At 39.9% G+C, this 72089-nt stretch overlaps 1 protein-coding gene and 1 non-coding gene across 2 annotated transcripts; both read right to left on the bottom strand.

Annotated features, from left to right (window-relative positions):
- Positions 1 to 19848: 19848 nt before the first annotated feature.
- Hrnr (hornerin) lies at positions 19849 to 32185 on the bottom strand. Its single transcript, XM_034501380.2, has 3 exons — positions 32171 to 32185; positions 31257 to 31416; positions 19849 to 29339 (listed from the first exon to the last, which is right to left on the bottom strand). The coding sequence occupies exons 2-3, from the start codon at positions 31392 to 31394 to the stop codon at positions 20745 to 20747; spliced, it is 8733 nt and encodes a 2910-aa protein (XP_034357271.1). The 5' UTR covers positions 31395 to 31416; positions 32171 to 32185; the 3' UTR covers positions 19849 to 20744.
- An 18354-nt stretch (positions 32186 to 50539) lies between these two features.
- On the bottom strand, positions 50540 to 50642 carry LOC117707933 (U6 spliceosomal RNA). Its single transcript, XR_004606678.1, has one exon. It is a non-coding gene; the product is annotated as a U6 spliceosomal RNA (small nuclear RNA).
- Between the last annotated feature and the right edge of the window lie 21447 nt (positions 50643 to 72089).

Genomic DNA, 72089 nt, shown 5'->3' with positions numbered 1-72089 from the left:
TTTGTTGAGGGAATGAATATCAAAGCTAAGTTTATTTCCCCAAGCTTACTCTATTTTTACCTCTGATTGCTGAAATTCTGGCACTGCAGATACCACTTATCTTGTCTGTTTGAAGTCAGAAATGTGGGCTTCACCTTCATGAAGACATGAGTGCAGTACTTGGCTGTGGGGATTGACTATTTTCGCACTGAGGCCCTGCTGTTTACTCTAGTTGGCTAAGATGGCCCAATTTGTACCCTCTTGAATTTCAGATGTAAAGACTGAAAACATCAACGTGAATGAACAGTGAGTCTGCAGAAGCAGGAAGTCATTGTGATTGGGCCACTTGGTAGTTATACATGTGCATTTCTGAATAAAACCATCATTTTGGTTGTTTTGTTTTCTAGGTGGCAAGTCAGATAATGGTCAAACTACTGACTCTGCTTTTCTGTGACTATCTGTGTGTGTGTGTGCGCTTACAAAGACTTTTGCACCCTGCCATTTAACTGACCCCATTTGGTTCTGTAGTACATAAGAACACCTCAAAGAGTTAGTGTACAGGAGCTTTTTGAGTAGGGCTACTGCATAGGAAATGCTTAGTGCTTTTAGCTATTAGTGTTTAACGAGTCATTCAGTATTAATATGTTTTCATTTTGGGCTGCTAATCACATAGGGAATGACATTTGCCCAGTGTGACAGGGTGTAGTTTGAAGGGCAGTTGAGGTTTGTTGAGTGAGGACTGAATTCCTGCAGGAGATGGCTGCAGTGGGAGTTACTCCAGAGGGAGGCTCCAGATGCAGATGGGATTATTTTCATTGGAATGTAGACCTAGATTGACATGCTTCTCTCTGCAGGCTGCTCAGAGCTGGGCAAATTATGCATGTTATTGGTGCTTTTTCCTCTGCTTTCTTAGCTTCTCATTTTTGTGTTTTTTCTTCTTTGTCAGCATTTCACTTTAAGATGTTTATTATTGATATAGAGTTGGGGAGTTTGATGATTTTTATCCAACTTGACTAACTTAAAAGTTAGTTACTGTTTAGCCTGAAGGATGTCACTCAATTGTATAGCCTATTTAGAATGTATGATGAATGAGGGCATCTTAGGTTCTGCCCTATCATCACAAAAGAAAAAAAAAATGCACCCTTCTTTCTTGTGCCGATGGTTTAGTCTTGCTGCCTCGTTCTTTAACAGAAAGAGATGAATTTTACTTAAAATTTTTTTGGGGTTTTCTAAATTTTCAGATGCTTAGAAGTAAAATGTTTTAGAGCTGTAAAAACAACTGTGGCCACATGCATGCACTATTTTGAGGTTGGTCCAGCTCCTTTTTCTGCATCATGTAGTATGTTCTCTTAGGGTCCCCAAACAAGAGTAAAGGGGAATTTGAAGAAAAAGGAAAGGTGTAGTGTGAGGAACCTATGTTCTTCACATGCTGTAGTTGAGGAGTGATGACTGCGTACAGGACAAACCTGTCTTGACGTATAGAGGGTTTCAGCACAGCAATGATGTCTGTTGCCTTTTCCTGGGACTACTAACATGACTTCAGCATTGTAAGAGGCCCTTCAGGGCTATGGAGCAGAGAATTTGGCATACTTGATATTAATATTAGAGAAACTTAGCTCTGACATGGGATTGAATCGGGAAGTATCATTGAGTCTTGTTCTTTTGCATCCTGGACTTGCTTTCCCATTCTAATGGGCTCACTCTTCTAACTCTGTCTTAAAAAAAATTGAAGTTGCAGTGTATTGGTTGCCCCTTTCTCTGAGTTCAAACCTCAAATCTATTCTTAGGTTGGTCATTCTCTCTAGTTATTTTTTGTGTCTTAGCAAGAGCTGTTTCCAAAGGTAAAGCCATTTTCTGAACTAGAATCATCTCTTCATTTAAAGTGTTTGAAACTTTATCTGCTCCCTCAGGTCATTTCACTGGGTGTTAACTTTATTTCCCAAAGTTGAATGTCTTATAGATTGGCCTTTGGCTTTTTGATATTTTGTTTTCTGTGGTACAACTATCAGTTTTATTTCTAGCATAATATGGACTCAAATGTATATATATATGTATATGTATATAACACAAATTTACTCTTTTGTGATTGTACATGTAGTTGTGGGTCAGTGAATTATAAAAAAGAAAAATGGGATTTTCTTTTCATTTTATTTTGTGTATAGCTGTTTTGTTCACCTGAATGTCTGAGTACCGTATGTGTGCAGTGCCTGAGTGGCCAGAAGGCATCAGACCCCCCTAGTACTGGAGTTACAGAGGGTTGTGAGCTGTCATGTGAATGCTAGGAGTCAAACCTGGGTCCTCTGGAATTGCAGCCAGTGCTCATAACTCCTGAGCTGTCATACAGTACCTACAATGGGATTTTTGATGTAACCATCTCCTCACTTTAACTAGTATTGGATTTTTCCTGAATCAGCAGATCCAAGGGCAGGGATTTCTTTCTCCCCTACATCATGGGGTGTGGATATGTATTTGTTTTTTCTTCTCACCACTCTTTCAACAACTACTCACACATTGATGCACACTCCACCCTCTTTATTCTTACTTTTCCCTTCAATTAATCTCCTTATCCTATAATCATATTCAGTGACGACTTTGGCAGTTGTCTTTTCCCACCCTGGCTACCATCATTATTCTGGAAAATCTTAGCAACCATGTTGATGACACATCTACATTATTCATTTTTTCCACTACACTGGATTCCACCTCCACTTCACATCAGCCACCCATTCAAATGGCCATACCCAGGGCCTTGTGAGCATCTATAATTGCTCTACTTCTGAAGCTGTGAACTCTGAAATTCCACTTACTGATCAGACAGCATAGCCTCCTAACTCTCTTACTCCTGAGTTCCCACTAAATCTTTTCTTAGGAAATATTTTTTGCTGGGTGTATTGGCACACGCCTTTAATCTCAGCACTCTGCAGTAGAGGTGGGCAGATCTCTGTGAGTTCTAGGTCTGTGTAGTGAGTTTCAGGCCAGCCATACTGCAGAGTCAAATTCTGTTACAAGAAATAGTTTTTATTTTTGTTTTGAGTAATTTTATACTAACATTTTATGTGAGTGTACATAGGCATTTTATCATTTGTTTCAGGACATATTAAATATATTAAAGTGAATAAAACAGTATAGTCATATTTAAGTCCTTCATATTCTATCTTCAAGTTCGAACATCAGAAACAATTACCATTAGGAATTTAGTGGACATGTTTACATGTGTATACATAATTTTTGTTAGTTTTAGAATTTATGTCATGTACTATTCATAATTGGTCATGATTTTTATTTGATGTTATATTTTAAATCATTATACATACACAATAATCTCTTTAATGCTCCATAGGATATTGTTATTTTATCAATTTTCAGTATTCAAAATACATTGTGTTCTTATAGAGAATATAGTGCCATGGTTAAGGAAGAACCATACCTAGACTGTATCTAGACTGAGACAGTGTATCATCTCAGTATATAGTGTGGCTAGCCTGAATATATGTCAGACTGGCTTTGAACTCAGAGTGATCTGCCTGCCCCTGCCTCAGTGCCAGGATTAAAGGTCTGCATATTATGCCCCAGATTTGTGGTGCTTATGTGAATAAAAAAGACTGTTGCATTTCTAGTCATTTTGGGCATATAACTTTGTGAATGGAAGTTACCTAGGGCAAAATAAAAATAAAAGTACAGTCAGTAGTCAGTGTGTGAGTTCCCCATCCATCCATTCAGCTCTGTGAGCCCCCATCCATGCATTCAGCTCTGTGAGCTCCCCATCCATTAGTTCAGTTCTGTGAGCTCCCCATCCATCCATTTAGCTCTGTGAGTTCCCCATCTATCCATTCAGCTCTGAGTTCCCCATCCATGCATTCAGCTCTGTGAGCTCCCCATCCATTCATTCAGTTCTGTGAGCTCCCCATCCATCCATTCAGCTCTGTGAGTTCCCCATCCATCCATTCAGCTCTGAGTTCCCCATCCATGCATTTAGCTCTGTGAGCTCCCCATCCAACCATTCAGCTTCAGATAAGAAAAAGTACTTGAGATACAATCATATTTATACTGAATATGTGAATCTTTTTTTATCATTATTCCCCAAGAAGTGGCTAATAAGTATGCATGCAGTATTTACATTACATGCAGAGTTATAAATAATCTAGAGATGATTTAAAATATAAGCAAGAGGATGCATGTAGGTTATCTGCAGTGTTCCATTACTTTCTATAAGAGATGTGAGCATCTGCAGACTTTGAGACCTGTGGGTCCTGGAACCAACTGGCTAAGAATACTGGAGGAGAGTTATAACTGTCCACTCTGGTGAGTGTGGTTTTGAACTAGGAATAGATGGATAACTAAATGAGTTGAATTTTTGTGCCAGCTGGCTCCCAGTGAGCACCTCTGAGCAATGGAAAAATTGCTTAGTTATGTGTTGTCTCTACAGTGTTCAGTTTGTCAGCTCTACCACATTTGCTTTCATGTAATAGATATCCTAGATTCCATCATAACACTTTGGAATTGTGCAGCCCAATCCTATTGCATTGTGGTTGGTGTCAGCAGTAGGTAAGCCTGCCACTGCAGAGCAAACCAAGTCACACTAGTCATTTCCCAAGGCAGGGAGGCGAAAAGAATTTTTATTACAGTTACAACGAGAGTGACCTTCCATGAACAGTGACTCTCTTCACCTAGACAAGTCCTGTTCAAAACCGTTTGCTGCCCACACCACCTCCTTTGAGAGATCACAGATAATGATGATAAATGAACTAAGCTCAAATTTTTCCTCTCACTTCCTTTTCCACCTAGCTCATCCCTCTTACTCCTGTCCACCCACATGTTACACTCCTTCAACTGGCAATCAGATAAAATAGTTAGGGTTACTTTATGGTGTTTGCAGTGTAACAACTACTTCTGCATTACCTTTCTCATCTCTTTAGTTATAGTGCCAGAAATTTTCTTACATGATTTTTTTTTTTTTTGAATACGTGCAGCAGGCACTGGCTTTAGTAGGGGTCTGGTTTTCCCTCGAAACTCTATTTTCCCTTTATCTATACGGCTTTGCTCTAACCTAGTGGAGCTCAGTTGTTTATGATGGTGCCAGTGTGGGCTAGTGAATCTGATTGAGAATGAGTTTTTTTAGGTGTTACATGTCTATGGCTCTATGGCAGCTTCCATTTACACATTGAGAAGCTTAAGGGTTCTTACCTGGATCATTTACTGTGAAGGCAAAAAAAAAAAAAAAAAAGAAGAAGAAGAAGAAGAAAAAGAAGGATCTGGAGTATCCTAGTGTGTCCCATAGTTTCCTTTAATCTGACAAGTTACTGCTCATAGCAAAACATCCGTTTTCTGCTATAGTTGAATACATAAAGTTAGGGCCTTGCGTAAGGAGAATGGCTATGAAGTATCCTTCTCTTCACATGCTGTTTGGGCTGGACGAGCTGCTTTCTTCTGTAACTCTGTAGGAACCATTGAGTGTCCTTGCACCTTCCCTGACAACCTTAAATCTGGATTAATTTAGATTTATTGCTTTATTTCTTTTGCCAGGCTTTTGGGTGCTGCTAAAGTTATCTGATGGTGCCTTAATTCCCCTACAGGCTTCAGACATTCTACTTTTCTCAAAACTCCTCCCTAAAATCACCAGGTTTTCAGAGTGTTCCCATTCTTTTCAAGCCTTTTTTCTTCCCTTCCCCTCCCTCTCTCCTTATCTTGCTTTTGGTGGATAACTTTACAACAGAGCTAAAAAGGGAGATTGTTTAAGGAGCACTAAGAGCCCAGGCTTGAGAAGAGTGCTTATATGGATAAATGACATGGCATTTAAAGGAAAAAAGACAATCCTTTAAACAATTTTCTTATGAAAGTCAAATAGCAATTTCTCCACATGATTCTCAGAGTTGTATTACAAAAGCCAGAGATAAAGTCACTTATGTTAGCAGGTTATAGGAAAGGTCTTGAAGCTTCTCTGTTTTTCGAAGATTAGTGTTAAGTAGAATCTTTCTCCCATTTCCAGCTTATCTCAGAATGTAAAGATTTCTCTCTTTCTAGTGGTGATGGGCTTTGGTGTGCAGAGTCATAGCAGTGTCCAGGCAGGGGACCAGTTTTGTTTTCTCACTAGGGACAAATGAGTAGGAAAATCCTTTATTTTCCTTCTTCCTGAAGAGATTGAGTGGGCCATAAACTACTGAAATTCAGATTCCTGGGTCTATCGCTAGATACAGACTGGATACAGCTCGATGATGTCCAAGCATTTTCCTTTTAAAGTTACTATCCTGTGTGGTACTGATGCAGCTCATCCCAGGGAGAACTTGCCTATCAAACAAACTTATAACTGGTCTGTCTGTCTGTCTGTCTGTCTGTCTGTCTGTCTGTCTGTCTGTCTTTGTTTCTTTGTTTAATGAGGCAGAGTCTCACTACCATGAAGCTTACACCAGCCTGGAACTCATGCTCCTGCCTAAGCCTCCTACACTGCAGGCATTATTCATAGTTACCTCCTTTTGTCTCAGCAGCATGGGACCCTTTTCTTTTCCAAAGCTGATTTTTCTATGGTTGAACTTGATTGCATGTTTTAAATTTAAATTTTTAGAACAACAGTGTCTCACTATGTATCCCTGCTGTTCTCAAACCCATGGCAATCTTCCTGCCTTAGCTTCCAGAATGCTAGAATTACAGGTGTGTGCCACCATGCCTGGCTTTGATTTTATTTCTGTAATTGTTTTTCTAGTTTTTTGGGTTGGCAAACTTCCCTCCCTGATATTGACAATCCCTTAATTCTATAATCTGCTTCCCTTAGCTTTATAAGTATTATTTATTCACTAATTCTTCATCCAGTATCTTCCATGTTTTGGTCGCATTATTTTCTATACATTTTCTTTCTTCCTTGACTATAGTCATACTTCTTCACAATGAAATTTCCCAAATGATACTTTCTTTCCATACTAATTTGTAATAATTATAAGCAGTGGTAAAGATAGTCATTAATACTTACAATATGTGTATACTTTTTAAAAATTGTGAGCATGTATTGTGTGTCTGGTATATGTACATGTATGCATGAGGATACACACATGGCAGCTGGGGAGAAGGACAGGAATCCTGTCCACCACTTTTTTAAGGGTTTATTGCATTGTTTCCATGTGGAAGCACTGACCGAGTTGGGATAAGGCAGAATGTCCCACCGACTTCTAAAAAACCACAGGGCTACATTAACTTTCTTCCTACCCACAACTAGAGGGAAAAACCTTGTTCCCACCCCCACCCCAAGCAAAAGCTAAAAAGAAAGTTTTGTAGTGATTGCTTTAAAACCCACTGGTGTTGGGGACTTCATGGTGCTCAGGTTTCAAGTGGCTGTAGGGTTCAAGAGTACTCTTCTCTTGGCACCTCCTACACCCCCTGGTCCTTACCCAGCTCAAGACCAGCTCTTCCCTGTGTGACTTTGCTCAGCAGTACCTACTGATGGGAAAGCTCATCTGTGCCTATCCACAACCATTATTTTACCATTTTTTATCATTTTATCATTATTCTCCAGACACAGGAACTTTCACTAAACTAGAGCTATGCTAGCAGCCAGCAAACCCTAGCTCTCCTCCTGTCTCTGCTTCCTATGATACTGAGGTGCATGTCCATGTCCAACTTTTACATGTGTGCTAAGGATTAGAACTCAGGTTCTCATGATTGTGCCTCACAGACTCTTATCTGCTGAACCATCTTCTAACCTCTGATTATACACTTTCAGGTGCTTTACATAGCAGCTTTATATTAGATAGTCTACAAATCCATCTTTAATTATATATAAATATATATTATATAATATCATATATATAATCTATGTGTGCACATATGAATCTGTTAATGGGCTACTTACTCAGTTATCTACCTACTATTCACTGATACATTATGGTGTTATTGTTACTTTATAAAATATATTTTTTTATCTTGACAATTTCTTAGCATAATTCTCTCTGAAGTACTCGCCTTTCATTCTTCTTTGTTTCACCTTTTCACTGCTTTTTAATGAACTTTTCTTTTTTGTCTGTCTGAAATGAATCTATTTAAAACCTGCTAGAACATGCTTCTAACTTGCTTTTTCAGCCATACTTTTGGATATTTTTCCCCCTATATGCTTCATCCCTGAAGAAAACATTCTTTGATTCCTGAGCCCACTTCCTCCTAATATTTTTGAGTATGGGGTTTCTTTCTTTGGCTGTGAATTAAAAAAATATTGCATAGTTAATCCATTATAGTTGTTTGTATCTATGAGCACCTTGTGATTTAAAATAGTCAATATCTGGGATGTTTTTGTTTTGATGTGAAGAAAATGACCAGCTAGGGATGGGGTTGCTACTCAAAGATCCTCTTGGGTGGATTTCAGTCTGAGAGTGGGGGAGTTTGAGAGTACAGGAGTAGATAGGGAAGTGGGGCACAGATTTTGGCTATTAGGACAGTTGGATATAGGATCTTTCAAAAAAAAAAAGAATACATGTATTGTTGTTAATGCACTCTCATAGTAACCCAACATAATGTAGTAAATGGTGAGCTTCAAACAGGGCATGCACTGAGGACCAGGTCACAAAATGCCTCCTGAAATTAAGGTTAATGAGTACAATTAATGTGCTAAGTTAAATGAAATGTGAGATGAGTTATCTGCAGCTGGGATCCACCCTTGGAAATTAAGTGTACTGCCAGTGAGTAAAGTTGTTTCTCAATGTTCCCTCAAGGACATTAAGTATATTTGCAATGAAGGTAGAAAGAGGATGGATACTAATTAGTGTTTCCAGCAATGTCCAGAAAGAGGAGGCTGCTCTGGCTTTAAATGTTTATAGTTTAATTACTGACAGTGTAATGGAAGCAGACCTGTGTAGGTAGCAGATAGACTTAAATGTAAAATTGGTGTTAATAAAAGCAAGTCACTTAACTTTTCAGAGTCTGTTTCCCCTTTAATAGAATGACAATACCAAGAACATTGGGTTGCTATGAGAGTAAAATTAAGTGATAAGTAGTAAACCAAGCACAGTGCATAAAGTAATACTCCTAGCCTGTAAGCATTGCTCATTAAACAATAACATTACTTTTGTGTTGTTTCTCCCCTTTAAGGAAAATTGTTGAAGTTGTCAGGCTGCCATAATGTGGTAATGCAACATTAGTACTGAAATTCCTTTGCTCTGAAGCTCCTCTAATAACCATTGATATCTTTTAAATGAATTGATCGAATGGGAGAGAATTTCCTATGATAACCAGTTCCAGTTTTTGATTTATAGTTAACAGAGTGGACCAATCAAGTCTTTGCTGAGTATGATTCTGCCTTTCAGATTGCATCTGGGTGTATCAGGGCAATAAGCCCAAAGGACTAGAACCTCTTCCCTTGTCTTCAGAGGTGAGATCCAGACCTTGGTTAAGGTTTGATATGCCACCCAAATTCTTGTTTTAGCCATTGGTTCTGAGATTATGGAGTCATAACAAGAAAAGATAAACTGTGACAAACTCGGCTTCACTATACAGCTAAATATTTATTTGAAATTCTTTGCTTTTTTTGTTAGAAAGATTTTCTTGCTATCTACCTTTCGAAATTTTAAGGGCAAAGAGTAAGGTTGGAGTGTTGTGTAGAAATACGCCAGAGTTTGGTCTTGCTTTTTCCTTGTAGACCCAGAAACACGCTAATATTAGTACCCGGAACTTGGTGAGAACCAGAAAATCTCTTTCACTGAAACTTACCTCTCGTGCAAGCTGAAGTATGAAAACAATCAGAACGCTGTTTTTCCCTTGGGAGCATGATGGGCAGATGGCCCAGGTGCGTTGCAGGACAGCCAGAATGTTTGCTGTGTGACTCAGCTGATGACTATTATGAATTGATGTGGTTAGAAATTTATGTAAAAAACTGGGTCATGGTAGACCAGATATGCCGGTGGACCAGCCGATCAGAGCGCCTTTTCCTTGAGCAGTCCTCGGTGGGCTTTGCAACACTTGTCTTCAGATACCTTTTTTTTTTTTTTTTTTTTTTTTTTTTTTAATACTTTGTGGATTACAAACAAGTACAGAGAATCATGTAACAAATCCCTTCTTGATTCAGCGATGTTTGGGTCTTATATGTTCTTGATCTCATTTCCTCAACTTTCTCTAGCTTACTCAGTATCACAAATTTGTTATTTATTGTTTACATAAAGATCTTCTATTCATCATACAAACATTTTATAAATTTTTCAGTGACTATCGTGATTTTGAAGTTTGTCCATAGGTTATAAAAGATATATACATGGCATGATTTCCTTTCAGGCAGTATTACACTATAATTAATGAATACCATAAAACTTGTGGTTAATAGCCTTTTAAAGAGGCTGAGGTAAGATAAAATTGTCTTTTGTTTCTAGTCAGGTATTTCTATTTTTACTTTTTATGAACAAATATTCCCGATAAAAAGCTTTTATTTTGGCATGAATAACTGTTAGATTTGTAAACTTGTGTCCAAAAGCAACTTCAAGCATGTGTGTTTACACTCATGCCATCTAAAATACTATGTGATTGTATTCAGAGATGTTTAATACTACAAAAAAATCTATCTTTTTCTAAAATACAGAATTTTTAGGTATTCAAAAGAGAAATATCAATTTAAACAACTCCAAAAGCATATCTTAGAAGATCCTCATTTTTTTTTGTCTTTAAAAATTGTGAACAGAGGGGCTGGTGAGATGGCTCAGCGGTTAAGAGCACCAACTGCTCTTTAGGAGGTCATGAGTTCAAATCCCAGCAACTACATAGTGGCTCCCAACCATCCATAATGAGATCTGATGCCCTCATATGTACTTTGGGCCGGAACAAGCAGGAGCCGGAGCAAGCAGGCCCAGAGCAAGAGGTAGAAGGAAAGGGGAAAGAAAAATAAATAAATAAATTAATTAATTAAAAGAATAAATTAAAAAAATAAAAAATTGTGAACTGAGCTAATATAATGCCAGCTTGAAGTTGTGATGTTTTAGATACTAGGATGCCTATGGAGGAACAAACAGGAATTAGTGATGAGGTGGCAAGTATCTGGTACGAATTCTGAGCCTTATCTATGCTCACATCAACAAGTCTTGTAATTGCTTTTGGCCTTAGTTTATAATATAAGCTAACAGAATACACAGTACAAACACTTTGTCCTCTAACCACTCCATGCAATGTAAATCCCAGTTTTCATCAGCATCTTCTGTTTATTTTTGCCAGCCATTTTCTTGATGCACAAATTTCTCCTGATGTTTCAACATCTGATGCAGGTTTGCTAAAATTTGATGTCATAATTTCCCAGGAGCCTGGAGTTGGAAGCTGTGATGTAGTGAGGACATTCTGCTAGGAGTGGGGTTAGCATTGGGTGAGCTGCTGGGTTCTTCCATTGGCCCTGACTGGAGACTCAAGGGCACAAATGGTTTTTGCCATTTTCCCTGGAAGAACCTGCATAAGATGCTTCAGAACAATCATATGTAGCTACAGCATTTACTAACAAGGATGCACAGCTGCTGTGCAGATGCCCTTGCAGAAGGATTTTTGGATAAGGTTGAGGTGGCTGTATAGGTTGTAGTTCTGGCAGAGTCTTTTATGGTAATTCCTATTAAGTTACCACATGTGAGACTTGTCTCTTATAATTTTCTGGCTTAAAAAAGTATCTGTTTATGAAGAGAATGGGCAAACATTTTTCCTGAAAAAGGCTACACTTACTTGAGTAAGATAGAATCTCAAATTAGCTTTGATTTGCATTTCCCTGAAGGCTAAAGATGTTGAACACTTTAAAAAAATGTTTATTAGCCATTGTTATTTCTTCTTTTGAGAATTTTCAGTTAATTCCATAACTAAATTTTAAAAATTGGGAGTTTATTTTCTTGAGATTTTAAATGTTAAATTCCTTGTATTGTTTAGGTATAAACCCTCCAATAGATCTATATAGGTAGCAGAGATCTATGGTACCCACTCTGAGGCCCAGGGAGCATTGCTGAAGAGGGGGTGGAAGAGCCGCGTGAGGGAGCAAAGGTTGCTGAGGGCGTATCTTGCCAGGCCAGTCTTCAGGGTTCACACTTGTGTAAGAAAGTTTCCCCTCTGGAAAAATAATTGTTTCTAGTTCCATCCCTTTTACTGCAAATTTTGTTTTTTAGTGGGTTAAATTCATTACTTTTTCTTCAGTTAATGGACATTTAGACTGTTTCTATTTACTGGGTATTATGAATAGAGAAGAAGTTACCATGGATGAGCAAGCATCTTTGTAGTAGGCTATAGAGTCCTTTGGGAATGTGCCCAGTGGTGGAATAGCTAGATCAAGTGGTAGATGTATTTCTAGCTTTTTAAGGAGATTTCACACTGATTTATGTAGTGGATATGTCAGTTTGCAATCCAGCCAACAATGAATAAATGTTCCACTTTCCCCATATCCATGCCATAATTTACCGTCATTTGTTTTATTGATCTTAGCCATTCTGTCTGGTGTAAAGTGAAATCTCAAATTAGAATAAATTTGTAGATTTCTCTGATGGATAAGGACATTGAACATTAAAATTTTTTCTCAGCCATTTGCGAATTCTTTTTTGAGAATTCACTATTAATTCCATGTCCTAATTTTTAGTTGACTTGTTTTCTTGATGTTTAGTTTTCTGAGTTCTTTGTGTAGTTTATACATGAATCCTCTGTGAGATGTATAGCTGGTAAAGGTTTTTACCTCTTCTGTAGGCTCCTTTGCATTCAAATGACAGTGTCCTTTGCTGTATAGAAGCTTTTTAGTTTTATGAGGTCCCTTTTGATTGTTGGTCTTAATGCCTGGCTAATAGAGTCCTAGTCATAAATTCCTTTCTCATGTTTGTAGTTGGTGCACTTTACTACTTTCTGCTCTGTCTCCTCTGACAGATTCACTGTAGGATCTTAATTTGATGTCATTTATCTACTTGGAATTGAGTTTTATACAGGATAAGAGATGAGGATCTAGTTTCATAATTTTTAAAGGGTTTTTCATGTTTAATTATGTGCATGTGTGTGTATGTGAGTCTGTGCACATGTGGTTATGTGCATCTGAGTACAAGTGCTGGACTGTCGTTGACCCACCAGCACTAGAGTTATGATACAGAGACTTATTTATTTAGCTCAGGCCATCAAGAACTATTCTTAGTATTTACCATTCTCTTTATCTATTTACTGTTCCTTCTCTTTCCTCCTTCCTTGATTAAATTGGTACTTGATGACCTGCAAGACTTAGTAGGAGCCCCCTTGATTTCCAGGAACTAGATGTTACCAATAATGTTAAAGTGAAAGCTGTTCATAAATTCAAGAGAAATATAGAGGAAGCTCTACAGATTTGGGAAAGTTACACCCAATGTAAAATTGGATACGGTGATAGTTAACAACATCTTGGGAAAGTTTGATATGTTATGTCACTCACTTGAGGTGGAAATGAAAGTAACCTAGAGCCAGGCAGATGAGTAAATCTGCAGCTGTTCTCCCCAGTCTTAGTTTTAAGTCCTTTCTAGCTGGCTCACAAAGAGTTAATGAGCTCCCCGCCTCTCACAGGCTAAGAACTTCTCATGTTCTAATCCCCTGCTGTAACCAGCAGGACTCAATTGCCTGAAGTTATCAATTCTGGCCCCAAAAGAGTAAAAGACCACCAGATTGTCAGGAACTATCACTTTTGGATCCCACCTCAGTTTATTCCTGGTGTCAAAAATGGTCTTTGACAATATTCTGACTTAACCTGATTGATTGGCATCTATATAAAAGGTAGGAGCTTTAGAAATTGGTGTTCTTCTTACTATATGAGGAAGAATTCAGTTAGTTCTTTTGATAAAGCAAGCAACTTCAGCTTGCTTTTGGGGGTATTTGTTGTTAATTCCTCACCCCCAAAAGCTCTTTGCCAATGTCTGCTCTCTGCCCATAATGAGGCAGTTTCAGCGTTAGTAAAAGGTACCATGATTTCTTCTGGGTCTCTTTCTGTTAAGTGACAAACTCTCATTTTTCCTTTCAGAATTAATTCAGGAACAATTCTACATAGGTCTTTAATTTTTCACTCTGTTTATGTGCTGAAATATCCATTCTAAGATATTATCTTCTCTTTGTATCAGAATTCCTGTGGGAGAACGAGCAGATGGCAAAATAACTAAAATATAATCCAGCTTTGTATCCAGTTCCTCTCAGCAGCTGTTGTATTTTGCTCATTAGCATTTTAAAAATTTAAAGTTAATAAAGTACTATTTAATCTATCTCTTGGGGTCTTTGCTACCCCTTTCTGAATTAACTACTCGAGCTAAGTAATTTACTTCAAACATTACAAGGTGGTTTAGACTTAAAAAGTCCAAGAAATTTATCAGCTGAAGCTGAAAAGGAATTAGTTCTGTTAGAACTGCCCAGAGGTCCTGGTTTTCCTCCCCTCTCCTGCTACAGACCGTTTGGCTGTTTATTAAACCAGTCAGAAGGTGATGGAAAAGATGTTTGCAAAACACTGAAACAGGTGATGCTTCATAAAAATACCAATACCAAAGTCTGGCCCATATTCAGTTCTCTGCACGTACATAAATCTAAATTTTATTCTAAATGTAGCTATCCAGTTTTTTGAATATCACTTAGTGAAGATGCTGTCTTTTCTTCAGTATATATTTTTGGCTTCTTTGCTTAAAAAAAATCTGTTGATTGAAGGAGTGTTGGCTTATATGTGGGTCCTCAATTTTATTCAATTGATCAATGTATCACCAAAACTATGCTGTTTTTATTCTCTTTTTCTGTACTGTGACTTGAAATTAGGGATGGTGATACCCCTACAATGCAATGCTTTTATTGTTTAGGATTATTTTGGTTGTCCTAGGCCATTTGTGTTTCCATATGAATTTTTTTTTAATTCTGTAAAGAATTGCTTTAGATTTGGTATTGATTGTGTTGAGTCTAAGATTACTGAGATTGCTTGGTAGGATGGCCCCTTTCACAATATTGTTTCTACCAATCCGTGAGCATGGGAGGTCTTTCCATTGTCTGGTGTCTTCTCAATTTTTTTTTTTTTTTTTTTTTTTTTGGTGTCTTAGAGATTTTACTGAATAAATATTTCACTTAATTGGTTAGGTTTATTTCAAAAGTTTTGTTTTTGGAATTATTGTGAATGGGATAGTTTTTCCGATTTCTTTCTTGTTCTGTCTTCCATTTGTATATAAGAAAGCAACTGATGTTTTTGTTAATTTTATATACTGCTACTTTGCTACAGAAGTTTTCTGGTAGAGTCCTTAGGGTCTTTTATGTGTAGAATAATGTCATCTGCAAAGAAGGATAATTTCATTTCTTCCTTTCCAATTTGTGTCTCCTTTATTTCCTTCACTTGTCTTTTTGCTCTAGCTAAGACTTCAAGCACTGTATTGAACAGGACAGGACTAGAGAAAGTAGACATCTTTGTCTTGTTCCTAAATTTAGTGAAAATTTAGCATGATGTTGGCAGTGAGCTTGTTGTATATTGCCTTAATTATGTTGTGTCATGTCCCCAGTATCCCTAAATTCACTAGAATTTTTATCCTTATAAAGGGATTTTGGATTTTATCAAATAAAATTTTTGCATCTAAGGGTATGACCATGTGGTTTCTGTCCTTGTGTCCTTCGTGTAGTCGATTACACTTACTGATTTATATATGTTGAAAGAACACTGCTTTTCTGGGACAAACAACTTGATTGTGGTGGGTGATCTTTTTAATGTTCTCTTGATTTTGGTTACCAAATATTTTATTGAGCATTTTTGCATCTGATTATCAGGGAGCTTGAGCTATAATTCTTCACCCCCCTAATCTCTCTCTTACTATCTCTCCTCTTGGGTTGTTGCTTTTGTTGTCAGAGTAATCTTAGCTTCATATATGGAGGCTGTGATTAGTGGATATGTGTGTAGTGATCTGCATGTATGAGTCTTGGATCAGTAGGTATATGGCACTGGATGGACCATCCTCAGGGAGTGTGTATCTGGATTCTGCAGGTGAATGATGTTACTTTGTGAGATGCCTGTGTCCACAGGACTTTTAGCTTTCATGGGATGTTTTATGTGGATGGAAAGAACTACCATGAGGTGTGTTCTTTCCAGGGTTCTCAGCTGATGGGTTGGCAGATAAATGGGATTGCCCCAGGGTATTGTAGGGCTCTGGACAGTTGCGTAGAATGGACTGGTGTCACTAAGTGGGTAGTGCAGCTTATATGAGGGTTATATGCTTATACGTAGACTTTTTCTTGATTTAACAGGATATTGGGGAAGGGTTTGTTTGTATATATATGTATCCTTTCTTATGTTGATATATATTCTTTTAATTCCTCTTCTCTCCAGGGCTTTTATTATGAATAGATGTTAAATTTTTGCCAAAGGCCCTTTTCTATTTTATTAAGCTAATCATGTACTTTGACACTTAGCATTTGCTGAACAATCTCCACATCTCTGAAAAAACAGATTTGGTCATGATGATAACCTTTTTGCTATGTTCCTATATTAAGTTAGCAAGTATTTTATTGAGAATATTTGCATCTGTGTTATTTAGGGGTATTGTTTTATAGTCCCCTCGCCCCTTGTCTTCATCTTCATAGAATAATACTGGCTTAGTTGAAGGAATTTGAAAGCTTTTCTTCTTTTTCTATTTTACCTATTCTATTTTTGTTTCTGCCTGCCTCTTCCACCTGAGTGCTAGGATTAAAGGCATGAGCTACCATGCTTAGCTTTTAAATTCTCTTCCTTCCTCTCTCTCTCTCTCTCTCTCTCTCTCTCTCTCTCTTTCTTTCTTTCTTTCTTTCTTTTAGAATTTCAGACTGGTATACAGTATGCCCACCCTCAACAAAGAGATTTTAGCACTGGATAACTGTTGGGAGAGGAAGAGTCAGTCTCTATTGAGGATATGGCAGATGATTGGGTCCCTATGCTCTAGCAGATGTCCCCACATCCATACACATAAGAGAGCACTAAGTAGACTCAATTAAAGAAATGAAAAAGACATGATATTGAGATAAGTGTGATGAGGATGTTTGGTGTTTGCTTTATCTTCTTCTGGTTTTGTTCTAGCACTATTTACTTTCTTTCGTTTAGCTCTTAGATATTTTTATCCTTTTTTTTAAGTCCATAATATTCCATCTAGAATGACACATAGAATCATCTTTTTGGTTGTGAATTCTTTTATCCTGCATGAAAATTTTAAGTCTTCTTCAAATATGATAGTTTTGCTGTATGAAGTAGGCTGGGGGTGTTATCTGCATTCTTTCAGAACTTGAAAGGTATCACTCTAAGTCCTTCTGTGTTTTAAAATTTCCATAGAGAAGTCAGTTGTAACCAGTTGGGAATATCTTTCTCTTGATTTCAAAATTCAAGTGTGGCTTCTGACATGTGGAACAAGCTCTGTGTAGGTCATTTGGGTTGGTGGTGCCAGAGGGTGAGCTTCCTGGCCTCTGATATGGGCAACAAATTACTTATGTGTTGGGGTTAGGGTGCTGGAAGGTGGAACATGTGGCCTATGACCTGGGGAATGAGCTCTGCTTGGGTGCTGGGAGAATGGAGAGTGAAGTCTATATGGAACCTGAGATGTGAGGGTTTGGGTGCCAGAGAACAGGAAATGTGGCTTCTAAATTGGGGATGAATTCCACTTGGGTCCTATGATGGTGGAGCTAGGATGCCTACATAGGAGAGGCAGCCTTTAACCTGGGGATGAGCTTCCTTGCATCCTTAGGTACTAGAGATTTGGGGGCCAGAAAAAGGGAAATGATTCTGATCTGGAAAATAAGCTCTGTGTGAGTTTTGGGATGCCAGAGATTACAGCGCTGGAGAATGGGATACATTCTTACCTAGGGATCAAAGTCCACAGTTATTAAGATGGGTAATGTTAGGTTGCTAAAGGGTCTGAATTGGGCCCTATGACATTAATTTTTATTAATAGAAATGATTCCATTTTGTTCTCATTACTCTCACAAAATTACATTAACTTTATAATAAAAAGTATTTTCTGTAGTGTATGTATAACTTTCCTTTACCTGAGTGGAACTAGCACTTGGTTTTGCCAATGTTTTTAAACTTTAGTCATTCAAATGGTATATTACAGCATCTCTTAATCTTTTAATGTACATTTTTCTGATGATGAGTGGCATGTATGGGTTTTTCAGCTCTTTGATTTGTTAACTGATTGTCTTGACCTTTTATATTATTTGTGTTTTTGTGGTGAGACTTGGGCATGTGGATATTGTTGGTTGTGTGTTTGATGTGTGATTAGTTGTTTTGTTTTTGTCCAAGCATGGTTGATTTCAGGTCAGGTATGAAGAAATTTTAGGTTAACCCTTCAGATACTCAGTGTTGAATTTTGATTAGATCGAGTCTAGTTCTGCGTTGAACAAAAACACACATTTGTGAGTTAGACAAATGGCCGGATCTCATTTGGATGACAACAATCCATACTGCTCAAGATTTATCTGGGAGCATGAAGATTGCAAGGGTAGGCTGGGGAAATTGGTCCTCACCAATTTAGGCTGCCATACAGGTTGTGGAACTAAGATGAAGGTTTGCGCTGACATAGACATGTGATGATGTTTCAGGGAGTTAACTATGTGACTGAGGCTTAACTTGAGGATTGGGGATAGGGTGAACAGCTGAGGGTCTAGATAGAGACTTAATAGGCTTTGCCAGCACACAAATATATACCCCAGGTTAGGCCTGGAGGTTGGATTGGTACAGGCTGAGTAGGATCCAGGAAACTTACTAGAGTGGACCAGTACACGGATTGTGTGAGTTACGCTAAGCCTGGAGGTTTGATATAGCATGGGTAGGATAGAATCTGGTGAATTCAGCATCTGGGCATGGCACATAAGGTTTGCCACTGGGGCCATGCCCAGAGATTGAGAATGGTATAAGGCTCTTCGGAGTGAGTTGGGTCAGTTAGTGTGAAATGTGGTTTGGGTATGGGAACTGGGGAGGATGTAGGGAGAATAGGTCAGGTGGACTCACCATGCTAGGCCAAGGCACAGGATGTGCAGCATGGGCTGGTCCAGGAGAGCTCTATTAGCATTTCTTTCTTTTGTATTTTTCTCCATGTTTCCCCTTTCCTTCTCTTTCTTTTTTTTTTCTTTTTCTGCTTTTGAAAGATGGTCTTGCTATGACCCAAGACTGAGTCCTCCTGTCTCAGCCTTCCAAGTGCTGGCATTAGAAATATGCTGCCGAAGGCCTGTCTCATTTCAGTTTGTTTTTACATAGTTGTTGTCTACTTGTTTTCTTTGGAAACTACCTCTTCTGGACATTCCTATTTTAAAATTTGCAAACGTCTTTTCTTTTGTGTCTTTTGAGTTTATTTTAGATATTAACTTCTTATTCTTTAGACACATTTATTTCAAATATTTTTCTCTTGCCTTTTAATCTTGATTATTTTACTTTTTAGTTTGATGCAGTCTCACTTATTTTTAGTTTGCTTTTGCTCTCTGTGTCACATAAAAAACTATTGTGAAGAACAATGTGGTGAAGCTGGGCATGGTGGCACATGCTTGTAATCTCAGGATTCAGGAGGCTAAGGCAGCAGGAATGAGTTGAGCCCAGGCAAAGCTGGTCATGAGATCCTGTTCAAACCAACCAACCATCTAATCAACCAACTAACTAACCAACCAACCAATCAACCAATCAACCAACCAACCAACCAACCAACCAACCAATCAACCAACCAACTAACCAACCAACTAACCAACCAACCAACCAACCAACCAACCAATCAACCAACCAACTAACCAGATCCCACACAAAATTCAAAGGCATGAGTTTTGCCTATTTTTAAATTAAATAGAACATATTACTAAGATTTTAAGTTTTTCTAATCTGGATTGTTTGTGATGTATGGGACTTTGGGAAATAGCTACTTCTATTGGTTTCTAGTTTGAACACTTGTGCTGAAGAAGTAAAATGAAGCAGAGGCAAGAAAAAGCTCAGTATTTAATCACCACCAATTTATTAATATTAATATTAATAATCAATATTAATGCAATCCAGTTGGTTGAATCCAAAGATTTGAAAAAAATACATTACAGTCAAACAAAGACCTATATAACATGACAAGCTTCCTTTTCATCTTGTTTTTGATGATATCTCTACATGGGAAGACCAGTAAACTATTTATACTTCAAAGCTATATGTAGTATGTCTAAAATTTTCTAATCTGAAACAATTTTTTACAAATACAAGCCAGGATATCTCTTATTGGAATAAAGGTAAAGCCCACACTTGAATCCTTTTGTCCTGCACCTCTTTTTCATTGGCTAGGAATAAGCATCTGGAGCAAAACTTTAGTGCCACTTGTTCACTTACTGATTTAAACTGTGTCAAAGTAGCTTGGTGATTTGGATAAGAATAGAACCACACATACATATACATCTTGTTCTTGCCATCTAACATTATACATTAAAAATTAGACTGTATGTTAATGTAAGGTAAAGCTTTGGCAACTGGACTGATAATACATTTATAATATATTGCCCTTTAAAACTATAAGTTTAGCTTTAGCATCATTCATAACTAAATAATAATCTTTCAGAATGATACCTTAATTAAACCCCAAACTCTTCAAATTATTCTTCCAACCTTAATTCCCTTAAAACAAATATTTATCCACTGTAATAGATCTTAATTAAGTACCCCAACTATCATACATTATTTGGAAGAAACTCAATAACTAGGAATATATGCTAATTATCATTTTAAATGGATGAGAACAGGTATGTCAAGATTGAGAAAAGGAGTTTCATGATGAGCTTCTTATCTCCAACAATTTCTCGATTCTTAAATTAACATCTAAGTTAATTTTACCACAGTTTTTTATTTACTGTGAGAATTAGCGTCTCTGCTCTTGGACATACTCATAGAGTGGAGTGCTACTATTGAAAGTATGAGAACCTGAGACTATATTTCTTATTCCAAACTTACTTTCCTTGACTCTCTCATAGTCAGAGTTACCTTGTCTATTGTCCACATTACAAAGTGACAATTTACCAGTAGTATCAGATCTAATCTGTCCATGTGACGGTGAAAATTGTCCAAAGCCACAATGTGAGGAGGTTTCTACTTGTCTATGCAAGCTTATTGATTGATTTTCATTGCAAATTGAGGGGCCACAGCCAGATTCCCACTGGTTTCCACATCTATTGGACTGAGGTTGCTCAAAGTTAGAATATTGACCATATCCAGAACCACATGATCCAGGGCTAAATGAGTGACATGAACCAGACCCATATTGTTGTGAAGTAGGGCACAGACCAGATCCTGGACAATTTTGTCTAGAGATAGAAGAGGAATAGGAACCAGACCCATATTGATCAGTGTTAAAACCCTGACTACACCCACCTCCATGTTGGCTCTGGCTAGAGTAATGACTTGAGGGGCATCCATACTGGCCATAGTTAGAAGACTGACTAGGACCAAGTCCCTGTTCTCCATAGCTGGAAGATTGGTTTGAATTAGATCCACACTGACCACCACAGTATGACTGTCCTGATGTAGGATTATATTGTCTATAGCCAGAAGATTGATTTCTGTTACATTCATGTTGCCCATAAGTTGATTGACCTGATCTAGATACTTGGTTACCAAAGCCAGAACACTCTAATGAACCAGACTTACATGGTGCAAAGCTGGAATACTCTTGACAGGTAGATTTATGACTACTACAGGAAGAAGATTGATGTGATCCAGGTCTTTGCTGGTCAAAACCAGACGATTGCCATGAAGTAGAACCATGCTGACCAGAGTTAGATGACTGAACAGAGCCTCCAGATTGACCAAAGGCAGGTCCATGCTGAACATGACCAGATGACTCTCCAGAGAAAGTACCATGTTGCCCAATGTGAGAAGACTGCCCTTGCAAAGACTGATGTTGGCTAAAGCCAGAAGACTCTCCTGAACCAGACACACAACACTGTGAGTCAGAAGATCCCCTTGAAAAAGAACTGCCTCTTCTGTGGGTAGATGACTGACAAGATCCTGATCCTTGTTGACCATAGCTGGTGGACTGACCTGACCCATAGCTTGAAGACTGTCCTGATGAAAGACCATGTTGTTCAGTTCCAGAGGACTGACCTCGTCTAGAACCCTGTCTCATGGAGCTAGAAGTTTGTCCTGATGTGGAGCCATAGTGAGCTAAACCAGAAGACTGTCTTGAACCAGAGCCATGTCTCCTCTGAGTAGGAGATTGGCTTGACCCTGAGTTGTGTGTGCCATAGCTGGAAGACTGAGCATAATGAGAGCCATGCTGCCCAGAGCTGCGAGACTGTCCTGAGCCATATTCATTTGGATCATTCCCAGAAGACTGACCACAACAAGATCCATGCTGATGACTACTTCCTGACTGTCCAGAGAAAGAACCATTTTGTCCACTATGAGAAGACTGACCTTGCCCAGATGCATGTTGACCAAAGCCAGAAGCTTCTCCTGATCCAGATCTATATTCTTGGGATGTATTAGACTCCCTTGAACTAGACCTGCCTCGATTGTGGCTATATGACTGACTTGATCCTGATCCTTGTTGACCATAGCTGGTGGACTGACCTGACCCATAGCTTGAAGACTGTCCTGATGAAAGACCATGTTGTTCAGTTCCAGAGGACTGACCTCGTCTAGAACCCTGTCTCGTGGAGCTAGAAGTTTGTCCTGATGTGGAGCCATTTTGACCTAAACCAGAAGACTGTCTTGAACCAGAGCCATGTCTCCTCTGAGTAGGAGATTGGCTTGACCCTGAGTTGTGTGTGCCATAGCTGGAAGACTGACCATAATGAGAGCCATGCTGCCCAGAGCTGCGAGACTGTCCTGAGCCATATTCATTTGGACCATTCCCAGAAGACTGACCACAACAAGATCCATGCTGATGACTACTTCCTGACTGTCCAGAGAAAGAACCATTTTGTCCACTACGAGAAGACTGACCTTGCCCAGATGCATGTTGACCAAAGCCAGAAGCTTCTCCTGATCCAGATCTATACTCTTGGGATGCATTAGACTCCCTTGAGCTTGACCTTCCTCGATTGTGGCTATATGACTGACTTGATCCTGATCCTTGTTGACCATAGCTGGTGGACTGACCTGACCCACAGCTTGAAGACTGTCCTGATGAAAGACCATGTTGTTCAGTTCCAGAGGACTGACCTCGTCTAGAACCCTGTCTCGTGGAGCTAGAAGTTTGTCCTGATGTGGAGCCATAGTGAGCTAAACCAGAAGACTGTCTTGAACCAGAGCCATGTCTCCTCTGGGCAGGAGACTGGCTTGACCCTGAGTTGTGTGTGCCATAGCTGGAAGACTGAGCATAATGAGAGCCATGCTGCCAAGAGCTGCGAGACTGTCCTGAGCCATATTCATTTGGACCATTCCCAGAAGACTGACCACAACAAGATCCATGCTGATGACTACTTCCTGACTGTCCAGAGAAAGAACCATTTTGTCCACTACGAGAAGACTGACCTTGCCCAGATGAATGTTGACCCAAGCCAGAAGCTTCTCCTGATCCAGATCTATACTCTTGGGATGCATTAGACTCCCTTGAGCTTGACCTTCCTCGATTGTGGCTATATGACTGACTTGATCCTGATCCTTGTTGACCATAGCTGGTGGACTGACCTGACCCACAGCCTGAAGACTGTCCTGATGAAAGACCATGTTGTTCAGTTCCAGAGGACTGACCTCGTCTAGAACCCTGTCTCGTGGAGCTAGAAGTTTGTCCTGATGTGGAGCCATTTTGACCTAAACCAGAAGACTGTCTTGAACCAGAGCCATGTCTCCTCTGGGTAGGAGACTGGCTTGACCCTGAGTTGTGTGTGCCATAGCTGGAAGACTGAGCATAATGAGAGCCATGCTGCCCAGAGCTGCGAGACTGTCCTGAGCCATAGCCATGCATAGAGCCAGACTGATGCTGATGACTACTTCCTGACTGTCCAGAGAAAGAACCATTTTGTCCACTATGAGAAGACTGACCTTGCCCAGATGCATGTTGACCCAAGCCAGAAGCTTCTCCTGATCCAGATCTATACTCTTGGGATGCATTAGACTCCCTTGAGCTTGACCTTCCTCGATTGTGGCTATATGACTGACTTGATCCTGATCCTTGTTGACCATAGCTGGTGGACTGACCTGACCCACAGCCTGAAGACTGTCCTGATGAAAGACCATGTTGTTCAGTTCCAGAGGACTGACCTCGTCTAGAACCCTGTCTCGTGGAGCTAGAAGTTTGTCCTGATGTGGAGCCATAGTGAGCTAAACCAGAAGACTGTCTTGAACCAGAGCCATGTCTCCTCTGAGTAGGAGATTGGCTTGACCCTGAGTTGTGTGTGCCATAGCTGGAAGACTGAGCATAATGAGAGCCATGCTGCCAAGAGCTGCGAGACTGTCCTGAGCCATATTCATTTGGACCATTCCCAGAAGACTGACCACAACAAGATCCATGCTGATGACTACTTCCTGACTGTCCAGAGAAAGAACCATTTTGTCCACTACGAGAAGACTGACCTTGCCCAGATGCATGTTGACCAAAGCCAGAAGCTTCTCCTGATCCAGATCTATACTCTTGGGATGTATTAGACTCCCTTGAACTAGACCTGCCTCGATTGTGGCTATATGACTGACTTGATCCTGATCCTTGTTGACCATAGCTGGTGGACTGACCTGACCCACAGCTTGAAGACTGTCCTGATGAAAGACCATGTTGTTCAGTTCCAGAGGACTGACCTCGTCTAGAACCCTGTCTCGTGGAGCTAGAAGTTTGTCCTGATGTGGAGCCATTTTGACCTAAACCAGAAGACTGTCTTGAACCAGAGCCATGTCTCCTCTGAGTAGGAGACTGGCTTGACCCTGAGTTGTGTGTGCCATAGCTGGAAGACTGAGAATAATGAGAGCCATGCTGCCCAGAGCTGCGAGACTGTCCTGAGCCATAGCCATGCATAGAGCCAGACTGATGCTGATGACTACTTCCTGACTGTCCAGAGAAAGAACCATTTTGTCCACTATGAGAAGACTGACCTTGCCCAGATGCATGTTGACCCAAGCCAGAAGCTTCTCCTGATCCAGATCTATACTCTTGGGATGCATTAGACTCCCTTGAGCTTGACCTTCCTCGATTGTGGCTATATGACTGACTTGATCCTGATCCTTGTTGACCATAGCTGGTGGACTGACCTGACCCACAGCCTGAAGACTGTCCTGATGAAAGACCATGTTGTTCAGTTCCAGAGGACTGACCTCGTCTAGAACCCTGTCTCGTGGAGCTAGAAGTTTGTCCTGATGTGGAGCCATAGTGAGCTAAACCAGAAGACTGTCTTGAACCAGAGCCATGTCTCCTCTGAGTAGGAGACTGGCTTGACCCTGAGTTGTGTGTGCCATAGCTGGAAGACTGAGCATAATGAGAGCCATGCTGCCAAGAGCTGCGAGACTGTCCTGAGCCATATTCATTTGGACCATTCCCAGAAGACTGACCACAACAAGATCCATGCTGATGACTACTTCCTGACTGTCCAGAGAAAGAACCATTTTGTCCACTATGAGAAGACTGACCTTGCCCAGATGCATGTTGACCCAAGCCAGAAGCTTCTCCTGATCCAGATCTATACTCTTGGGATGCATTAGACTCCCTTGAACTAGACCTGCCTCGATTGTGGCTATATGACTGACTTGATCCTGATCCTTGTTGACCATAGCTGGTGGACTGACCTGACCCACAGCCTGAAGACTGTCCTGATGAAAGACCATGTTGTTCAGTTCCAGAGGACTGACCTCGTCTAGAACCCTGTCTCGTGGAGCTAGAAGTTTGTCCTGATGTGGAGCCATTTTGACCTAAACCAGAAGACTGTCTTGAACCAGAGCCATGTCTCCTCTGGGTAGGAGACTGGCTTGACCCTGAGTTGTGTGTGCCATAGCTGGAAGACTGAGCATAATGAGAGCCATGCTGCCCAGAGCTGCGAGACTGTCCTGAGCCATAGCCATGCATAGAGCCAGACTGATGCTGATGACTACTTCCTGACTGTCCAGAGAAAGAACCATTTTGTCCACTATGAGAAGACTGACCTTGCCCAGATGCATGTTGACCCAAGCCAGAAGCTTCTCCTGATCCAGATCTATACTCTTGGGATGCATTAGACTCCCTTGAGCTTGACCTTCCTCGATTGTGGCTATATGACTGACTTGATCCTGATCCTTGTTGACCATAGCTGGTGGACTGACCTGACCCATAGCTTGAAGACTGTCCTGATGAAAGACCATGTTGTTCAGTTCCAGAGGACTGACCTCGTCTAGAACCCTGTCTCGTGGAGCTAGAAGTTTGTCCTGATGTGGAGCCATTTTGACCTAAACCAGAAGACTGTCTTGAACCAGAGCCATGTCTCCTCTGAGTAGGAGACTGGCTTGACCCTGAGTTGTGTGTGCCATAGCTGGAAGACTGACCATAATGAGAGCCATGCTGCCCAGAGCTGCGAGACTGTCCTGAGCCATATTCATTTGGACCATTCCCAGAAGACTGACCACAACAAGATCCATGCTGATGACTACTTCCTGACTGTCCAGAGAAAGAACCATTTTGTCCACTACGAGAAGACTGACCTTGCCCAGATGCATGTTGACCCAAGCCAGAAGCTTCTCCTGATCCAGATCTATACTCTTGGGATGCATTAGACTCCCTTGAGCTTGACCTTCCTCGATTGTGGCTATATGACTGACTTGATCCTGATCCTTGTTGACCATAGCTGGTGGACTGACCTGACCCACAGCCTGAAGACTGTCCTGATGAAAGACCATGTTGTTCAGTTCCAGAGGACTGACCTCGTCTAGAACCCTGTCTCGTGGAGCTAGAAGTTTGTCCTGATGTGGAGCCATTTTGACCTAAACCAGAAGACTGTCTTGAACCAGAGCCATGTCTCCACTGAGTAGGAGACTGGCTTGACCCTGAGTTGTGTGTGCCATAGCTGGAAGACTGACCATAATGAGAGCCATGCTGCCCAGAGCTGCGAGACTGTCCTGAGCCATATTCATTTGGACCATTCCCAGAAGACTGACCACAACAAGATCCATGCTGATGACTACTTCCTGACTGTCCAGAGAAAGAACCATTTTGTCCACTACGAGAAGACTGACCTTGCCCAGATGCATGTTGACCAAAGCCAGAAGCTTCTCCTGATCCAGATCTATACTCTTGGGATGTATTAGACTCCCTTGAACTAGACCTGCCTCGATTGTGGCTATATGACTGACTTGATCCTGATCCTTGTTGACCATAGCTGGTGGATTGACCTGACCCACAGCTTGAAGACTGTCCTGATGAAAGACCATGTTGTTCAGTTCCAGAGGACTGACCTCGTCTAGAACCCTGTCTCGTGGAGCTAGAAGTTTGTCCTGATGTGGAGCCATTTTGACCTAAACCAGAAGACTGTCTTGAACCAGAGCCATGTCTCCTCTGAGTAGTAGACTGGCTTGACCCTGAGTTGTGTGTGCCATAGCTGGAAGACTGACCATAATGAGAGCCATGCTGCCCAGAGCTGCGAGACTGTCCTGAGCCATAGCCATGCATAGAGCCAGACTGATGCTGATGACTACTTCCTGACTGTCCAGAGAATGAACCATTTTGTCCACTACGAGAAGACTGACCTTGCCCAGATGCATGTTGACCCAAGCCAGAAGCTTCTCCTGATCCAGATCTATACTCTTGGGATGCATTAGACTCCCTTGAGCTTGACCTTCCTCGATTGTGGCTATATGACTGACTTGATCCTGATCCTTGTTGACCATAGCTGGTGGACTGACCTGACCCACAGCCTGAAGACTGTCCTGATGAAAGACCATGTTGTTCAGTTCCAGAGGACTGACCTCGTCTAGAACCCTGTCTCGTGGAGCTAGAAGTTTGTCCTGATGTGGAGCCATAGTGAGCTAAACCAGAAGACTGTCTTGAACCAGAGCCATGTCTCCTCTGAGTAGGAGACTGGCTTGACCCTGAGTTGTGTGTGCCATAGCTGGAAGACTGACCATAATGAGAGCCATGCTGCCAAGAGCTGCGAGACTGTCCTGAGCCATATTCATTTGGACCATTCCCAGAAGACTGACCACAACAAGATCCATGCTGATGACTACTTCCTGACTGTCCAGAGAAAGAACCATTTTGTCCACTACGAGAAGACTGACCTTGCCCAGATGCATGTTGACCAAAGCCAGAAGCTTCTCCTGATCCAGATCTATACTCTTGGGATGTATTAGACTCCCTTGAACTAGACCTGCCTCGATTGTGGCTATATGACTGACTTGATCCTGATCCTTGTTGACCATAGCTGGTGGACTGACCTGACCCACAGCTTGAAGACTGTCCTGATGAAAGACCATGTTGTTCAGTTCCAGAGGACTGACCTCGTCTAGAACCCTGTCTCGTGGAGCTAGAAGTTTGTCCTGATGTGGAGCCATAGTGAGCCAAACCAGAAGTCTGTCTTGAACCAGAGCCATGTCTTTTCTGGGTAGGAGATTGGCTTGACCCTGAGTTGTGTGTGCCATAGCTGGAAGACTGACCATAATGAGAGCCATGCTCTCCAGAGCTGGGAGACTGTCCTGAGCCATATTCATTTTGACCATTCCCAGAAGACTGACCACAACAAGATCCATGCTGTTGACCACTTGCTGAGTGTCCAGAGAAAGAACCATTTTTTCCATGATGAGAAGATTGACTTTGCTCACATCCATTTTGACTAAAGCCAGATCCTGCTGATCGAGATTTATACTGTTGAGAGGTAGAAGACTTTCTTGAGGTAGACCTGCCTCGACTGTGGCTATATGACTGACTCAATCCTGAACCTTGTTGATCATTTGTAGTGGACTGACTTGTGCCACATCCTGATGATTCTCTTGATGAGGAACCATGTTTTTCATTACCAGAAGACTGACAGTCACCGGATCCCTGTCCAGTGGAGCTAGTAGATTGTCCTGATTTAGATACATGTTGAGGAAACCCAGAAGCTTTCCTGGAGCTAGGTCTGCTGTTCCTAGGTGACTGGGAATGTCCTGATCCATGCTGGCCTCGCTCATATTCCTCACTATTTTGGAAATGACTTGAATTTGATTTTGTCTTTTGTTCAGAAATTTGCTCCTTCCCTTTTGTTGGTTTTTTTGTTTTGTAATTATTGCTTCCTCTTGAGCCTCTGGAATAAGAGTCACTCTCTCCTGCACTAGAACTTGAATAACTTGAAGATGCTTCTTGCTCTTCATTTTCTGTTTCTTTTTCACTCTGTTCCTCTTGGTGCTGGTGACTTTTATTTTTCTGCTTTGACCCTGAAGCGTGGCAGTAATCTTTGCCAATAATTTTGTTACAAGCCTTAGCCAGCTTGAGTATCATTAGAAGATACTCAGTAAAATCTACTTTATGGTTATGATCTCGATCCAGACTTTGCATGATGATATCTACCGTGTCTGGATCATCTGGATTCTGTCAAGAAATAAGGTACAAGTGAAGGTTCTGTAACTGTATACTATAAACCTAGTCAATCATTTGGAGGGAAGCTGTAGACATTTGAATAGTTAATACATTTTGGTTGAAATTGACCACAGTTGTTTGGGTTAGAAAGGTGAAAGATAGAGAGGAAGAGGGATGAAGAGAGAGAGAGAGAGAGAGAGAGAGAGAATAACCAGGAGTAGATGCAGTGTTCAAGGATGAATGGTGGAGGGGAGCCTTTTATGTTTGGTAAATTTGGTAGCTTAGACCAGTGCTTTGGAGGCCAAGGAAACATGATCGTGAGTTTGTAGTGTGGGTTGCATAGGAAGTTCCTTGCTTCCTTGGAATTAAAAGCAAAATCTTGTCAAAGAAAGAAAGAAAAAGAGAAGAAAGAAAGGAAGGAAGGAAGGAAAAAAGAAAAGTGGGCAATGGTTAATCATGGATGGTTAGCTAACTATAAATAATAACTTTAGACATCTACTCAATTATATATAAATTTTCTTTGCTCAGTTAGTTTGTTTGCCAATTATAGATTTTAAAACAGAAATTTAGGAGTCAGGGCAGTAATATGCCTAGCACTATGTTATCGAAGGTCTAAAGCAGTGAATGATTTAAGTGTTATGCTGGGCCTCATGGTGCATGCCTGTAATCCTGTCAATCAGGAGGTAGAGGCACTAAGATCAGGAGTTCATGGTCATTGTCATCTACATAGCAAGTTTAAGGCTAGACTATATTACACGAGATCTCATTTTAGTAATAAATGAGTAAATAGGTAAAATTTTAAAAGTAACATTTAATGGTTCTATATACTAATTTATAATTTTTATATCAAATATGAGTGCATTAAAGGGGAGCTAGTTGTGATTCAAGAAAGTTTAATGAGAGGATATGATATTTATTGAAGGATGGGTTAGAATTAGCTAAATGAATAAAGGGAGGAGAAACTCAGAGAAGAAGATGCAGGTAGACGTGATGATATGAACACAGTGTGAAAGGTAAGAGAAGTATAGTTTATTTAAGGAATTGACAGAAATTCAGGAGTGCTAAATTTAGTACAAGGAGTAAAGTCATTGTGCTAGTGAGATAAATATAGATTAGATCATAATTTTAAAATCATGTTGGGGAATTTTGAGTTTTATATTAAGAGCCAGTAAGGGTCATTGGAGTATTTTTATGGTGAAATTATAATAGAATGTAGCCTGAAGCAGAGGATTAGCACTTGTGATGGAGAGAAATGTACTGTTTTTAAAAGGCTGTTTATAAACTAGATGGAGATTAGAAAATGGTAGTGTCTTCTGAGAATGAGGAAATCAGTACCTACCCTGGGATTCTATATTGGGTTAAAAGAGAAGGAAGAAGTTTAGGAGGTAGGATGATTCTCATATTTGATGTAAGATAGCCATAGAAATACAAATGCTATTCAGTAAGCATTTGAATTCAAGAATAATTTTAAGTTTCCACATGTTTATTTTCAGAGCTGGTAAGTTTTAGGTTATTTTTTCTCTGCTTTTGATGAATTATAGGTCAATATAAATTTCTTTTAATTTAAGAGGCCTTAGATTACCAGAATCTCAGAAATAGGTAGTGGTTTGAACTTTACACTAAAGAAATCAAATGTAAAAATGTGAATTTATTATATTTTGAAGATTTTCTGATGGTCATAAGGATTGCTCTCATGGGCAGGAAATTTTTAAATCTGTGAATTGACTGTTGTTTGGTAGGATCATTTTAACCTAAGCGTGTTATAAAACAGTCTTAATCAATGGTTTATAGACGATTTCAAGTCTGCCAAATTCAATTCTCTATTACCAAATATGAGAGTCCTTTCTGATATTTGATATATAAACAAAAGGTAGGATAAAGTAGAGAAGAGAATTGCTTCAGAATTAAGTCCTGGTATAGAGTTCTTACCTTAAGAATTTGGTGAAACTCGGTTTCCAGAAGTTCTTTCATCTCTTTTTTGCTCAACATGTCACAGTTCCCATCTTTGGTGGCATATTGGTAAAAATTATTGATGATGATGACAATTCCTTGCAGGAGTTCAGGCATCTTGCTGCAAATTCAAGTTAGCCTAGATGAGGGAACAAGAGATCCATTTCTAACTTATTGCTTAAACACATAAATAGTTCCAATCATTTGTAATTATTGTCAGCATGATTAATTTCTCTCTGCACTAGTTGAGAATGAACCCCGAGTGGAATAACTTGTTCTAACTATGTAGCAAGAGAGTGATGAAATTAGAACAGGATCTCTATATCTTACTTCAATTCCTGAATGAATGTCGGTAGAACTTTGTTGGGCTACCTGATTTGTTCTGGATCTATAGAAAACCAGAATGTGCTAATCGTCCACCTCTTAGTTGCTTTCTAAGTCTGAACCATCACACTTCAGGAGACAGGCATGTCACCTACATAGAAAGCCTAAAGAAAGCCTAAATCCACCTAAAAAGCACCAGTGGGTAACTTGGATTCTCAATGTTTTCTAGGACAAAGAAAGTAGAAAAAATGAGCAAAGCCAGCTATAGGGTTAGGTGATAGGAAGCTGGGGGAGGTCCCTATCAGACAGCGTCTGCTTTTCTTCTTTGTGTAGAGATTGTTCCTCAGGACTTTCTGCTCACATAACAGAGAGGAATAAAAGGAGACAAGCTGCTAGAGGTTTACTCAGTTTGTACATTCTTAAGGAAAGATCTCAAAGACAGGAGCTGCTACAGTTTTATATCAGAGTTCCTCATAATATTCTAAAAAGAAAACTTTCAAGTCTAATGTGGACTTTAGTATTTAGTAGACCTAAATACTATGAGTAGAAGTGGGTGACTGCTCACTTACCTGGTTCACCAGAGGAACAGTAGGGATGGAGACTGATGTTGCTTGCAGGGTGCTGCTCACTGGAAACACTGGCCTTTTTATAATGGTCCATCTGAGGGAGGAGTTGCTTTCTTTGAGATGTCCTAGTTCACTCCTAAACAAGTCCAGCTCCTTCTCCATCTCACCTTCCAGGTGTTTACCTTCTTACTTCCTTACATGTTAACCTGATATTGCAATAGCAGCTCCCAAATCTGGGCTAGTATCAGCCCCACCTGTCCAACTCTCAGGACACTTTGCAGAAAGGCTGTTTGTGTGTGTGTGTGTGTGCGCGCACACACACGCATATACACACACACTCAATTATGTAATGTTGCATTGGCAGCCAGCTGTATGGTTTAATAAAAGTTGAATGGAATGACATCAAAACCCAAATGTCAAAAAGTAATGGAATTCGATATTCAGAAGGAAGCTGAAATATCACCTAGTCAGACACACCCATATTAATATAGTTTTATATAAGAGATTCCAGCCAAGGTGCCATCCATGATTTTATTGCCTCTTGGATTTAGTAACTGTAGAGGCTCTTTTGATCTGTTTAACTTGGCCTATCTAATTTACGCAAGTATTTGTGAATATAGCTTACATTTTAATCACCATATAGCCTTAGCAAGAAAAAACATATGTTCTCTAGGTCCCTCATGATCTTGCCTGTGGCTTCTCTTAAGTTCCATTGTTTTTGTACATATATATTTATGTCTATGCCCATATGGAGTTGATTACATCAACATATTGGATTATTTCATCTTTTTTCCTTTCTTGAGTTACCTTTTAGCAGTATCTGTCTAGTTAAATTGCTATTATTAACAATTAATTTTGATTTTTCTGTAAGACATGTTCCCAGTATTACTTAAGAGAGAATCATAACTTGCTCATTATTTTCAGGTTAATCTGTACGTGTGTGTGTGTGTGTGTGTGTGTGTGTGTGTGTGTGTGTGTGTGTAGGCCAGAGGACAACTTTAGGTGTCACCATCAGGAATGTAATTGATCTTTTTTATTGAGACAGGGTTTCATTTTGTAGCCCTACCTGGAACTTTCTATGTAAATCATGATAGCCTTAAACTCATAGAGATCCACTTGTCTCTGTTCTCTTGCATGCTGGCATTAAAAATGTATGCCATCAAATCTAATCTGAATGTTCCTTTCACCCTCTTTAAAACAGAATATCTCAGTAGTCTGGAACTTGCCATTAGGCAAGATTGGCTAACCAGGGTTCTTCCTTCCTGTCTTTCCCTTCAGGGAGCTGGGGTTACAGACATGCTCTATCATACCCTATATTGTTACATTGTTTCTAGAGATTCAACTCTGGTCTTGATGTTTGTGAGGCAAGCATGTTACTGACTGGGCTATCACTTCATTCTGATAAAATATTATGTTAATCATAATATTAACATTGTGGAAAAAACTAGAAGACAAATATTTGTGTGTGGGGAGCATGTGTACTTGCTTGCTAGAGGTCAATGACAAGCATTTTCTTATATCACTTTCTGTCTTGTCTTTTGAGACAGGATCTCTCATTGAATGAAGTACTTACCAAGTAGCTATACTACCTAGCTGGTGAGCTCTGGGGAATCTGCCAGGTTTTGGATATCTCCTGTCCCCATGGTAGGATTACAGGTGCCCTCCTGACTCAGACATGCCTGGGCTTTTTTTTTCTTTCTTGTGTTCTGAGATTTCTACTCAAGTTCTCATGCTTATATGGTAGGTACTTTATTGACAGAGCCATAAACTCAGCTTCCAAAGTAGGAAGTTATAAATAGTGATAAGGAAAGAAAAATCACAGTATCTAGAAAGTACTAGAAAGAAAAATACATCACCAACAATTGGATTTCCTAGTAACTTGGTTAATTATTTTTTTCACACACATATTTGTTTCTATCTTATATAATTTCTAGACAGTAACTCCTGGAGAACTGGAACTGGGCTTTACTAATCCCCGTGTCAACTAGAGATCTAGGCTATTACTCAGTGTGTAAAGTTTTTCAATAAATATTTTCCACTTTGAGTTGAGTTAAAAAGGAAGGCCATGCCTTCAGACCTCTGCACAAACCAACCTATACTTTCGTTTTTTTTTTTTTTTGGGGGGGGGGAGTAGGATCTGTCTCTTTTCTTGAATTATTCAGCTTAGCAGTTGAATCTTAGTATTGAGAATGAGCCAGCTATTCTCTGCTCATTCTTGCATATCTTGTCCTCAAGCTCTATTTATTGAGAATAGATAACATAAATTTTAATAAAGATATCCTCAGCTAAAGGAACCTAAAACATATTATATAATACATTTATCAAATTCGAGAAGACTTGGTAGCAATTATTGGCAAATGACAAATTGCATGATTCCAACTTCAACTATCATTAGATTGTTTTTTTTCCCTTCTAGAAACTACCCTGAGGGTGAATATTTAGTGTCTATTACATAGTTGTATTTCCATGGATGCCTGATTTGGGCCAGGTTGTCACACTGCATAAGAGCAATGACCTTCTTAAAGGTGTGACTGAGACTGTGGGAGTCAAGGGGAGGTGGAATTTGCTGAGTAAAGAGTTGTTATTTCAGAGGCAGGAAAGAGTTGTAAGAAGACTGTTGCAAATGAACATGCCTGTGAGGCCAGTGTTCTCCTAAACTAGGTGTCAGCAAATTTTCTTTAAATGGCTGGATGGCAAATATGATCAGATTTGTGAAACAAATGCTCTTTCTTGCAGCTATTCAACTCTACTATTTTAGCATGAAAGCAGTAGGAAATAGTGTATTTTTAAATCGTTTTTATTTTCAAATAGATGTTTTGTACCATGTGTGTGTTTGGTGCCCATGAAGGCTAGATGGGGTATCAGTTCTCTCCAGAACTCGAGCTACATGTGGTTGTGAGCTGCTGTGGATATGCTGGGAATCAAACCCTGGATCCTTTGGCAGAACACCAGCATTCTTAACCTTTGAGCTTTCTTGCTAGCCTCCATAGATGATATCTATATAAAAGGTGATGTTGGGATATAATTCACTTATGGACACTGATCTTAGAATTTTGCATGTAACATAATCTTTCAGCTAGTGGTAAACGTAGAAAACACTCTTCATAACAGCATTTCTTAACCTGTGTATCTGGAGCCCTTTGGGATTCAATGATTTTTTTCCCAGGGGTCACCAAAGTCCATTGTGAAATCCAGATATTTATATCATGATTCATAAAAGTAGCAAAAGTACAGTTAGGAAGTAGCAATGAAATAATTTTATGGTTGGGGGGCTTGCCAAACCATGAAGAACTGTATTAAGAGTCTTCAGCATTCGGAAGGTTGAGAACTGGTGTATTAAGACCAAGGACTTTGATCTTAAATAAACTGTGATGAGCTTGTTATGGTCTTAGAGCCACAGTTATCACCGCTTGCTCATTTTGCTTGTTGGAAGATTTTCCAGGAGAGTAGACTCTTAGAGGAGAAAAAAGGCTGAAGTATGTGGTACAACAGAACTGCTAGCTCTCACATACCTGTTGACCAGTGTATATGGAATGGGAACAGACCATGGTTACTCATAAAAGGAAACATATTTTGACCTGATGTAAGACAGATACTTTTAACATCTGAACTGAATGAAAAGACAGCGTGTACTTTCTGAAACAGTTTGTTGTCTGGATATTATATTGACTGCCATATGTACTATAAGTAGTACTTTGGTTTCAAAACCACTTAGCCTTTCAGTGCATTATCTTCTGAATGTCCTTATCGAGCTGAATTTTGTCAAGTATTATCTCCTGCTTTGTATAATGAAAGTAAGATTCATATTGAAATTGTATTCTGGCTTTTTTTCTGTATTAAATATTATCAGTGTGAGATTTTAATCAGATTGTCCTAGAGGTTGTAAACTTAAGGTTCATGATTTCCTTAGTGTGTACTCCGCAGTAGCATGGTTGGACATGAAAATTTCTCCCCTATAATTTTAGTTAATGCTTTTCTTTTTCAGTGATAACAGGCTTCAAGAGAAAAGATCCTTCCCTTCTTTCTCTCCCTTCTTTCTGTCAATGATAGGGTTTCATAACCCTGACTATTTCATAGCTTGTTATATATAGTCCAGGCTGGCCTTGAGTCTCTGTCCTCTTGCTTTTCCCTTTTGAATATTGGTGGTATAGGAATTTGCTACCATACCTTGAATAAGAAAAGGTTTTTATAGTATATACCAGGATCTTTTTTTTTAGTGCTTCTTATATATTGAGAGGAGAAAAGATATTATTTTATCCTTTCTGCAAAAGCACAGTGCATTGTGTTGATGTACAGCATCTCATTACATAATGTGACTCACTTCAAAGTGGCTGCTGAGTGATTTGAACTCAGAACTGCATATTCCTAGGAAGTGGTGAGCATGTAGCTATGTTTTAGAAAAGATAAAGTTTTGGAGATAGTTCTTGGGGAGTAGAATGTTTCATCCAAAGAACTTTGCTGTCCAGACAGATATAATGTAAGAGACAGAGTTTGGAGATGAAATCGTGCCTTCTGGACATGATACAAGCATTCCAGTCATGAACTCATTGAAGCTATTCAATTCACAAGATTGGGCCTGTCACCATTTTACCTTGCATGGAGGAAAGGCTTGTCAAGGTTCACACCTCACTGAAGGAGTATGTGCAGTTACTGTGTGTTGGCATGCATGTGCATGTGTGCACACTATTTTTCCCAATAGTATAGCCATTGAGAAGATGCTCATTTTCTAGTAAATAACCTCCTATTCATGTTCACACAAGCATACATTAGACCATAATTAAAGTCAGTAGGTGTTAAAAAAAGACATCAAAACAAGGCAGGGCTTAGTGGGAAAAAGTAGGAAGAAGAGTTCTAGAGGAAGAGGGGAATGGAGGAGGGCAATATGATGTGACTGAACAATGTGTGTGTGTGTGATTGTCAAGTAGTGAAAAAATAAAAGAGTCAACCTCAAATCACATTCAGAACTTTTAAGTATATAAAAGAATTATGTGCTGAAAAAAGTTTGCCTCCCCAAAGTGAAAATATGCTCCTTAAGAATAATGAGAAACTCATTCCTGGTCTGGAAGACATGAGGTGTAGTGTAGCACCATCTACTGGATACAGAGGTGGATGCAGGAGGTCCAGAAAGTTCTCTCCATTCTCTTTCTCCCATGTTGTTTCCAACAATCCTTTCTAGCTTAAGCTCTATGCAGGAGGGTATTTATGAGAGAGATAGATGATAGTAGATTGATAGATGAATGATAGATAATAGATAGGCAGATAGATAGATAGATAGATAGATAGATAGATAGATAGATAGATACACAGAGACAGAGAGACACACAGAATGCTTAACAGACTATGATTAAGAGATACTTAATCTCCTTAGTGTACTTATGTAAGTTAAATGTTAATATTATATACGATTTTTGTTGTCTGGGAATAAGTGTGAAATATGAAGCTGAAGTAGTAAGGTTGTGCCGATTCTATATTCCATACATTCAAAACAATGCATTAGATTTTTTAGTATCATGAGATCACTGTGGCTGACCAGAATCCCTTAGTGTTAGAGACAGGGCTTCTGAGTCCCTCTTTCAGCCAGTCTAACTGCGTGAGAATTTCCAATAAGAAAAACCTTGAGCAAGTAGTTCGTTTCACCTCTTTATCTTATTTTATACATTTTAAGACTGGAAACAGATTTACATAGGCAGATAATTGAGGACAGAGTTTTAGGGAATAAAAACATGTAAGTGCAAAGGCGTGTAAGTAAGTACGTGGAAGAGAAGCCAAGAAAACCTGGAAGAAGGTATGAAAATCATCTTTTAAATGTTTAAAGAGCAAATGAAAGATAGGAGAGTCAGAGACAGACAGCCTCATCTTAAGGACCCTTGCTTTTCTTCTGTGATGGATCATGAGGGTCTATGGGCAGAATCAGATCATCAGTTAGTGGTTATCTGGCTTTTTTCCTTCAATTTTTATTGATTTTTTGTGAGTTTCACATCATGAAACCTAGTCCTGCTCATCTTCCAGTCCCCTCACATCTGTCTTTTGTTCTTGTAATCCTCCCATAATAATAATAAAAAAGATCACACACAAACAAAACAAACAAATGAGTCATTGGTCTCCACCGAGGTCTTTGGCTCCTGTGACACCATCAATATTAGATCATCACTGGGACTTCTCCTGGTTATCTTCTTGTTGCCCCGTGTCATGGAGATCCCAAAGCTGGATCTACAGCATCAGCCCTTTCACTGTTCTTAAATGTTTGCAGATGATACAGAATTTGGGTTGGACCTGGGTAGTAGCAGAGCTGATCAGGTCACAGTCTCTCCCCTATCTGTATCACCAGTCCAAGCTCTCCAGCACTGCTCTGGCTTTACCACCCATTGTCGTCATTGGCAGGAGGCAGGATCAGCTCTCTCGTTTTCCTATTCTCATGCTCACCTGCACCCACACCTTCAGAGCCTAGTTAACTGTGCTGCCCTGTTAAGTGGGGGGTGCTGTAGCCTGTGAGAGGTTGGACTGGCTCTCCTCTCACTCATGGGACTAGCTCAGTTTAAACCCTTCTTAAATATCCCCATAGACACACTCAGAAACGTGTTTGTATAATGCTTCTAAGTCCTTCGTAGTTCACAGTGGAGATTATTCATCACACTTGTCTTCCTCTTGTGTTGAACTGTAAACTGTTTATAACTGCACTCAAAGTGACTATGGACAAAAGCTGACAGCCCATTTCAATTTCCTGAGTGCCTTTTACTAACATTATAATGAATCTGACTTGATATCTGCTTTCTGCTTATATTGTGTGCATAGACCCTAATTTTTCACTTTTTAAAAAACAATGAATGGGCTCTTGTCTTGTTTCTCATAGACCCAAGCTTTTCATGGGATGTTAATGATTCTCTGTGTTTATTCTCTTAGGGTTTGGGTCTCTTTGTACAGGTTTCAGACGGTTGTGAACTTGTCTCCAAGCATCTGAAGTTATCTTTGGAGTGTTCACCGTTTTGTGTAACTAGAACCAAACTATCCATGAATTTATGTCTAGCCTTGAGAATATACTAGTAGCCTTTGACTTTTCAGAACCTACTTTAATAAGGGTTCTTAAATGATTCAATCTCCCTTCCAGCCCACCACCACCCACCAGAGGTAGTGGAAAAGAAAAGTTAATAGAAAATCTAGGGTTGTAGACCTGTTTAGAAATAGCTTGGGGGCTATTCAAATCTTCATTATGAGTGGTCCAGCGTACTCAGCAATCACCACCCATGAATCAGCAGCATAGTCCAGTTTATTTGGCAATCATCTCTCACAAATCAGCAATGGCAGTTTGATCCTGAACTAACTGTGAGGCTCCGCCAATCTGCCCAAGTCCTCAGAAGTGGTCATAGCAATATTATGAGAAGTTCTTTGGTGAGTTAGTCTTTATGAAGTCACAGCAAGCTAAGATCAGCAAGACGATGTAAGGCAATCCAGTACAAAACTGTTGTCAATGAAGACTAGCGAGGGAGAGGAAGGCAAACCAATGTATGAGCCTTCTCCTACTGTCTGGGGTCATAGTTATATTCTTTCTAAACATCAGACATCCTCTTACATGTCTACTTCAGCAAAACAACTTCACCTGTGTCTCCTTCAGCAAAACATCTTTTCATGTGTCTCCTTCAGCAAAACTCTCACATGTGTCTGCTACAGTAAAACACTTCATTCACATTTGTGCTTCAGCAAAAACATTCTTTCATGTATTTACTTCAGCAAAACATCCCTTTTACTTTTGTCTGCTTCAACAAAACATCCTTTCTCTCGTTTGTCCCAGCAAAACATCACATGACATAACTTTCCAAAGAAACCAGAAATTTCCACTTCATATACTATTTGTCTAGAGCTACCTTCTGTCTGTCCATAGCTGCATGTTTGACTATTCATGATGTTGTATCTGGATCAGCTATGTGTAGATTTAGGCTGACAGTGGATATCTGGCTCTTACAAGTTCTAGGATTAGACTTTATAATGGGTACACAAAATTTATATAATTTATGTCTTAAGTTCCCTATGACTGAACCCTTATTTTTCTTTGTGATATATCCCATTACTTTTTCTATAGACTATCCAAGAATCGAACCATGTTGCTGCCAGATTGAATTAATCATCACAAACTGAGGATGCACCCCTGATGTCTGCTTGTAGCAAATCTCAAATGTGTTAATAATAGTTGCTTATAAGCTTAGCCTAAAGCTGCAGTGGTACCTTTAAATTGTTCATAAGTGAACTCATTTTTGTCCCTTGCAAGATCTGGATTGCCAGTGAGTAGATGACAATATTTGATGACCTCAGTTTTAAAAAGAAAATTTGCACATAGAAGCTTTTTTCCCCTGTAAGATCAACAGGGTGGTGAATAGATAGAAACAAGGCCTAGAGACTTAGGAGCTATTCAGTCACTATCAGACCAGTTTCGAGTTAGACATTTAACTACATTGCAGTAAATAGCATTGTAAATAAACAATGCTATTTATCTTTAGCATTGTAAATAAACAATTTCCCCACAAAAGCAGAATGTATCCAAACTGATTTCTAGAATTGTTCAATTTACTTTAAACATATAATTTAAGGTTTTATTTTTTGGTACCTCTTAAAATGCTAAATTTTCTTTGAACAATCTATTCAAAATGCTGCATTTCATTTCAGAGCTCTGTTTACACAGAGTACCATAAGTTGATGTCCTCTATGCTCTAGTGGCCTACATAGTCCATATAAAACGTGTATTTTCATTGAATTGTCATTCTCACAATTGTGTGCTTCAGAAGGAGAGTGTTTGCAAGGCCCTGTGTTCCATCCCCTGCTCTGATAGCAACGTGGAACAGAGCAAAGCAAGCCATATGCCTATGCGTATATATGGATATATGCATGTATGAAAATCATGACTTAAATGCTGCCAATTCTTTTTCATTTCTTACCTTGTTATCACTTAATCCACAGAGATCTCTCCCTTATCTAAAGCTTGGTTTCATGTTCTTTTTAGATGTAGCAGAAAGAAACGTATAAAGCAACAGCCCGCAGCAGCCTGGTCACATCTTTATTGACAAATATAATCTACACAAGTCAGTTTTGTCTCTGCATTTTTTAAAGATAAGAACAGTTCTATAGCCTGGCTGTAGCCCAGGCTGGCCTCAAACTCATGCCAGTTCTGCTTCAGGCACCCAAATGCTGGGATTGGTGTGAGCTATCCTAACTATATGCATTCTTTGACATTTTGGCTCTAAACATTTTGGCTCATTCTAGCTTGAAAAGTTTTTATTCTCCTGGACCTGCTTCACCACTTTGGCTTTTTTTTTTTAATTATCAAAATAAAATATGAAAAATACTATATGACCCAATATCAAGTGACTAAAATTTACAAAGTGTTGGAAGCATTTAAAAAGTTATTTGCTCAAATTCATCTTTATTTATTTACAACCTTCTTGAAATTTCAAATATTTTCTTCTGCTGAAGATATGGATTTATCTGAAAATATCTGATTATTTTTGTCATTTTTTACTTAAAGTGTTTTACTATATTACAACAGGAATTAAATGAAACTCTTCTTTTATTTTTTTCTGTGTGCTAGATTCAATAGACTCTATATGCATCTTGATTTTTATCAAGGAAACTTTTATGAGTATACAAAAGACTTCAAGTAAGCCAACATTTCTTCTAATTGCATTTAATAGTAATTTATTCTTTAGCTTTTTGTAGTCACAAAACTCACCAGTTTTTAATGACAAATTAATATCTCACAAATACTTTTTATTCTGCTTTTATCTCTAAAATATCAGAATATCTCTGTTGTCCCAGATTAGTCCAATCTGATTTTGACTATTCATGGCTAGAGTATCTTTTAATAAAGTTTAACTCATTGGTAATTAATGTATACACATATGTGATATGACCAGAGGCCAGAAGAGGGCGCCAAGTACCCTTCTCTATCAGTGTTTGTCTATTCCTTTGATGTAGGTTTTCTCTCCGAATGCGAAACTCATGTTTTTCTTGGCTAGAGCTGGAAGCTGACAAGCCCAGGTGATCCCATCTTCTTACCCTGTTTGGACCAGGGCTTGGTACATGGTTGATGGAGTCCTGAGAAAGCAAAGCCCACCAAGCAAACCAAGGTGGTGTCAGTAAAATAAGAGGATCCAGCAGAAAATGGTATCATGAAAGCAAAAAAGAAAGCTAATTACACTAAATGCTGCTATGATATCAAGAAATTGAAGTGACTATTGACTGTGGCAGCATGGACACTATCCGTCTACATGCCTGACATTTTGACATGCTTGTAGGTACGAAATGTAACATAACCAAAAAAGTACTTCTGATTTCTCTTTCATCAAACTATACTGCACTCATAACTACCAAATAAGTAGACATATAAAGTTTATCATCTTTGATATTGGTTAGGCATTATCCTGTATTCCTTTCCTCCTCAACTTTTATATATGGTCTACTAGCAAGTCCTATTATCTTTCACCTCAAAATATCCCCAGTTTCTGTCAAGTTCATGGCATCTACTTAGTCTATGTCACCATCATCCAAGATATACCATGGCAAAGTCTCCTTACTCTTTCTTTTTCATTTTAAAATCTATTGTATACAACATCAGCCTGAAGTTTTAAAATGTAAATCAGAGCAGTGGTTCTTTTTTTTTTTTTTTTTTAAACATACTGCGATTTTCTCCTCTATACTAGATGAAGGCGGATTCCATTTTCCTTTTGTCTTTGAGATTTGATGTCCATACCTTGATTTCATTTTGTACCTCTCTTTCTCACTACAGTGTACACATTGACATTTCAGCTCAGAATTATGCAGTGTCTTTTCTAGTTTTTTCTTCTTTCTTCAGGACCTTCTGCTCTTTCTTTTTTATTCCTTTTTCTCCACATAGATGACTTTGCTTTGAGGTCTACTTTTTGTTCAAATGATGTCTCCTACACTATTTCCTCCGTAGACAGTTTGACACAGTTATTTTCTTTATAGTACTTTATTTTCATCTAAAATTAATTTAGCATCATCTCACTAAAATCTGTGTTAGCTCTGTGGGAGCAGGGATATTTGTCTGCTAAACACTGTAAACACAGAATCTAGATTAGGTCCTAATAGATACCTGTCAATATTTATTGCCTGAACAAACAAATAAATGTTTTAATCTTTGTAGTATAATCTTGCTTAATTTGTCCTTATAGCAACTGTTCATATTTTATCTATGTGCTTAGCGTATCATTCAAATCAGTGTACTTATTGAATATATTACATTGAATTATGGTTGTTATTTTTATGGGACTGTCTCAAATGTTAGTGAGGTTTTGGTTTTATTTTAATTTTTAAAAACACAGTGGGCATACAAACCTCTGTGTGTGTGTCTGTGTGTGTGTGTGTGTGTGTGTGTGTGTGTGTGTGTGTGAATGCACATGTTGTGGGCCATGACATACATGTGGAAGTCAGAGGACAACCTTGAGTGCCCATCCATGCCATCTACTGTAAGACAGGGTCTCTTACCATTCACTACTGTGTAGGCCAGGTTAGCTGTTTTTAACTATGGATTCTTCTTTTAAAGAGTGTTCATTTAAGGAGCTGTTCTACGTGAAATATTCTTTGAACCACTTAAAAATATGGACATAAATCCATGGTTTTACATTCAAATTAGCATTAGCTTCTATTGCATTCTCCCTCTCTCCTGCTCTCTCCTTTTGTCTCTAGAATTCTTGGGTTTCCTTCCTTCCTTCCTCCCTCCCTCCCTCCCTCCCTCCCTCCCTCCCTCCCTCCCTCCCTCCCTCCCTCCCTTCCTTCCTTCCTTCCTTCCTTCCTTCCTTCCTTCCTTTTGATTCTCTATATGTTGCTTGAAACTTATGGTATATCTGATGGTCTTTAGGAGACTGCTAGGATTCTGTCTTTACAATGGCCAGATTTCTACTTGTTCATTATTAGGTTACTAAAATTTATCTGTTGGTTATGTAATTCAAAATATATGAAGACTTTATAGGCTGTAATAAAATAGTGGGAAAGTCTAGCAGAAATAGTCTTAACAGTGATAAATGTTAAAGTGTGAGTTAGGAATGACAGGTAGAAAATGTCAAGCTTAGTATCTCTGCCTTTATTACCTTTGTATATGAAATATATTGTATATATGTGTATATGTATGGTAATATACTACATATGTGGTAATATATAAAATGCAATATACTATCCAAAAACATCTATGCAGGTTTTTCATGTGATTTATAAGGCATGAATTACCTAGTATTCTTTTCTTTCATTCTTTTAAAAATTTAATTAATTGAATTATTTTACTTATTTGTGTGTGTATGCCTGTGTGCTCATGTGTCTATATGCTGGTGTAGGCTAGAAGAAGGTGCTGTAGTTAAAGCTGAAATTACAGGAGGCTGTGAGTGTCCCATTGTGGGTTCTGGGACATGAACTCTGATCTTGTGCAGAAGCAGTAAGCACACTTAACTACCAATGTGTCTTTCTAGCCCCTTCTTTTTCCATCCTACATAGAAAAACCTTATATGGAATGTTGTGTTCATATTGTTGCCATTTTGCAGGAGAGTTGTATGGGATTGGAACAAAACATGAGAGCAAACCTCAAGAATTGCAGAACATATACAGAAACAGAATTCAAGATGGATATCCCCAGACTCCTGATCCTTATGAAGAAACAAGCCTGCTTCTCACATAGTTGAATGTACCATTGCTCATAGTTTAAGAGGGAAGCTAGTTATCTTACATTGTTAAGCAATTAGGAGTAGGGACCACATTAACTGACAATGTAGAGAGACTAAGCCTCCATCAGAATTGCAGTTTTGACAGTGTGAAAAACAGCCTGTTTACAAGGCAAATAAGCTGGGAAGACTGAAGTTTATTAGGATGAGCTCTTGAATAGAGTATCCAGTGGCTCTCCTTGTGGAGAGAAGATGACTGCAGAGCTAATGATCGGTACACAGAATCTCTAATGCATTATTTGTGTTCCATATTTATATCTATTGTCTAGATAAAGAGGTAGGTGATGATAATAATGGAAGAAAAAGGCATCCTGCTTGGGCACCAGGTATATCTAAGTGGAATAGTTCTCACCTAACATGTGCAAGGCTCTGGGTTGGACAAATCCACAAATCCAACTCTTTGTTTTTAAAGGTTCATAATAGGTTTCACTTGATGCCATCCTGTGTTCTTGCATCCTGTTGGTGAGGAAGAAAGCTCTGATACTTTATTTATATACATCCTTCTTACCTGTAACACAATCTACAGTTTCTTGTGGACACATTAACTTCTCTGCATCTCTATCAAGAATTTCAAATCCAAATTTATCTTCCATGACCATAATCATCTTCACTTGGTCCAAATTGTTCAAATGCATGTCCTTCCTAGAAGGAAAATTTACTGAAGGCTTTTCTGGGTCAATCTTGTCATCGAGTTTCAAGACATACAGCACTTGGTCCTCGATTCCCTCCAACTTTAAAGGGAGTGCATCAATATACTGCAAGAACAAATGTGTAATCCTTCCAGGTACCCACAGGAGCACCAAGGCCAGCTGCAGAATCCCAGGCCTCCTCTGGTTTTCCCCCAGGGTCAGCATAGTGCTGAACATCAGGGCCAAGGTCAGTGTGGGAAGCTGGGGCAGAGGTGAAAAGACTGTAAGTTAGACACTGGTGGAAAGGATACAACCATCATGGCTACTCTGACCTAGGATGCGTGGTCATATCATTTTATTCTTTTTGTTTTGAGATCCATTAGTACTCAAGCTTAGAATAAATTGCACCAAGCTTATTTCTATGGGGTTATGTTGGTAATTTAATTTTTTTCCAACTCTTATTAAAAACCTCTTGCAAGGGGGTTGGAGAAATGGCTCAGTGGTTAAGAGCACTGACTGCTCTTCCAGAGGTCCTGAGTTCAATTCCTAACAACCACATGGTGGCTCACAACCATCTGTAATGGGATCCAATGCCCTCTTCTGGTGTGTCCGAGGACAGCTACAGTGTATGCGTATACATAAAATAAATAAATAAATAACTTAAAAAAATCCTCTTGTGACAAAGGCTTTGGAGTTTGGATTCCATGAAGTTTGCCTTTTGGCTCGCCCTTCCTTCCTTCCTTCCTTCCTTCCTTCCTTCCTTCCTTCCTTCCTTCCTTCCTTCCTTCCTTTCTTTCCTTCTTTCTCTCCCTTTCTTTTTTTTTCTTTTTTGTTTGTTTTGTTTTCCTTCCCATTGACTTCTGGCAAGCTACTTAAGTCTCTGAGTCCATTTCCTTATCCTTAAAATCAGGATAATAATGCATTCTTAAGGGATAATTAAAAATTAAGTAAGTTAATTATGCTAATGATAGGGCATCTTGGCTAACATTGTAGTTATATTAAGGCATAACTATTAAATAATTATCAGAGTTTAGTTGTTTTTCTAATATTGGCTGCCTTCTTTGGATGAACTTTTGTACCTTTATGTCTTAGCAGTAAAGAAGGGTTCTGAGAATATAAATGTCATTTTATTTCTCCTCTTAGAGGATATTTTCTTGGAGACATTGTAAAGATGAGGGTCCCATAGAGTTGGTCCTTTCTGATCCCTTTTCTAAGTTTCAGCTGTCAAGATAACCTTCAAATATTGCCAATTTTTTTCCTCCATATTTTCAGGTCTTATAAATGAGAAACTCAGTAGAAAAACAGGACTTTAAAAAATATATATCTTTTAAGTATAGTAAAATTATTTGGATATGTCTCCATATTATAAATTTTATGTTGAGTATTTTTTGGGGAAGATATGAGATTTAAATTTCAACTTTTTTTCATTAATAAATTGAACAACTTCAATTAAATGAAAGATTTTTTAATAAAAAATGCCAGTATATTGAAACTGATACAAAGATAAATCAGATTTTTTTCTGTATCTACTGAAGATGCATGTTGAATTTCAAATTCTGAAAAGAATCAAACTAGACTATAAGTGGTTTTAGTGATATATTTTATCAACCATATATTGAAAAAATAGTATTGATTTTGAAACTATCTTTAAAAATAGAGGTATGTGGTGATGCATACCTTTAACTCTGCATGTGGGGGCAGAGGCATGCAGATCTCTCAGACCAGCCTGGTTTACAAAGCAAGTTATAGGACAGAAAGCACTACAGAGAGAGAGACCCTGTTACACTGTTAGTAGCATTATATATGGGTCCTATAACCCACATGTGGGATTTATAAATGCACAGCCTTGGTTTTCTTAACTTCCCAATATCATATTTAAATATTCTCCCATTTTATCATCTTTTTTGAGTATGGCATTTAACAATCATATTATTTTTTAATAATTTCTTTTTTATTAATAAGTTTCTCTGACAATTTAATGTATATAATGCATAGTGATTGTTATCACCCCTCCATCCCCTCTTAACACTTTCCTATACCTGTCTAGATTCTAGATTCTCTTCCTTGTAAATCTTTCTTAAGTTCTTGGGTTATTTGTTTTGTTTTTTATTCTGTGAACTTGGCCAGGGTGACTGTATGGCAGTAGTTTTGGAGCTATCCATTGGAGCCTGGTAGAGTCACCTGAGGATGTACAAATGAAGAAAAACACTTCCTTTGTCCCAGAATCTATCAGTAGCAGATAGTTTAGGAGTAAGTGTATGACCAAGTGAGCTCTTTTTCATTTATGATTGATTGTTTACAGGGATGGTCATGCATAAGTCTATAGTAAGTATCTACAAGTGTGAGTTCATGATCATAATGACTGTGGTGTCTAGATGGCCCTTTATAGCCCTTCCCTTCTGCCTTAACTTCTTCCTGTCATCTCTTCTGCTGATCCTTTGAGGAGGGGTGGTTCCTCTTTAAGGCTGGGCCCTCAATGACTTATCCCCAGCACAGCAGGGATACATATGTCTTTGCATTTACTACTGTTCATTTAGAGAGTGACTTCTCTAGTTAAGGATGAGAGTAGCATTTGTCTATGAGTATAAACACAGATATTTAGAATACAGTTTGAAGCTATGACAATTACAGTTATCCTTTGTGCCTATGAGCTCCCAGGCATGAGTTGACTGGGCCTCTGTGCCAGATGTAGATTTCATCTGTGAAGTGGGCTTTGAGTCTAAGCAGGGAGTGGTTTATTTGCTCATCAACAGTCATGCTACTATTGCAGCAGTGGGCACATTCTATGACAGTTCATAGGGTTCACAGCTGGGTGAAACTATTGATGTGTTTTCTTCCACTGCTGCCTGGATTGCCTCTATTGGCTTGATTTCTCTGTATCTTGCAACTGAAACGTGATATCTTCAGCAATAAGGTCTTACCCACTAGTTAACTACTGACTCTTACAGAGGTATCAGCAGTGGAGATTTGGTTTAGAAACCCACTGCTTCTATGAACAGCATTACTTTCAATCCTCCCTCTATAGTTTTAAATTGGGTTATACTATAGTAAGTTTTTATATGACCGTTTTATATACTTTATTTTGTTTAACTCTGCTCCTACCCCCTCCTTCTTTAAGTCCTTCTGCCATCATTCTTTTCCCTCTTTAACTGATATTCTGTTTTCTCTTTCCTTCAGTCACATTCCTTTCAATGTATTCTTACTAGTTTTCTGATTTCTACAGGTACTCTAGGTTAAACAAATAGCACTGGAGAGTACATGGTAGGATCTGCATATGAGAGAGAGCATGCTGTATTCCTCATTCTGGGCCTCTGGGCTATTTCACTCTGTCTGATCTGATCTGTCCATCTGTCTATCATCTGTGATCACCAGTTCTATCCATTTTCTTGAAAATTTCATTTTTCCTTAGAGTTAAATAAAATTCCATTGTGTATGTATACCACATTTTCCTTCTTTCTTTTCTCTCTCTCTCTCTCTCTCTCTCTCTCTCTCTCTCTCTCTCTCTCTCTCTCTCTCTCTCTCTCTCTCTCCAAAATCCAGTCACCAGTTGATGAACATTTAGGCTGCTTCCATTTCCTGATGTCCTTATTGGATTTCTGTTGTTGTGATAAATACCATAGCTGAAAGCAAAACGGGGAGGTAAGGGTTTATTTATGCTTACAGTTTACTACATCTTGAAGAAAATCAGGGCAGGAACTCAAGACAGGAACTAGGGACAGAAACTGAAGCAAAAATCATAGAAGAGTATTGCTTACGAGCTTGCTTCCATTGCTTGCTCAGTTTGCTTTTTTATATAACCTACTGAGGGGTGGCACCGCCCATAGTGGGCTGGGACTACTCATATCAATCATTAATAATAAAAAAAAATGCCTGAAAGATTTGCAGCAGACAATCTAGTAGAGCCATTTTGTCTATTGAGATTTCTCTTCCCAGTTGACTATAACTTGTGCCAATTTGACAGAAACCCTTGCAAACATACCTGTTATGTGATAGGACAGCAATGACCATAGATGTTCAGATATTTCTGTAATATAATACAGAGTCCTTTGGGTATATGCCCAGGAGAAGCTTCAGATTGGTTTCCAGAGTAACTTCACTAGTTTATACTTACAAGAGGTGGTTCTTGTTTATCATATCTACACTAGAACATTTTTGCTTGTATTCTTGATGACAGGGTCATTCTGACTGGGATGAGTTAATAATCTTTTTTATTTTTTTCCGGAGACAGGGTTTCTCTGTGTAGTCCTGGCTGTCCTGGAACTCACTCTGTAGACCAGGCTGTCCTCGAACTCAGAAATCCACCTGCCTCTGCCTCCCAAGTGCTGGGATTAAAGGCGTGCACCACCACTGCCTGGCTTTTGTTTTTTTGTTTTTTGGGTTTTTTTGTTTTTTTGAGTTAAAAATCTTAAAGTCGTTTTAATTTTCAGTTCTCTGATAAAGATGTTGATTACTTTTAAAAAAGTGTTTCTTAGCCATTTTTATTTCTTAAGTCTGTTTAATTCAGTAGACCATTTCAAAATTGGGTCATTTGTTTACTTGATGTTTAGTTTTATTTATGTATTCTTTTCACAAATATGTGCCTGGCAGATGAATAACTGCCAAAGATTTTCTCCTGTTCTGTAGGTTACCTCTTTAGTCGATTGATAGTGTTCTTTAATGTAAAAAGTTTTTATGTTTTTTGAGGACCTGTGTGTTGACTTTTGGTTTTTATTCTCTGCACTGCTGGAGTCCTATTCAGAAACAAAGCTGGCTGGTGATAGTAGTGGCACACGCCTTTAATCCCAACACTTGGGAGGCAGAGGCAGGCAGATCTCTGTGAGTTCGTGGCCAGCCTGGTTTACAGGGTGAGTTTCAGGACAGTCAGTGCTACACAGAGAGACTCTGTCTTGAAAAACCAAGGGGAAAAATGAAAAGAAGAAAAGTAAAACAAAGAAAGAAAGCCTATGCCAGCTCTGTGTCTCATGCTTCCTCTAGCAGTTTCAGAGTATTGGCTATTATGTTGAAGGCCTTGATCTATTTGTAGCTTAGTTAAATGTAAGGAAAGATTCATGAATTTTCATGTCATCCTTGGGAAGAAGCCATGCTAGTGTTCTCTGTGTGGTTCTAAATTTCTTCTGTGTGCTTCAGAAGCAAACATTAAAATTCTACCCTCATTAAATTTATTCTATAATACTGAAGTGAAATTTTCTCCCCCCATATTGATTTCTTCTTCCCTTTCCCTTCTCTTTCCTCCTTTCTTTTCCCCTTCTTTCTTCATCTTTCCTTCTATTCCCTTTCTCCTCCCCTCCCCCTTTCCCTCTTCTTGTCTCCTTTTCTTCTATCCTCTATCTCCTTAACTTCCTTTTTGTTAGCCTTTTCACACTAAACCCCTTTCTTTGGGACAGTGAACCATGCCCAGAAACTCGGTAAGGTCAAATGGGTCTGAGAGCCCAGCACCCCAGGTACCCACCTGAGATGGTAGGTGCCTCCCTGCTCCATACTAGATTCTTGTCCTGGAACACTGTCACACTTCCCACATAGGAAACGTGGTGACCTATGGTCCTGTAACCCCAAAGAGATTTCTCCATGCTAATGAGGTATCTAGAGGGCCTGAGGGTTTAGCCAATAAGTAACCTTTCTCAGACATTCCATCATGCAAAAGGTATTTAATCTCTGATCCATCCTGAGAAGGTGGTATGCACCCATTTTCTACAGTGAACAATCAATAAACAGTTTGAAACCAAGGACTGCCTCTTCCATCAAAAACCACTGTGGGTAACATGGAGAAGTCCTTTGACTACTGAGCCACGCCATCTAAACCTCCTGCAGAAGGCCCCTCTGCACTCCCAGACATATCCCCAGCCCCAAATTCATCATCCTCAGCCTCGAGGGCCCCCAATTCTGTTCCCAACTCCTTGTGACCCAGTGTCCTTGCCTGGATGTCCAGGAGTTTGAGAACCACTGGTCCTGGCCTCATTGTGGGCCCATGGACCCTCAACACTTCGTTCCTGACTCCTCTGTATATTTTTGCAGCCTACTACATCCTAGGCTACATTTTCCCTACCCCTCAAGTGGTGTCTTGGCACTTTCCTAAAGTGCAGCACCCAACAGTGTTGGTGCAGGGTAAATGCAGTCCATCACTCCCTGAGTTTCACCTCCCCAGTGGTGTTTCTCACACCCTAGTGGCTGGGTGAAACACAGTCCCACACCTTTCCCCTACCATTCATCAAAATACATTTTCTGTGTCTATGTATTCTCCTAAGCCTTGGACTGATGTTTGGACTCTCTTAGTAATGACACTAACTTCAAGCTCTTTTGACTGACTTCTGAGGGTTAGTAGTGATGAGGGGAACTTCAGTATATTTAAGTCATTTTAGGAGGTGGTATATAGGCACTGGCCCCCAATGTTCAGTATCTGTACTGACCCCTGTTCGTCCCAATTAGTGCTGACCGCCCTCAGCCTCAATCAGCACTGACCCCTGCTGATACCATACTTTGCTGCCTGTCTTGTTTTACCCTGTGGTGTCAAATCTGGTCTTTGGCAGAAGGCAAAGAAGATATCACCCCTGATGGGACAAGATCTCCTGGAAGGACATCCATGACCTGGTGGCTGCTGCCCAGGCCATGTGCCCCTTGAAAGCCATTTTCTCCTCCATTCTTATGACAGTTATTCTCCATTCTAACTCCACTACTGCCCCCCCCCCACCCCCATTTACCTGCTACCAACAACTGGAGACTTTTTGTTAAGGAAACCTATTACAGAACAACAAATTTATAGGAATGGGGAATTGTCCTTCAAAATGGTAGCAGGAGCCTTTGCCTCCTCCTGACCCCCTGTTTCATCCAATTTCTTAAACAGCAAGAAAGCAACATTGCCAAAGCCACTGTCAACCAGGTTTTGGTTCAATACCAAACCATTCCCAACCTAGAGGCTGATGACTTTCACCACTCCTTTTAAAAACAAACAGGGAAGATATGGAGCCATATGGAGTAGGTCTGTAACAAGAGTGGGGTCAAGGTACCATCAAACCCTGATAATCTCATCCTGACCAGCAGGAGGAGGACTGAGAGGTGTTGAGAATGGAGGTCTGTGGGCCTGCACTGAGTCCAGGATGAGGCAGAATCTGCCTTTGCTCTGACAGAGTGCCAGAAGTATGGAGAAGCTGGAAGAGGGGCTTTCTACAGGAGATCTAGGCATACCTCTTTATAACAAAGCCCCACCCTGCTCCCACCAGAACCCTGCAGCCATCCTTGATGAACGAGATGATTCTTGCTTGTCCAAACTGTTTAATTCATGGAGCAGGAGGAGGAGTACTGCTTCCTCCCTCTTCCAGGCATGCATGTCTTTGAGCATATAGCCTTGAGACCCACCCCCCCCCCCCAACATCTGCCACCCTCGAGGTAGTTATGTAGCCTGATGGTCAGGTTACAGGTTAAACTTCCTCTCACTGTATCAGGTCATGTCCAGAAGCACCTGGAATTCCTTCTTCTGCAAATCAGGGGCTCTGACTGATAATGTACACTTACTCCAATTAAATGAGCTGATCAATGAAGCCCGCCTCCCTAGAAGTTTGTTATCAGGCTCACTTGCTGGGGACTGAGAGGTGTTGAGAATGGAGGTCTGTGGGCCTGCACTGAGTCCAGGATGAGGCAGAATCTGCCTTTGCTCTGACAGAGTGCCAGAAGTATGGAGAAGCTGGAAGAGGGGCTTTCTACAGGAGATCTAGGCATACCTCTTTATAACAAAGCCCCACCCTGCTCCCACCAGAACCCTGCAGCCATCCTTGATGAACGAGATGATCCTTGCTTGTCCAAACTGTTTAATTCATGGCAGTTGTGGATGCGTACATCTTATTTAGGGTGAACCAGGGGTTAAGTACCCTTTGCAGGATGGAATGCCAAGGAAGGGAGGTTAACTGGCTAAACACTAGAGGCCTATCTAGATACCTCATTAGTATGGAGAACTTTAGGTTTTTATGCTGCTGACCAGTTGTCATCATCCTCCTAGTGGGATGTTGTGGTCATGTGTTCCAGAATAGATTGGCCAGAAGCTGATTCTAATGCCTATGGTTCTCAATTATGAGATATACTGGGGTTTTTGAATCTGCTTTGACCTCACTAGTTTTTTAGAGTAGCATGGTTCCGCTTGCCCGGCAAGCTGGTCCTTGGTGGTTAGAAGGACCAGGTAGCCAAGAAAATTCATTAATTTTCACAGGAATATTTACATCTCTTCAACTTATTTCTATGTTAATTTGAGGATTAGGAATATAGAGCCAATATATATGACTGACCCCCAATAACTGAACAGGTACCACAGGCAGCATACCAAGGAACAAAGTTGTAGCATTCTTGATTGACATTTGGGACCTCCAGCTTTCAGCTAATTATATGGAAACATATTATACATGCCTATGCCTAGTAGCTATGTTCCTAGTTAGTTTGTAACTTATTAACCTGTTTATTCTATTTGAGGTTCTACCATGTGGTTTATCCCTTCTTATTCCCAGCCTGCTTCTTCCTCTCTGTCTCCTTGGCAATTCCTCCCTGCCTGATTCCTTCCCAGCTTTCCTATCTCTTTCAGGAAATCTCACCTTCTATTTCCTGCCTTTGCTATAGCCCATCAGCTTTATAATAAACCAATCAGGAGAGAGGGGGAAGGGGGAGAGGGAGAAAGGGGGGGATATTACAAAACACTGAGACAGGTGAAGCTGAACAATGTCAAAGTCTGGCCTGTAATCATATCTCTGCCAGTTTAGAAATTGCTGGGGTCCAGACTGGACACAGGATCAGAGTTCTCAACTGGAAGCAGGGAATATCTGGAAGGCACATAATAAACACACACAGACAATTTTTTAATTCCGAATCAGTTTATAAGGTTTGAAATAAATTATTTAGCTCTGGAGTAGCCAATCCAATACAAGGTTATAGCCAGTTAATATTGCCCAGCAGGTTTTGAAAGAGTTTGCAAATGATATCTTTTGACCTAATTTTTTTCTCCCATAAAGGGACCATTGATAATGAGTTCTTCCTGCCACCAGAGAAAAACAAACAAAAAACCAAAAATATTTCTTATGAAGAGACCCTTAGCATTGAGTTATTTTAACTATTAGGGAAAAACAAGAAAAATATTTCCCATGAAGTGACTTTAAACATTATGTTATTTACATTATTAGGGGAAAACAAACACAGCCAGAAGGTTTGGGCCAGCTGCGCCATCTCCCATCCTCAGCACTCAGCCCCTGCTACCCCACCCAGCACATTTCAGGGGATGTAATGAAGATGGCAAGGGGGGGGGGGAAAGCTGGTGGGCTTGAATTTGGAAGTCATACCATTTACATGATGTTTTTAAGAAGGAGGTTTCTGGTTGCAGGGTCACAGATTTTTTTAAATTTAATTTTATATTTTATTTACATTTCAGATGCCATCCCCTTTCCCCCTTTCCCCTCCCTAGAAAACCCCTGTCCCATGCCCCCCTTTTTTGCTTTTATACAATTTTTTAAAATGTTAATCAGGATTTATAAGTTTGGTAATGCTCAATCAGAAGCGTAACCCAATACCCAACCTAGATATAAAAACTTTTTTGACTGGTGGAGACATGTGAACATCTGCCTCCATGCCCCCTTTCTCTTTCTCTCTCTCATCACCTAGCTTCTCCTCTCCTTCATCTTCTCTCCTTACTCCATCTCTTCCTCTCAGTACTCCTTCCCACTTAGCTCCTCCTACATATCACTCTTCCTGTTAAAGTAAAACTTTTCTCTCAAAATACAATTAGAGCATACTTATTCCTAATTGTATCAGTGAGGTACAAGATAGTCCTAATACCCAGTCCATCATTCTGTTGACTAACCAGAACCTCTGTCATCTATCCTAACTAAAAACACTTAATTTTGATCCTGGCCTTTTTTTTTTTTTTTTTTTTTTTTGGCTTTAGAATGAATGTCAGCTGAAAACCATCTACTCAGATCTTTTCTCTCAAAGTAAATAGCCAGGATTGGCTATGAGACTATAGGTCTTCAATCCCGTCAGAAATCCAGAATGACTGAGTTAACTGAAGTTACGGGAAGCACTAAACATAGCTTCTAAAACTTAGCCAATTTATAGAGACTGCTGAACACCTGAAAAGCCCCTATACTACCGAACGTTGGAGCATCAAATCTTCAGCCTTCTGGCCCAGAGTCATCTGACAGACCTTAGTGATGCAGGATTATTAAGGGCTGATTACTCTGTCTGGGCAGATATAATCAGTCGACTATTCTGCATGTGTGTCTTTTTCTGGACAGTAATTCATCTGTAGATGGAAAGAGGCAATTCTTGCCTAGTGGCTGTCACCACACAACTGGAGTAACTCCAAGGATGCTCAGTTTCTTCTTAGAATCCACGACAGGAAGCTGTCAGGAGCAGACAGGTCTCTAATCAGAATGGACATTAATATATAAATATTTGTAACGTCAAGTCTATGGACTTCTGACGTTTTGAAAACCAACTATCCATGTAAGGTAATCTGGACTGTTGTCTGTTAACTCCTCTCAGCTATTTCTAAAAAAAATATGGGAAACCTCCTAACAATAAGCTCAAAGCTATGAATTTTCTATAGTCCCTTAACTCATAGGTTAACCATCCCAAATCAGTTAAAAAAGTTAAAGAAGGACTGGTCTAGGCCTTGTATTCCTAAATGTGTTATACAGGCACAATGCCCATGAGAGTATCAATATTCATCTTACTTTTATATTAATAAGAAGCTCGTACCAATGAAAACCTTAAATTTGAAATCAAAGTAAATTTTGTACCATTTAAGAATTTATAACTTCATCTTAATAATAATTATAAAGATTTCTACCAATAGGTTATGGCTATGCAATAAGTCCTAGCTAATCCTCCCTGTTCCAACAAAACCACTACTTTTCCCTAGAAAGACAGACCATTATTAACCACCTTAGTCCCCAAGCCCAGGGAATAGGGGCACTGACTCTTCTTTAACTTCTTCAAGCTGATTACGGGTGTTGAGATATTAGAAGAGGGGTAGGGGGAAGAGTAAGTTGATAAGCCTCTGATGCTGTGTCTTCACTGAATCCAGATGGAATTCCAGGACATCGGAGGTTTGGGCAGGTCTGCTCAGTATGCTTGACAAGTAGATACACGAAGGCTGTGTATTCTTCTGCTCTGCAATCCGTGCCCTCCCTAGGGAGCCTCTGGACTCAGTTTCCAGAGGCAGCAGATCGGCTGGGAGACTGCTCCAGCCACCGGTATCCAGCCCGGGGCACAGATTTTTTAAAGCTCATTTTATTTCTAAAAATAGAGTCAGAGTAAGCCTCTTCCAAGTTTTGGTGGAGGAAAAGTGAGGAGGAGGTTGGACTTTGTAAATAACTCAAAAGAGCTAGAGTTTAAAACAAACCAGTTTTTCTTCCCTGCCTTTCTTGCATAGTTTCTTGGTATCACTACAGTACCCTAGGTGGTCACTTTAAGGACAGCAGAGAGGGAGAAGGAATCTACCCTCCTCATCTCCATGAGGCTCCAGCTCCCTCAGTAGGATGTGTGTGTGTTCAGGTTACAGCATTGGTGGTCTGTGGCAGCAGTGCAGTGGAACCCGCAGCAGCCCCAGCGTGGGAAGACACTGAGGAAGTTATGCTTTGCTGCCTCCAGGACAGAATGGGAGTCTGACACGCCTGCCCTATCCTGTTCCCTCAGGCGCCCCACAGAAGCATCAGGGAGTGTATTCCCTGACTTCTTTGACATTGCTTCCCACCACCATTTGCCCAAGTGTATCATTTGGCTGAGTGGGAGTGAGCAGACATGGCGGGCACATGGGGACATCCTCCATGACGGTCCCACGCCCGGCCCTAATAACACGAGAAAGTCCAAAGGGGTTCCAAAGGTTTATTGTTTATGGTGAATGTAGATGGTCTGGGTGCACACCCGTTTAAGCCAGGGTGGGCCTGACTTAAATAGGCAGTGGAAAAAGAGGAGGAATAAGTAATTGGCTATATCCTCTGGCCTTAGGTAACTCATGAATTTGGAAATCTCTCAAGGCTGAAGCCTGTAGTCACGCCCTCTCTCTGTGTTAGGTGATACCTTTTAGGGAGGGGCTGCATAGCCGAACGTGACTACCAGGCGAATGTTAAATGGGGCTCTAGACAGTGTCTAGGAGCCTGGATTCTGGGGGCATGGCTGAACACCTGCAGTTTCTCCATTGGAGTCGGGGTTCAAGGCCTATGCCCAGCCAAAAACCAAGATATCCTTCCACGGCCTGACAGGAATGGCTACCTCAAAACCCTTTTTCCAAATGAAAATGGTCTCTCTTTGGGGGATTTTTGTGCTTTACCACCAATTGACCTAACCAGGCAGTCGAAGTTGGGGATGGATTGGGCAGGGCCAGACTGAGCCACCAAGAGGGAGGAAGCTATTGTTTTGTGAATCCATTTTTTGTTCTTTGTTTCTTTGTTTCTTTCTTTGTTTCTTTCTTTGTTTCTTTCTTTGTTTCTTTCTCTCTCTCTCTCTCTCTCTCTCTCTCTCTCTCTCTCTCTCTCTCTCTCTCTTTCTTTCTTTCTTTCATAGAGAAGGTTTTGAAATACCAAGGTCAGGGAGGACCTATCCTGGAGGCTGTACAACTTCTCCACAGGGGATTTCCTATAGTCACCAAACATAAGACGGACCACAAATTTCAGAAAAACTAGCAACCCTCCTAAATGACTTTTAACTGGTTGTTGTGTAACTTGTTTCTTATTTATTTGTTTTCTTTTTTAAAGAGAAAAGATGGGGTTTTTTGCCAACACCCAAGTGGGCTGTCAGGGTCCAGGCAGATGGTTAGAGACCTTTTATCAATGCCGGAAGGTTTCATTTGTCTCTTTACCCTTCTCAGAGAAGTCCAATGCTATGGCATAAAACAGGAAGTAGGAGGGAGAAGGAAAAGACACGCTGCCAGCTCTAGTAGCATATAGGCAAGATCTGGGTGACCAACCAATGTCTCCTCTGGGAATAGTGCTCATCTTACTTCTTTCTGTGCATCCTGGCATTCTCTTCAAACCACACACTGCTGCACCCAACTCTTGTTCCCACTCTGCTTCCTTCCTCTGAATGGTGTCCTTGTCTTCAATCACAGCCAGTGGCCTGAGAGCAAAAGCAAGGCAACAGCTGAGGGTAATAAGAGTGCGTGCTGTGAGAGACAGACTTCTTGGGAAACAGGCTTCATTGAATAACTCATTTAACTGGGTGCAACAAAGGCTATATAAACCTTTGTAGTAGATCTTCTTCTACTCTGCCACTCAACATGGCCCCCTGGGGAAGTGGAATGTGGGGAGTTTTGACTATGCTTATCCCACGCTGTGGCTGGGGCAGGTGCTGGACTGTAGGAAGCTCTGAGACACCACTCTCATGGTGGTAAAGTGAGATGAGAAAAAGTCAGCGCTGGTTCAGGGGTCTCCAGGCCTTCGACGAGATCTGGGCTCCTGGGCTTCTCAGACTCTTGAACATCCAGGTACCACTGGGAGTCTCGGAAGAGCAGAGAACAGAATCCAGGGCCTGTGGGCTGGGGACAGCGTTTAGCCTGGGGCCAGGGGAAAAGGGGAGCTCCAGCTTGTGTCATGGGGTGATTGTCCTTGGCTTGACAGAGGCAGGCTTGGTGGCTTTTGTGGCTGGGAGCACAGAGAGGCCTCTATAGGAGAATAAACCTTCAGCTCTGTAGACAAAGGCCTCCGCCAGGTTCCTCACGGTGGATTTTGATGAAAGAGACAGTACATGGTTCCAAACGGTTTATTGGTTGTTCATGGCAGAAAATGGATGCATAATGTACCATGGCCCACTTCTCAGGGTGGGCCTGAGATTAAATACCTTTTGCAGGGAGGAATGTCTGGGAAGAGAAGCTTATTGGCTAAGCCCTTTGGGCTGACTATAGGACACGTTTCTTTTCTGTGAGAAGCATGGCACATGTGTTCCAAGTCAGGAGTCTGGCAGGGAGCTGGGAGTTGCCTAAGCCTCAGGTGTGTGCACACCGAGTCTCTGGGTCTCAACCTACTCTAATGACAGCTCCAGCACTGCAGTACTGAGCTCGGGCGTAGGCCTGAAGGATTAAAGAAAGACTCAGACTCGGGTCATTTGTTGTGAGAGAATTCCAATGCCTTTACTGGGCATGTTCAATATATATATACCAAGCCAGGGAAGGAAAAATACAAACTCAGGAAAAAACAGGAACTCAACTGGGGGCAATAGGATGTCAAGTGTAAATTCCCTTCCTGGGGCACCATGCCTTAGTCAGGATGTTTTTGATCTTAGAGGAACTGCAGAATATTACTTAGTAGACAACAGCACACAGAAAGTCTCAGCTAGGGCATAGCAGCCATTTGGGGTCCTACACTCTACCTTACCAAACTTCCTGGCATGGTTTTACATCCCACGCTTTGGGCGTGAGTAGGGGCTATGAAGTGAGTGTACATCATTGGTCAGGGCTGTGAGGTACTGGGGATACCTATTTGCATAAAGAAGAAATCCAGGGGCTGCTGGATGTGATCCTATAAGGAAAGAGAATTTTTAAACTGTATGTAACCTGGCCATCAAGCTACATGCTGGCTGGAGCAGAAAAGAAGCAGTCCTACTTCTGCCAGTCTCAAAATGAGCTTTTTGGGGTTTGGGCATGCCTTGACCCACTCTTGCTCCAGATCTGCTCCCTTTGGCTTCACAGCTCCCCTAGCCCCATGCAGGTTGTGACATATAATGTTGGAATAGCTTATACATTTCATGTTTACAGGATTGCCTCAAGAGGACATGTTATGTCCTCTTGATTTGTACCACCTATGTTTGTGTACGTGTACCCTGTTCATCTCATGTCAGAGTTCCTTAACGAGGCATTTTCATAATATATCTTTGTTGTTAACAAGAAGTGAGTGTGTACTCAATGAAAAATTAGCCTTAAGATTAAGGGAGATTTGTGATTTGCAAAAATATAGATGAACCCAGTGAGCATAATTCTAAGTCATACACAGATAAATATTGCATGATATGAAATCTGACCTTAATACGTGCATGTAATTTAAATGTCATAAAAGCAAAAAAAAAAAAAGGAGGAGGGATGCGATAGGGAATTAATGGGTGGTGGGGAATGGGAAAAGGGGATAACATCTGAAATGTAAATAAATAACATATCGAATTAAAAAATTAACAAAATGAGTAGAATAGTGGTTATCAGGGTTGAGCATGTAGGAAAAGAGAAGGCCATTGAACTAAGAATTAAATTCTTCTGTTCCAAGAATAGTGATTATTGGAAACTCGATGTAAAATTGTTGACTATAGTTAATTATGTTGTGTTGTGGAACTTGTTAAGAGGTTAGATTTTGTGTTTCTACCACACACATACTTGGAAAAGGAAACTATGTGAGGTAATTGATATATTAAACTTGGCTAGACTATAGTGATTATTTCACATTATATACATATATCAAAACATTGCATTGTATACTAAAAATGTACTGCTTTAGTTTGCTATTTATTCTTCAAAAATCTGGGCAAGGGAAGTCCAGCCTTGAACTCTGGCTTTGCAAATATACTACCCATGATCTGCTCTCCTGTTAATTCTTAAAAGTATCTCATGAAGACTATATTCTCAGACCTCACCCCTCCTCCAAATCCATATAAGCTAGCACTCTTATGGATGTTGAAAACCTAATAATTTGGTTAGTTAATAGTTTGTTACTTCTGACAGAAAGAGTTTATATTTATTATGTCTGGTTCATTGGAGACCATCCATTTCTACTCTTTCCAGTAATTACTTTATGTAGCAGATATTTGGCTACTTTGTGGGTTGTTTTTTTCTTCCATCCTTCTCTGCCCTTATTCTTCCACCCTTCAACTTCCTAACACTAGGAAGGAGAGGAAAAAATACATGGTAAAGGGGGTGACAATATTGTTAGACTACTTCCTGTTAATTAGGAGCATCATGTTCCTTGGGGCAAGTTTGGTCCTTGCTGTCAGTTTATCAACTTTCTTCTTCTCATCTCTTTGTACTTGACAAACCACAACAAACTGCAACCAACAGCAAGCAATGGTATCCAACCACCAGTCAGACAACCAGCCATACCCTTATTGGGACTCTAGCATTTTGGGAGAAGCCCTCAGAATTTCAAACATCACATAATCGCAGAGACTATATGCAGCTGGCAAAATCATGCCCATCCTAGAGCAGGAGGCCAGTCATAGTCTACTGCTCTGGACAATTTAAAGCAACCCCATATCACACAGCTGGGAATGAAACAAAAACAAATTCCCATAACATTTCTGTGTTTTTTCAAAGAAACCAAAATTCTCACTACATCTTTATATTACTGCTTCTCTATAGAAATTGCTGTTTTTAGTATCACAGATTTCAAGATACCAAAACAATGACTATATTCATTTATATTAATTGTCTAGTATTGAATGCTGACAATACTTTTTTTATTAGATATTTTATTTACACTTCAGATGGCATCCCCTATCCCCATTCCCCCCTCACCCCCCTTAGGAAACCCCTATCCCATGCCCCCTTTCCCTTTTTGCATTTATACATTTTTTAAAAATAATGTTAATCATAGGCTTTATAAGTTTGGTATTGTTCAATCAGAGGTGTAACCCACTGACCAACCTAGATATAACAACTATCTTTGACTGTTGGAGATACATGAATATCTGCCTCCCTGTCTCCGCCCTCTTTCTCTTTCATCACCTAGCTTCTCCTCTCCTTCCTCTTCTCCTCTTCTTACTCCTTTCCTTCCTCTCAGTACTCCTCTCACCTTAGCTCCTCCTACACATCACCCTTCCTGTTAAAATGAAACTTTTCTCTCAAAATACAATTAGAGCATAATTATGCCAATTTGTACCAGTGAGGTACAGGATAGTCCTAATACCCAGTCCATCCTTTTGTTGACTGACCAGCTCCTCTGTTATCTATTCTAACTAAAACATTTAGTTCTGAACCTGGCTTTAGGATGAATGTCAGCTGATGACCATCCACTCAAATCTTTTCTCTTAAGGTCAATAGCTATATGTTTTCAACCCAGTCAGAAATCCAGAATGACTGAGTTAACTATAATTGTGGGAAGTACAAAGCATAGTTTCTAAAACTTAGCCAATTTATAGAGACCTATGAACACCTGGACACTCGCTCTACTTCAAAACGTTGGAGCATCTGTTCTTCTGCCTTCTGGCCCAGGATCATCTGACAAACCTTAGTGCTGCAGAATTATTAAGGGCTGATTACTCTGTTTAGGCAGATATAATCAGTCGACTATTCTGCAAGTGTGTCCTTTTCTGGACAGTAATTTGTCTGTAGAAGGAAAGTGGCAATTCTTGCCTAGTGGCTGTCTCACCACAGCTGGAGTAACTCCAAGGATGCTCAATATCTTCTTAGAATTCAATATAGGAAGCTGTCTGGAGCAGACAGGTCTCTAATGAAAATGAACAATAATACTGAAATGTTTGTCATGTCAATTCTAAGGATTTCTGACGTTTTGAAAACCAGCTATCCATGTAAGGTAATCTGGACTGTTGCCTGTTAACTCCACTCAGCTATTTCTAAATAAAACATAGAGAACACCCTTATAATAAACTCCAAGTCATGAATTTGCTATAGTCCCTTAACTCACAGGCTGACCGTCTCAAATCCGTTAAAAAAAGTTAAGGAAGGACTGGGTCTAAGCTTTGTATTCCTAAATGTGTTATACTGGTACAATGCCTATGAGAGTAACAATATTCATCTCACTCTTATATCACTAAGAAGCTCATGCCAATGAAAACCTTAAAATTTGTAAACAAAGTAAATTGGTGCCATTTAAGAATTTATATCTTCATCTTGATATTAATTATACAGATTTCTACTAATAGGTTATGGCTATGCAATAAACCCTAGCTAATCCTCTCTATTCCGACAGAACCACTACTTTTCCCTAGAGAGATAGCCCAAAATTTACCACCTTAGTCCCCAAGCCCAGGGAATAGGGGCACTGATTCATCATTAGCTTCTTCAAGCTGATTATGGGCGTTGAGATATTAGAAGAGGAGTGGGGGGAGAGCAAATTGACAATCCTCTGATGCTGTGTCTTCGCTGCCTCCAGATGGAATTCCCGGACCTCAGAGGTTTGAGCAGGTCTGCCCAGCTTGCTTGTTGAGTAGATACCCCAAGGCTGATCATTCTGCAATATACAATTCTCAAAACAAATTTTAGTATCAAGATAGTTTTTTTTTTTTTATTAAAGAGGGCTGACATTTTATTAAGAATGTTGGTTCTAACTGCTTTTCTATTTTTCCCCCTCTTTTATTGGATATAATATTTACATTTCAAATTTTATCCCCTTACCATATTTCCCCCACCACCCAGGAACCCCTTATCCCATCCCCCCTCCTCCTGCTCCTATGAAGGTGTTTACCCACCTACCCCCAGCCCCCCTCCCCACCCTCAGATTCCCCCCCCCCCAGTGCTCAGCTTTCAGGATACCAATGACCTTGTCTCCCACCTATGCCCAACAAGGCCATCCTCCCCTACATATATAGCTGGAGTCATGTGTCTCTCCATATGTGCTCCTAGGCTGGTGGTTTAGACCCTGGGGAGCTCTGGCTGGTTGGTATTGTTGCTCTCCTCACGGGGCCACCAGCCCTTAAGGTTCCTTCAATTTACTCTCTAACTCCTCCATTGGGAACCTTTGATCAGATTAATGGATAGCTGTGGGTATCTGTCTCTGGGTATGTCCGACTCTGGGGGACCTCTAAGGAGACAGCCTTATCAGGCTGCTGTCAGCTTTCCCATCCTGACATCCCTATCAGCGTCTATTTTTGGTGACTGCCTATGGAATGAATACCCCTATGGAATGGTCTCCCTACAACCCCCCCTTCAGATTCTGTCCCACACTTTGTCTCCGTATTTGCTCCCTTGGGTATTTAGTTACTCCTTCTAAGAAAGACCTAGGCATCCTCACTTGTTCTTTCTTCTTCATGAGCTTCATGTCGTCTGGTAGTTGAATCATTGTTGTTTCAAATTTTTGGGCTAATCTCCGCTTATCAGTGAGTAAATACCATGTGTGTTCTTTTGTGATTGGGTTACCTCACTCAGGATGATAATTTCTAGTTCCATCCATTTACCTAAGAATTTCTCGAATTTATTATTTTTAATAGCTGAGTAATATTCCATTGTGTATATGTACCACATTTTTTGTATCCATTCCTCTGTTGAAGGGCATCTGGGTTCTTTCCAGCTTCTGGCTATTATAAATAAGGCTGCTATGAACATAGTGGAGCATATGTCTTTGTTATTTGTTGGGACATTTTCTGGGTATATGCCCAGGAGTGGTATAGCTGGGTCCTCAGGTAGTGCTATGTCCAATTTTCTGAGGAACTGCCAGACTGACTTCCAAAGTGGTTGTACCAGCTTGCAACCCCACCAACAATGAAGGAGTGTTCCTGTTTCTTCACATACTCGCCAGCATCTACTATCACCTGAGATTTTGATCTTAGCCATTCTGACTGGTGTGAGGTGGTAACTCAGTGTTGTTTTGATTTGTATTTCCCTGATGACTAAGGATGTTGAGCATTTCTTAAGGTGCTTCTTGGCCATTCGAGTTTCCTCAGTTGAAAATTCTTTGTTTAGCTCTGTACCCCATTTTTAATGGGGTTATTTTGTTGTTTGGCGTCTAATTTCTTGAGTTCTTTGTAACTATTCGATATTAGCCCTCTATCGGATGTAGGATTGGTAATGATCTTTTCCCAATCTGTTGGTTGCTGTTTTGTCTTGTCTACAGTGTCCTTTGCCTTACAGAAGCTTTGCAATTTGATGAGGTCCCATTTGTCAATTCTTGATCTTAGAGCATAAGCCATTGGTGTTCTGTTCAGGAACTTTCCCCCTGTGCCTAGGTATTCGAGGGTCTTCCCCAACTTCTCTTCTAATAGTTTCAGTGTATCTGGCTTTATGTGAAGGTCCTTTATCCACTTGGAGTTGAGCTTTGTGCAGGGGGATAAGAGTGGATTAATTTGCATTCTTCTACATGTTGACCTCCAGTTGAGCCAGCACCACTTGTTGAAAATGCTGTCCTTTTCCCACTGGATGGATTTAGCTCCCTTGTCAAAGATCAAGTGACCATAGGTGTGTGGGTTCATTTCTGGGTCTTCAATTCTATTCCATTGATCATCCTGTCTGTCTCTGTACCAATACCATGCAGTTTTTATCACTACTGCTCTGTAGTACAGTTTGAGGTCCGGAATGGTGATTCCCCCAGAGGTTCTTTTATTGTTGAGAATAGTTCTCGGTATCCTAGGTTTTTTGTTATTCCAAATGAATTTGTAAATTGCTCTTTCTATCTCTATGAAGAATTGATTTGGAATTTTGATGGGTATTGCATTGAATCTGTAGATTGCTTTTGGCAGGATAGCCATTTTTACTAAGTTAATCCTGCCAATCCAGGAGCATGGGAGATCTTTCCATCTTCTGAGATCTTCTATTTCTTTCTTCAGAGACTTGAAGTTCTTGTCATACAGATCTTTCACTTGCTTTGTTAGATTCACTCCAAGATAATTTATTTTATTTGTGGCTATTGTGAAGGGTGTCATTTTCCTAATTTCTTTCTCTGCCTGCTTATCCTTTGAATAGAGGAAGGCTACTGATTTGTTTGAGTTGATTTTATATCCAGCCACATTGCTAAGGTTGTTTATCAGGTTTAGGAGTTCTCTGGTGGAAGTTTTAGGTTCACTTAAGTATACTATCATATCATCTGTAAATAGTGAAATTTTGACTTCTTCCTTTCCTATCTTTATCCCTTTGACTTCCTTTTGTTGTCTAATTGCTCTAACTAAGACTTCCAGTACTATATTGAATAGGTAAGGTGAGAGTGGGCAGCCTTGCCTAGTCCCTGATCTTAGTGGGATTGCTTCAAGTTTCTCTCCATTTAGTTTGATGTTGGCTACTGGCTTGGTGTATATTGCTTTTACTATGTTTAGATATGGGCCTTGAATTCCTGATCTTTCCAAGACTTTTAACATGAAGGGATGTTGAATTTTGTCAAATGCTTTCTCAGCGTCTAGTGAGATGACCATGTGGTTTTTCTCTTTGAGTTTATTTATGTAGTGGATTAAATTGATGGATTTCCGAATATTGAACCATCCCTGCATTCCTGGGATAAAGCCTAGTTGATCTTGATGGATAATTGTTTTGATGTGTTGTTGGATTCGGTTTGCGAGAATTTTATTGAGTATTTTTGCATCAATATTCATAAGAGAGATTGGTCTGTAGTTCTCTTTCTTTGTTGGGTCTTTCTGTGGTTTAGGTATGAGTGTAATGGTAGCTTCATAGAATGAATTGGGTAGTGTTCTTTCTGTTTCTATTCGATGGAATAGCTTGAAGAGGATTGGTATTAGGTCTTCCTTGAAGGTCTGGAAGAATTCTGCACTGAAACCATCTGGCCCCGCACACTTTTTGGTGGGACGATTTTTAATGACTGTGTCTATTTCTTTAGGCGTTATGGGACTGTTTAGATGGTTTATCTGCTTCTCGTTTAACTTTGGTACCTGGTATCTATCTAGAAAATTGTCCATTTCCTCCAGATTTTGCAATTTTGTTGAGTATAGGCCTTTGTAGTAGGATCTGATAATTTTTTTAATTTCCTCTGTTTCTGTTGTTATGTCTCCCTTTTCAGTTCTGATTTTATTAATTTGAATGCTGTCTCTGCGCCCTTTGGTTAGTCTGGCTAAGGGTTTGTCTATCTTGTTGATTTTCTCAAAGAACCAGCTCCTCGTTTTGTTGATATTTTGTATAGTTCTTTTTGTTTCGACTTGGTTGATTTCAGCCCTGAGTTTGATTATTTCCTGCAGTCTACTCCTCTTGGGTATATTAGCTTCTTTTTGTTCTAACTCTTTCAGGTGTGCTGTCAATTTATTAATGTACGTTCTTTCCACTTTCTTTTTGTGGGCACTTAGAGCTCTGATTTTTCCTCTTAGTACTGCTTTCAATGAGTCCCACATGTTTTGATATGATGTGTCCTCATTTTCATTTAAATCTAAAAAGTCTTTAATTTCTTTCTTAATTTCTTCCTTGACCAAGTTATCGTTGAGTAGAGCATTGTTCAGTTGCCAAGTGTATGTGGGCTTTCTGTTGTTTTTGTCCATGTCAAAGACAAGTCTTAATCCATGGTGGTCTGATAAGGTACTAGGGATTATTTCAATCTTTTTGTATCTGTTGAGGCCTGTTTTGTGACCAATTATATGGTCTATTTTGGAGAAGGTACCATGAAGTGCTGAGAAGAAGGTATATTCTTTTGTTTTAGGATGAAATGTTCTATAGATGTCAGTTAAGTCCAATTGGTTCATAACTTCTGTTAGTTTTATTGTGTCTTGATTTAGTTTCTGTTTCCATGATCTGTCCATAACTGAGAGTGGGGTGTTGAAATCTCCCACTATTATTGTTTAGGGTGCAATGTATGCTTTAAGTTTTAGTAAAGTGTCTTTTATGTATGTGGGTGTCCTTACATTTGGGGCATAGATGTTGAGAATTGCGAGTTCCTCTTGGTACATTTTTCCTTTGATGAATATGAAGTGTCATTCTTTATCTTTTTTGATTACTTCTGGTTGAAAACTGATTTTATTTGATATTAGAATGGCTACTCCAGCTTGTTTCTTGGGACCATTTACTTGGAAGATCATTTTCCAACCTTTTACTCTGAGGTAGTGTCTGTCCTTTCCACAGAGGTGCGTTTCCTGAATGCAGCAAAATGTTGGGTCCTGTTTACGTATCCAGTCTGATAGTCTATGTCTTTTTACTGGAGAATTGAGTCCATTGATATTAAGAGATATTAAGGAAAATGGGTGTTGTTTCCTGTTATTTTTGTTGTTGGCAGTGGAGATATGTTTGTGTAGGTACCTTCTTTTACGGTTTTTGGAAGATTACTTTCCTGCTTTTTCTAGGTTGTAGTTTCCCTCCTTGTGATGGAGTTTTCCACCAATTATCCTTTGAAGTACTGGGTTTGTGTTGAGATACTGTGTAAATTTGGATTTGTCATGGAATATTTTGGGTTCTCCATCAATAATGATTGACAGTTTTGCTGGGTATAGTAGTCTGGGCTGACATTTATGTTCTTTTAGGGTCTGTATGATATCGGTCCAGGATCTTCTGGCTTTTATTGTCTCTGGTGAGAAGTCTGGTGTAATTCTTATAGGTCTGCCTTTATATGTTACTTTGCCTTTTTCCCTTACTGCTTTTAGTATTTTTTGTTTGTTTTGTACATTTGATGTTTTGACTATTATGTGGCGGGAAGTATTTCTTTTCTGGTCTAAACTATTTGGAGTTCTGTAGGCTTCTTGTATATTTATGGACATCTCTTTCTTTAGATCAGGGAAGTTTTCCCCTATAATTTTGTTGAGGATATCTACTGGTCCTTTAAGTTGGGAGTCTTCCCCCTCATCTATTCCTATTATCCTTAGGTTTGGCCTTCTCATTGTGTCTTGGATTTCTTGTATATTTTGGGTTAGTAGCTTTTTGTATTTTGCATTTTCTTTGACAGTTGTGTCAATGTTTTCCATGGTATCTTCTGCACATGAGATTCTCTCTTCCGTCTCTTGTATTCTGTTGGTAATACTTGTGTCTATGACTCCTGATCATTTTTTAAAGTTTTCTATCTCCAGGGTATTCTCCCTTTGTGATTTCTTTATTGTTTCTACTTCCATTTTTAGATCCTGCATGGTTTTGTTTAATTCCTTCTCTTGTTTGGTTGCATTTTCTTGCAATTCCTTAAGGGATTTTTGTGTTTCCTCTTTAAGGGTTTCTATCTGTTCTTTGAGAGTGTTATTTATGTCTTTCTTAAAGTCCTCTATCATCATCATGAGAAGTGATTTTAATTCTGAATCCTGCTTTTCTGGTGTGATGGGGTGTTCAGGGCTTGCTATAATGGGGGAACTGGGTTCTGATGATGCCATGTAACTTTGGTTTCTGTTGCTTGCGTTTCTGCACCTGCCTTTTGCCATCTGGTTAAATCTAGTGCTACCTGTACTTCTGTCTCTGATTGAAGCCTGCCTTTCCAGTTGTTTCGCTTGTGTTTGGTCTTCTAGGGGTCCAGATGTCTCTGTGATTTTTTCCAGCTGCACTGATTACAGTGGTATCTCTAGGATGCCTCAGGATATGGTGCCTCCAAGGTAGCAGTCCAGCTAGTTGTCTGCTGTTCTGGGTGCAGTGTCTCCTCTTGGATCTCTCAGGATATGTTGTCTGACACTCTGAGTTCAGTTGTTCCTCTGTGGCTCTGGGTTGAGTGGACCTTCCAGTATGTCTCAGGCGGAATCCGGGGTCCACACAACTGCAGACCTGGAAGAGGTCTGGTCCAGGCCTCAGACCCGGGAGATGGGCAGAAGGGGGGTGCTAACCGGCAGGGGCGGGGGGGGGGTATCTGCTGGATTCTGAGCACTCAGGGCACCCAGCTATGAGATCAGGGTAGTATGTGGGTTTTCCTACCTAAAGCTGGTTGTGGGATCTGTGGGTCCCCCAGAATGTGTCTGGCGGTATCGGGGTGCACTCACCAACAGGCCTCAGAGCGGAAGAGGGGCGAGCGGAGGAGGAAGGGGAGTGCTAGCACTGGCTATGGGTTCTATGGATCCTCTAGAATGTGTCTGGCGGTATCGGGGTGCACTCACCAACAGGCCTCAGAGCGGAAGAGGGGCGAGCGGAGGAGGAAGGGGAGTGCTAGCACTGGCTATGGGTTCTATGGATCACCCAGAATGTGCCTGGCGGTATCCGGGGTGCACTCACAGGCTGGCTGGGCAGAGGTCCGGCCCAGGCCTCAGAGCGGAAGAGGGGTGAGCAGAGGAGGAAGGGGAGTGCTAGTGCTGGCTATGGGTTCTATGGATCCTCCAGAATGTGTCTGGCGGTATCCGGGGTGCACTCACAGGCTGGCTGGGCAGAGCCTGACAATACTTTTTAATGATAGAAGTGAGGACTTGAAAGACAGAATTAAGTGGGAAATTTTTTAATTTTTATTTTTTTAGCTGAGGTCTGTTATTATCTATTTATCTATCTATCTATCTATCTATCTATCTATCTATCTATCTATCATCTATCATCTATCTCCACTTATGGCCTGGACCTTTGGAATATATTACAGACAAGCTTTGAATATACTATCTTTCTGCTTCAGCCTCCAAAGTACTAAAATGACATCAAGTATCATCATGCCTAGCACAAAGAAATCATCTTCAAATAAGTTTATGTTTTATTTGTGTTTTTGTATTTTGTGCTAGGGATTACATTCAGTTCTTATAAATGTTGGGAACTATACTATTGAGCTACATGTTTCCAGGTTTTGAATTTTGTACCTACCACATATTTGTAATTTAAATATGGAGACATTTAATGGTATATTTTCTCAATATTTTGGTCTTCATCTTCTTATTTCATCCATGCCTAAAACTTTTCCCAAATGACAAACACTTATTGAATGCATATTATGTGTCAGGCCCAATTCTAAGTGTTTTTCATGTACCCACTAGGTCATTGTATTATGAGAGTCAGAGACATGTTTGCTCCTGACAGTACCCTTTCATGGTTCAAAGAAGATATTGAGCATCATAACCTCTATATAGAGATGTTTCAGTGTGGCAAGATAGCCACTGAGCAAGAATTGCCCTAATTCATGTACAGACAAAAATACTGTCCAGGAAAAGATACATGATTTGGGATAGTCAACAGCTTAGCTCTGCCAAGACAGAGTAAGCTAGTCCTTTATATTTCTTGCTTCACTTAAGGTCTGTCAGATTGTTCTGGGCCTGAAGTCTGAAAAAATGAGGGACTGTCTAGGTTGTCAGCTCTCTGCAAATTAGTTAAGTTTTGCAAGCTATGTTTTTGTGATTCCTACATATTGGGGTAATATTTAATTCATTTTCAGATCTCTGATAAGGTTGAAGACTAGTTGTAGTCTCATAAACAAACTTAAGTTGTTTAGCATTGAGGAAGATGATGTAGATTTGAAAGGATGGTTTTCACATGATAATGCAAGTGAAAATCAGAACATAATTCAGGTGTAGAATTGTAAACTCCCCCTCCTTTTTTCTTTTTCTTTATTGGACATTTTATTTATTTACAATACAGATGTCATGCCCTTTCCCCATTTCTCCTCCCTAGAACCCTCTATTCCGTCCTCCTTCCTCCTTTATGCTTTTATACCATTTTGATTATATGCATATATTAAGGTCAGTTCTAGATTGAGGGTCTAGCAATACAATAGATGCAAGGAACAAGCAATACAATAAACAGAAATAATCTATTAACAGAAATAGTCAAAGAAAAAGCAAAGCATTAAACTCAATTACGTGAACACTCCTGTGTTCACTGTTTCTAAGGGCTTATCAGGATGACCAAAATATCTGAGCCTACTTCCCTGTCCTAGCCCAAGGTCATTTTCATGTCTGAAGCCTACTTCCTTGTTCTAGCCTAAAATTTAAATTCCTGTCTGAAATTACTTCTTTGTTCTAGCCTAAAATTTAGATTCCTGTCTGAAATTATTTCTTTGTTCTAGCTTAATATTTAGATTCCTACCTGAAATTACTTCTTTGTTCTAGCCTATTGTCAGATTCCTGCCTGAAGCCTACTTTCTTGTCCTTGGCCAATGTCATATTCCTGCC

This window comes from Arvicanthis niloticus, chromosome 4 (assembly GCF_011762505.2).
Source record: "Arvicanthis niloticus isolate mArvNil1 chromosome 4, mArvNil1.pat.X, whole genome shotgun sequence".
Lineage (NCBI taxonomy): Eukaryota > Metazoa > Chordata > Mammalia > Rodentia > Muridae > Arvicanthis > Arvicanthis niloticus.
The sequence above is the reverse complement of the archived record's forward strand: the minus strand, read 5'-3'. Positions and strand labels throughout refer to the sequence as shown.

What these genes read in the sequence shown, in the direction of transcription:
- Hrnr (XM_034501380.2), bottom strand. Translation starts at nt 31,394, where the DNA reads ATGCCTGAACTCCTGCAAGGAATTGTCATCATCATCAATAATTTTTAC. An exon ending in AGTTTCACCAAATTCTTAAG is followed by an intron (nt 29,340 to 31,256) that starts GTAAGAACTCTA and finishes ATTTCTTGACAG; the next exon opens with AATCCAGATGATCCAGACAC.